General features: G+C 42.7%; 1 protein-coding gene across 1 annotated transcript; it reads left to right on the top strand.

Annotated features, from left to right (window-relative positions):
• The first annotated feature begins 20198 nt into the window (after positions 1–20198).
• Positions 20199–25026, top strand: mex3b (mex-3 RNA binding family member B). Its single transcript, XM_030119406.1, has 2 exons — positions 20199–20782; positions 22247–25026. Exons 1-2 carry the CDS (start codon positions 20560–20562, stop codon positions 23647–23649), a joined length of 1626 nt encoding a protein of 541 aa, XP_029975266.1. The 5' UTR covers positions 20199–20559; the 3' UTR covers positions 23650–25026.
• The last annotated feature ends 35922 nt before the right edge of the window (positions 25027–60948 follow it).

Raw genomic sequence — 60948 nt, 5'->3', positions numbered from 1 at the left:
GGATCCCTGCCAAGGAGCCAATCAATGCAGCCCGGAGTCAATGGAAACGAGGCTCACTGCTTTCCTTTTTCTTCTTGTCCATCTCTCTCCTCTCAGAGCAACAATATGCAACACCTAATGCGATTTACTCACCACTCTCCCCTTGTTTTACCCTCTCTCTCCAGGCCTCTTGCTGTAACGTCTTTATTTTTTTTCCATCCAGTCTCTGCTGAACAAACACAAATCGGCCCTCACTCCCTCTTTTTTTTTTCCTCCTGTGTGTTTTTTTTTTTTTTTTTTCACATGTGGGCATGCTGGTGTGTCATCCAGAGGGATAATTTTAGTAGATGACCCAATTCCACACTGAATGAAATGAAAACATATACGTTATATCTCTTTATGCTCACTCTGGGAGGCCTAAAGCCAGATTAGCAGATGTTATATCAATGGGATTCTTCTCTTCTGTGTGGTTGTTGGAGGAAAAAAGCATGTTCGGCTTCAACCGTCCTCTAAAACAGCAACGTCCTCTCTGACTGGGACTGTTGCTGTAACATTGCTAATAACATGAAACGAACACAGTTACAGTGACTTCAGTTCTTATCTTTTGTATTAGATTATTTATTTCAGGGAGTAAAACTGTAAACCCAGTAAAGTTTCAGTACATTCTCAGTTCCATGAGGGTCGGGGTTGTGGAGTTTTTCATCCACAGGCGTCCAAAGTCAAAAGGTTTCTAGATTCACACAAACTCCCTGCTGCTGCTCGTGGGTCAAACTCCCACAGGGCGGGTGTCAGTCGTGAGGACGGCTCTCAGCGTTGACGAGAGATTATGTGATATAATAACACCAACAGCTGACAATAATCACAACTGAAGCATCCTGGTCGATTCCAGATCTGACCGATGAAGGTTAGAAGTAAAAAAAAAAAAACACATTGATAAAGTCAAAACAGAGTCAGTGAAAATATAGATCATCCCACTTTTAGTGGAGAATAAAGTCAAGTTCAAGTTCAAGTCAAGCAGCAGTTTAATGGGTCACCAACTGATCGTATAACATCGACAGAACCCCGGATTTGATAATATAATAATAATTACGATAAAGGGGAGGATTTCAGCCTGTGTTTACACGACACTGTTTTTCAGTGAAAATAGAAAACTTTTGTTGTATTTTGGGTGTGTTTACATGGCACTGTTATTCAGAGCCAACGAAAATGGAAGTTTTTGAAAACGTTCCTAATTGGAAACAGGGAAGGATGCACATTTCTGAAATGTTGTGACAGGAAATAGTTCTACGAGTTTTAATACTGGTTGAAATAGTTGGTAACCTCCCAAACCATTTCCCCTTTGTGTTTTTGTTTAGGTAAATTAATTTCTCCCTGGGATTTATAAAGTATCTCTCTTCTATTCTATTCTTAATGCATGTGTCAGACTGGAATCAAGTCAAAGAAATTTAGCTTCATCCTTCAAAAATGAACACTTCATGTGTTTTTTGTGATTCTTCATCCCCCGACTTTGATTCTGGCAGCGTTATTGGCTCAAAACATACAAACTTTATGTTACAGTCCAGCAGACAAAGTATCACAGTTTATATGTTCGGGCAGGAGAAGCCCGGCGTTGACGACATGGTTCAGCGATTCACATCAACTGAACAAAACTCACAGTTTAAGTGAGTTAAGGTTGGTTTAGCCTCATTTCTACACTGGACTAAATATAATAGATTTGAGTACCAACACAGAATAGTGCCAAGAACAAATCCACGCTAGTGTTTGGTTATAATTAAACACTGGCAAGGCTCCACCTTCAACATTTACTATTATGATGACTGACTGCTTCAGTGAAAACAGTCCCGTTCACATAATGCGACTGTGTTCGAGGAATGACTCTGTACCAACAACACCAGTAATACTTAGACTACACACACACACACACACACACACACACACACACACACACACACACACACACACTCCATGGCAGTTCACCGTCACAACCAGGCGTAGTCACTGGGACAAAGGCTGCATTCATACTGCCAAACCTGCTACAGGCAGTTCCCCATTAAAAGAAGCAGAAGAAGAAGAAAAAAAAAACTATTCCTGCAGCAGCGAAATATGGCAGTAAATCAGGTGTGTGTCTCAGCTCAGGCCTGGCTGCTGCTGATTTTAAGGGTGGAGACCTTTGTACCTGATTGGAGCCTAAAATTAGTTCTGCTGGAAGTTCCCTGACTGTCCAGTTGGAACAGAGACCTCAGACTCATGACAAGGTGTGTGTGTGCGTTCGAAATCAAATATTTGTCTTTTTTTTACTATTAATTTTGTGAATTTATTGAATGTTAATTTAGCTGAAGAAATGTCACTTTCACGACAGAAAGACTGACAGTGTTTTAATACTACAGACATTTAGAAAGGTACAGAAACACTGAAAACAGGAAGAACAGAGAGAATTCCAGTCTTGGAGTTGCTCTGTTTTTGCTCCATTTTGCAATAAACAGATGATCATTGAACAGATAAGAGTATCATCAAATAAAATTAAAGAATTACACCCTGCAAATAAGTACAGAATAGAATAGAACAGAAAAGAAGAACTACTTTAGCAGCTCTGGATGAAACAGTGCTGCTTGGGAGCCATTAATGTGTGTTAATGTGTTTGTTGAGGTGTTGAAGAGCCTGTATTTATTTGCAGGGGGCAGCATTGAGCACCTTTAAAATGCATCTGGCCTTCTTTTGTAAGAAGTCACTCTGAATGAGACTGAACGTTGCTGGTGGCCTGTGTCAAACGCCGCAGGTCCATAATGTTCATACGTGATCTCTGGAATTTAACACTGAACATTTTCGCCAAACTTTGTGAGACAATTCACAAGCAGTTTGAAAAAGGCCTTCCTCAAAGCAGCACTTCATTGACTTTAAGTTACTACTTTACAGCCGGTGCCAAGAGCACGGTACAAAGATGAAAGAAAAAAAAAAAAAAAGAGGAAAAGCAGTTCTGGACCCTCTTGGAAAACGTTCAAGGAAACCATTGTAGTTCCAACTTTCAAAGAACCTGAAACAATGGAATTGGATTTTCATTAGTGTTTCATTGTCATTTTTACACACACACACACACACACACACACACACACACACACACACACACACACACAACACACACACACACACACACACACACACACACACACACACACATATAACAGCCGATGTACTTGCACACATCTTTGCACCTGAGGGCTTGAATGAGTCGTGGTCCGGTGCATCAGTGGGATCATTCGTTAAAGAAAAGAGAATCGATGGCTGGTCAGCTTAAAGCCGGCTTCTCTGCTGCTGCTCTACATCCTTTTCTTTGTTTTAAGGACAGTTTCAGGGCATTAAGATCTGCATTATGATACATATTGCTTGTTACCAGCAGCGGAGGTTTCGATGCTTCACGATGGAACCGTGATGCTGTCAGGTATTGTTGGTCTTACTTGTTGATGTTCTTAAACATGCTCATAAACAATGAGTCTGAACTTTGTGCTGACTTAAAATAGCATGAATGTACTTCGATGCCCCAAAATGCACAAGCAGCCGATTGTGTCTTGTGCCCTTTACTCTTAAAACAGAGAGCGAGGTATTTCTCCATCTGCCATGGATAATTCTGTGAAAGGTCTCCAGGAATCCGGAGGAGTCTCAGTGTGTGTGTAGGACGAGGACAGAGAGCACTGCTGAGTGTGTGTGACCTTCAAGCCCTCAGACGGCGATGCATGTGAAACCATCCTGCTGCTGGGATAAATATAGCCACCCCGACACCCTGAAACTTGATTTAGAACGGAGAACACCGTTGCATCAATTCTACATGAAAATGCAGCCAGCTTTCCTGGGCCGTAGTTCACCTCAGACGGATTTAACGACCGGCTTCTCTTTAGGGAAAATGGACTTCAGGATCTTTGTGCCAAAGACAAACGGGATCATTTGGGCTGTGTTCAGCGGTTTGAGAGAAAGATGAACGCATTTATCAGGATACGGGGCACGCTGCTCCCCAAGGAGTGGGTGACCTGCTTATGTCTGACGGGATCATTTAATCAGAAATACAGTATATTTCAGGACTTTTGATTGATGTATGATGCCATGAGGAAGATAAAGAAGTTCCCAGCAGGCTTAGGTGCACGCTCAGATTTATATACCCAGAAATGTCAAACACATATTTGGAGATGTTTTGCTCATCATGAGGAGGTGGAGCATCCTGCTGAGGAACTGAAATGGCAGAAAAAGAAAGAAAAAAAAAACATTTCATCAATCCATGTTCAGTACTCTGTAAACCTGGTTGTTGGGGCCCAGAGTCAGTCTCAGTTTACAAGGGGCGGAAGCAGCAACACACTGGACGCTGACACAGTCTGTCCAATGGCAGAGAGACAAACAGGGCCCGTTTGTACATGTTCGAGTGAAAAACGAAAACCTTCATTACGTTCTGGGTGTCTGTTTACACGACAACGTTGCTCGGAGATACTGAAAATGCAACTTTCTGAAAACAGCTTCCAAGGTGGAAGTTTTCAAAAATGCTCAGATTCTGTGTAGACGGAGAGAAACGCACCTTTGGTGAAATGCAGGCTCAGTTTATATGACACTTTGAAGTGAAAATAGAAAGCTTTTGTTGTATTTTGGGTGTGTGCTTACATGACAGTGCTAAAAAGATACTTAAAATGCAACTTTTTGGAAAAGCTCCATGGCCATCTCTGTGGAAACGAGGGAAGATGCAACATTCCTGAAATGCAGCGGCAGCGCATGCTCACCTTGGCCGTAGCAAATAATCCCTCTGCTCATGCACAAGTTGATTTGCTTCCAGTGTCATGACTTCCAGTCCATATTCTTATGGGACTTCCAAATTTCAGAATTAACAGTGATCCTAATAACAAACCAACAATGTCAGCTGTACAAACAAATACTCTCCACTGTTAATGTATACCGTGTATCGTTCTCTTCCAGTTGATAGTGTTTGAACTGGAAAAACATGAATTTAGACCCAAGTCTATGAGTGAGATGCTGTGTCAGAGAAAACACTGAAAATCACAAGACCGATGTGAAAATGTCCTTTTAATAAAGGTTAATTATTATTGTTATTATTATTATTATTATTATTGTTATTATTATTATCATTATATTAGTAAACCCTGTGTCTGTTATGTTGCACTGTCATCCTGTGTGAGTAATAAAACCATCGTCATGAGATCATCAGCAACCTTTCCATTGCAATTTAGGGTTTGGCTAAAGAGGCATTACAGCTGACTGTCTGTAATCTCTATCACTGACTAATGGAGGCAGCCTCTGTTCTCCATGACTTACAGCAGTCTCTGAGCTCCACTGGATTTCGCCCAGTGGTGCCATTCTCCAGTCCATTAGGATCTGATTTCCACCATGGAAACATCACTCAGAGCCCATTCTCTGTCTCCACGCCTGTAATGTACCATCTCTGCCAGCTTGCCTGGAGCAATCATCCACTCCTTCGTCCGTCTGCCCCGCCATCCCTTCATCTCCGTATGCAGCAGGGCAAGCGGCCCCAGCCCAGAACCATCCAGAAACCATGATCTCATATTCATACAGGGCCGCCTGCAGCTCTCAGGCCTTTCCAAAGATCAGATTTGACCAATGCCGTGTTTTTAAGAATGTAAGCCGTAGTTAAAGAGTTTAACTGTTGTCGTGGAAGTGCATCAAACCCTGCCAGAATACACTTCAGAGTGCAAATGTTTTTTCAAGTACTGGTGACATTGTGCTTTAACCCTGATTTAAGTACAATTAATGGTTTCTGGAAAATGAGAACAAGCGCAATTTGATTCAAATTAGTCCATCTTTTGGTCTTTTGTAGCTTTTTCACACTTTGATTTTGGGCTTATTTCATTTTAAACAGGGAGGCTGATTCAGAGATCTCAGCAAGTCCTGTGCTGGGACATCATGAGTGATCGGACTGAAGCCAGATCGATCACTGTCCTTTCACATTTCACTGAAATATAGCGAATGTAGTTATTTCACAGCACTGCACATTACATTATTTTCCTCTCCTGATGTGGAATCCAGTAATACTTGGACCACACACACACACACACACACACACACACACACACACACACACACACACACACACACACACACAATATTCAACAATTGCAAGATGAAGTCGGTAGACTCATTGTCAGTTGCTTCATGAAGCTCCATGAACCACTGTCTTTATTTTCTGAAGCCAGTAGATGGTGCTATCTGTTAAAGAAATGTTTGCGAGCGCTCTTCATTGCCAGTCCTCCAGCCTCTAAGAACTAATAGTATCATTTAGTGCCTTCAGAAAATTACGACAGTGGTTGATGAAGCTCCATGAAGCCTTATCTGCACATCACTAATGATAACCAATGATGGAGAGGAAAAAATTACATTTTCTCTGAAAGAAGTCTAATTCGAACCAAACCAGAGGTGGAGAACGTCTGCTTCTGTCAGATTAGTTATTAAAACGTTAAAAATACAGGATAGAATGACTATTTAAATGTCTCGATACTGAAGACACCAGGAGGTGAAATGCTTTGAACCAATAATGTCTCCCAGCAGTCAAAGCCTATCAGAGCAAAACCACAATAAAGATGATCTGAGCCAGTCCAGATGAGGAACCTAAACAAATAGAAGGTTCTGATCAGCTGAAACTAGGAGCCTGTTGTGCAACAGAGTCAAAACCTTTGCTGCTTTCTGAGAAGTCATAGCAGCTCCCAGCAAGCAGCACTCTCTGCTCAGATAATTTATAACTCTCGAAGATTGGGAGCTTGTTCGGTGGACTTTTCAAGGACTTATTGAGACAATCCAATAGCAAGTAACTGCAATATCCAAGTCTAGAAACAACAAAATGATCAAGCTAGTTTTCCAGTGTTGCTTTAAACCTCTGTCGCCACTTTCTGAAACGTTATGCAGCCTAAACAAAGCAGTCATCAAGACGTACTTATTGTGTGCCTGCTGTGTAGCAATTCCTCATATTCTTAAAGCAGAGAGTGCAGACGGAAAAAAAAACAAAAAAAAACTAGTTTCAAACTATGCAGAAGGAAGCTCCGGTGCTCAGCTGTGGGAACACAAAGAATAATGTGTTTCAGGAAGGTGCGGACAAACCAATCATTATGTCTCAAAAGAATCAGTCCAGTGAAAACAAACACATGTCAGTATTTGAGACCAGATCAGATTTTCAGCATACATCTGCAAAACCACTCATCTGTGTCTTTCTATCACCAAATGCATCACTCAATGTATTTGCTTTGATATAACTATATCTCAAAAGGCTCGTTACCCAGGAATGTACTTCACTGTTTCAGAGTGTCTTTCTTTGTGGGTCTACCTCACAAGAATTGTGCATTAGATTGTGCTGAGCCAGGGTTAGAAGTGATTGAGTGTCTGACTCCCTCCCCCACTCACTGTTTATACACCGGCCTTGTATATTCACTTGGTGTAGGAGCTGGCAAGGAAAGGGGAAGGGGTTTCCCGCTGAGCTGCCCAGTGACCGGCGCGAGCAGACAGGAACTGTTCGCCTCGGCACTAAGTGAAAATTGGTGCCGTCTCCAGTGCACATTTGCTGCTGCATGATTGAAAACTTCACCTTTGCATCATTTCAACCCCACATGTGAGAAGAGAACTTCCTGATCCCAGGGCGTCGTGTCACAAACCGAGAAAATGACAGAACAGGCGGATCACAAAACAAAAGATGAGGGTGATTGCAGCTTCAAAAGCCTCTATATAGCAGCTCTCAATCATCTATCCACCTTTACACCCTTTCTCACAGGTCTGGAACCTTTTGATCTTTAATCCCCCAAAAAATGCCATGTCTCATATTGAAAACCGACAAGCAGTATTGAATCATATTCTGCCTGTGCAGAAAAAAGAAATTGCATTTTGGTTAAATATGGGTGAAGTATGTTTAGAGGGTAACATTGGGATAAAAACAAAGAGCAAAATAAAAAGATGTATCACAGGGGTTATTTAAAAGCAGAAAACATTCAGTGTATTTCCAGTAGCAGGACTGAGCTGCTGCCGTCTTACTGATGTTCTCTACGCCCCATTGAAAATCATCCATATCACATTTCCAGAGATGCTGGAAAATGGAGTCATATGTGGTCATGAGCAGAGGATTCTAAGGTCCACAGCAAGAAGTTCATCTCAGGTAAAAATGTAAAGTTTGACTGAAATCAATGAAAATTTAGCACTTTGTCTTTTTTCATATGCCACCCATGGGCTGGTCAATTATTGACTGAATGTTCGAGGGAGGGAGTCAAAGACAAAGAGCATGGCTGTGGCTGTGTTGTTGAGGGAAAAAGGAGGAGGAGGATGAAGAGTAGGAGGAGGGAGGAGGAGGAAGAGGGCGAACGGTGTGCTGTGCTGCATTGTGTGCTGGCGGCTCCAGCTGCCCTGCCGCTGTTGCTGCTTGGCTCACCCAGCGTCTGGCAGGCAGCCAATCACAGTGCAGGGAAGCAGTGCCACTTCAGTTCAGTGTGTCAGAGCGAGCGGGGGAGGGAGGGAGGGAGGGAGGGAGGGAGGAGATACATGGATGTAAGGAAGGCGAGAGGAGGGAGCGAGGAGGATGAAAGGAGGGTGGCATGGAAGAAGCAGATGGGGGAGAGAGGGATGAGAGGAGGGAGGAGGCGCAGGGAGAGGCAGACAGCCATGCAGCCATACCTCCAGAATCAGCCTGCACCATTTCTACACTCCCAAAGCCTTCAAAGCCGAGCGCCTCGCCGCACGTACGCTGGAATAACGTTAAATCTCCCAGCAATAACAATCAAAAAAAATAAAGGGCTCCCTTTGTTACCTTTACCTCTCCAGCTGTCAACAAAAGAGCAGAAAATGAATCATGCACCTGTTTTTTCTCCTCATTTCTCTGTCATCTGTTATGATCCATGAGGACAAGCAGAGCAGACACAATGTTACGTCGACTTAAACACAGTTTCATCCCACTTAAAACCATCATTAGTGACACAGCTCGCTTTTCAAAGCCTCAAATCTTCTGTGTTTTCGCTCATCTCAGTGTTTGCTGTGCCCGGATTACTGGAGAACGATTAATATGTTTTTAAACAGCAGATAATTCCTCTGATTTGTAAAAGGAAACCTTTCAAGTTATTGATCGTGTCTCGTGCTGGGGAAAGAAGGAGAGAAAAGATTAAAAAGAAAGAAAGGCTCTGAGTCCAAAGTGCCCCACCAGTTTTCCTTTGTCTAAACCTTGAATCTGAATTGGGTTACAGTCTGTGGTTTACTACACACACACACACACACACACACACACCACACACACACACACACACACACGCATTCCTCCAACGAATAGCTCTTTCTGGGGGTTTTGGAATAAAATAATAATGAAAAATATTAACAATAAAGAATAAGTTGAAATAAAAAAGACGAAAAATATAATTTTACTAAAGCACATTGACATAGAATTCTAAATCAGACTCAAATCCATAAGTTACAACAGTTGCAGATCTGGGACATTATATATACTATTAAATAAAATCTATATATAGAACCTTATCTGGTGTTAAGTTCATCTGATCAGCAAGAAAAACACGTGGTTTTTTATTCCTGAAAGCCAGTGACTATATATCGTATGGTGTAAAAAAACGTTCAGCTCTCATCTCACAATGATCCCTTGACGTGAGACAAAGCACGTGCAGCGTGAGAGATGAGGAACGGGGAGTGCCATGTGGGTTCAAACCCACACAGAGTCCCAATATCTCCCACGAACTAATAGCTTGTCTTTTGCTGCATCACACCACGAACTAGTGTGCCTGCGTGTGTGTTGTGCGTGCGCGCTCTGCGTGCCTGGCCATCTCTAAACCACATGAGCACACTGCACCCCTCCATCTCCATCTGTGTTTGCTTTTCTGCTCTTCCCTCTCTCAGCTCACTGTGCGCCACACAGCTTCAAATGTGTGTTTGAGATCCAGTAGAAACCCAGCTGCAACTGTAACCAACCTTTTGACAACATGAGTGAGTTTACAGCGTCAGTAAACTGGCTTTAAAGACGACATAAAAAAAAAAAAAAGGTTCTGATTTGGAAAAACTGACCCGTCTGTGTTCATGTTGGTTTCATGTCTCTTTGAAGTAATATTTACAGGAGTTTTGAGGCTGAAAAACAACCTCAACAATGCAAGTGGTAACCACAAATACCAGAAATATTCATGCTGAGTGCATGCATAAACAACAGAGTAGCAATAACATTCAAATGACAAATGACAATAGATCAGGAACGTCAAACTTATTTTAGTTCAGTGTGAACATGAAGTCTAATTTAAACAATAAAATCATAGATACCAACAGTAAAGTGTTTCCGTATTCTAGTATATCCTGGAAATATCCACATTTAAGAATAAACAGACATTGTTTCTGAATAGAAAACACAAACGCAAAACTTGTCAGAAACAAAAATGTGGAAACAAATTGATTTCGTGCTTTTAGAAAATATCTAAAGCTAAACATGATGAATTTAAAAGGTTTATTTTCAATGTAAATATCTTCAAGTAGCATCGAGAAGGAAAACACATTATTTATGTTATGTACAACTTACACCCCTCCAAATCACATCTACAATAAGTCTTGATGTTTTCATATTTCAGCAGATATAGTGGTTACACTGCCATAAAACCATCATGTTGCTTTCTTTCTCACTGAAACCACAGTGATCTGAAAACAATAAAACTGAAAAACAAACATAACAAGGTCAATGAACATTGTTTCCTTTCATTTCGGTTTTCAAAACACATCCCCAAATAGATTATGAACATTTAAAAACAAGACAGTTACATGGTTTTTAGTTTTTAATGACACTAATGGAGCATTATGGCTTGCCAGTTTAAAAGCGTGTGTGACTTTTTCATTGTTTTCAAACCTGATGAGCTCTGGATGTTTTTAAACCCTTTCATACAGATCTGACATCGTCACGTAAATCAATAACAATGTGTAGATGTGAAGAGACCAGATGTTTGAGCTGTGTGAGAGCACTCCTGCCCTGTTCTGGTCTGATGCAAGATTCCAGAGGCTGGAAAGTCCTGGATGTCCTTTGTTTTCTAGTTCCATTGGTGAAATTCTCCACTGCAGACGTTCACAACCAGGGAATTATTCGTTGTTGTAACAATCTGTCGTTTCTGTCAGTGCCGAACAGTTTGTCTCTGCTGAGTGAGTCTGGTTCTCCCTGGTACTCCAAAGTTTGGATCAGATAGAATGCTTTGATGGCTGCACAGTAACATCTTTTGGTAGAAGCGGTGTGATTGTGTTTGGTGGAATCTCCCTCGCTGAAAAATTAAGTTTGTCAGCACCAGAAGCAATCTCAGAGAGATGTGGAGATGGAATTCTGCAGCCAGTGGTAATCCCATATCTACACGGTCCGGGACCAAACTCCATCCTCAAAGATGACAAATTTGCCCACACAGAGCAGGGTTTATGCAGAATTTGGGGGAGAAGAAGATTTTGTGGCCTGCCAGAAATCCTGACCTGAACCTTTGAGGGATCATGTCGGGCGTGCTAATTGGCACCAGACTGACCAACACTAATGTACCCGTGAGTTATAACAAATGCTGCTTGAAGAATGTAATCCATCCCGCAGTAATGTGTGGGCAGGATGATGACCACCAGGAGGAGGAGGAGGTATAATGACGCTCTTGTTTGTTACATGAATAAATAGTTAAGCTACTCATATGTCTTGTTTCGTCAGACTTTAATCATCCAGTCCACCAAACGGAGAGAACAGGGGGAAAAAGCTGTTGGGCACTTTTCCTGCATACAAACCACATACTCAGCTGTGCTGCTCATCCCAAAAATGCACATTCCTTACAAATGTGGCAATAATTAAAAATGAATAATCAGGTCTTCATGTTGTATAATGTTTATTGCAAAGAAAAAAGATAACAAACAAAAGACCAACCAAGCATAAACATCATTACATTTGGAGTGTAGTTTGCAACATAAAAGAGAAGACTGTTGAGAAGGGCTCTCATTTTCCTTTACAACCAACCAATCAGCCAACCAACCAACCAACCAACCAACCAATCAGCCAGACAACCAACTCGCCAAGCAACCAACCAGCCAGCCTGTCAACAAACCAACCAGCCAGGCAACTAATCAACCAACCAACAAGCCAGGCTACCAACCAACACAACAATCAACCAGCCAGCCAAACAACCAACAAGCCAGCCAACCAGCCAACCACATGTACAATACATAGAGACTTAAATTCACTCAAGAATGAACAATATTTTAAGTCATGACTATGCCTATAAATAGCTCCAGCCATTGTGAGCATTAGCGTGCCGAAATGATGTCTGTAACAATATTGTGTTTGCAGTGTTCAATGAATGTCAACAGATAAGTCATCTATCAGATGGTTTATGTGTTTTTTTTTGTTTTTTTTGCATGTGCATTCAACATCACATGTTCAAATGTGTGTTAATCAGATGTAAATATGTTTACTCTCAACCTTCTTGTGATTCTGATTTGTGCACGTAAACCTGAAGAACTTAACTTTCTCGGGTAAGCAGCCATATTTGGTCTCAACCATTTCTTCCAAACTAGCAATAATGAAGTCTTTTGATCACAGAAGACAGGAAAACACATGATGCATTAAAAGCAGGACTGTTTGTGTAGCAGATGCAGATTTCATGTACAGTATATATAAGGACGCTTGTGCTTTAAAGATTCCATATGTAATCAGATCTGTTTTCACTTCTTAATTTGAGTCACTGCACCTGATTGATGCTTTATTTTAAAGTGTGATAAAATGTGATGAACTGCAGCACCATATTTAATCCCAGTACCCATACAACAAAAGACACTTGTGGATCTGTTTAATCAACCTTTGCTGTAAAAACCCCATCACAAATACAAATTTGTAACAGAAAAACAGAGAGAAGTATGTCCCATTTAGACACATTTTCAAGCTATAAATCATGAAATGTGTGCAATGTGGGGCAGTTCCAATCGATTCCCAAAGAGAAGGTTGGAAATGAATGACACATAATTATGTGAATTGGATCTATTTATGACTTTATAAAGTGTTTCATATAATTTGAACATGAAAGTATCGTTCAAAAAGAATGTCAGTGAGGGCCTTCTAAAGGGTCAAGCTGAAGTAAAACTTATCCTGTAGTAAAAAAGTACCAGACTCTTGATATTTAGGAAATATTTGACTTTTAAAAAATTGGTAGCCTCGATTTAGAAGATACTTATTGAATTGCGACCTCAGAATCACAAAATATAAGCAATGCCATTTAGCTAACAAGGTAATTTATTCAACACATTCGTTCCCACCTGTTCTGAAAGGACACACTGGAGGATTTGATGGGGAAAGCTTCATTATACTCTCGCCTTCGCTCGTCTCTCCAAGACCTTTATGCTTTTTATATGCCTTTGTAGCTTCGTCACACTTAAATCACAGCAAAGCGGCGGCACAACACACTCACATAATGTCTGCATCAGACCAGCGGGCCTTTAGACCCCCGCTGCTCAGCTCAGCTCTGATGAGAGCCGGCCCTTGAGGAATATTCATCTTGTCAAGTATCAGGTAACCAGAAAAGATTTAGCTAAAAGAAATTTACATTTGTATTCAGAGAAATTGGGGATGATGCCCGATTGTTTGCGTCAGTATAAAATAAAAAGCTTTGGAATTGTAAGTTGAATGAATCTTTTGTGGAATTATGTCCTAAGAAGCTGAAAGCTCAGTGTCTTATGAAGCTGGTGTGTTTGCAGACTTGTTTACCTCTTTTCAACTGAAGCTGTGAGAGGTTACTTTTTTACTAAACTCCTGTTTACTGGAGGAGTGCCTCATTAATCCTGAGCGGTCTCAGTGCTCTTCTCAGCTGAATGAAAGACGTCTGACTGGAAGTAACATCAGCCTTAATAAAGACAAGCGTTTGTTTCTAGAGTCCTGTTTAAACATCTATAATCAACCAGAAACTGTGAGGTTTGGGGTTTTTGTTGCAGAAAACATGACTGTTACATTACTATTTGATATGATCAACAGAAAAACTAAAAAAAAAAAGGTGCAGATTGGCTGCCAAGCCAAATACTTTGCATTTCAGAAAAGTTGTGATCATCCTGTTTGCACATAGAGGAATGTGTCTGAAAAAATGTTGCGTACATTTTCAGACTCGCATTGCTGCTGACATGTAAACCACGGCCCTGTTTACACAATGTTTCTAGAGAAAATGCATCATTTTTGTATTTTCATTTTCAGAAAATGTTCACTTTTTCACAGCAATGTTTTGAAAACGATGCCTGTTTGCAACAATGTAGCAAAACCCACAATACAACCACGAACTTGACGAACAAACATAACCATTACAGCAACGCTAACGTAAACTACTAAAGCGTTTCCACTAGTACTAAGCGCTCTAAGCGTCTGGGTGGTTTTGTGCGTGCACTGGCTTGGTTGTCACATGGTGCGCGTTTCAGGTCAGCGTGCAGACAGGCTGCTCTGCATCCTGTGACCTGCTGTTTGCCGTGACCCAGTGTCTGCGGCCCTGCAGCCACGGCCGCCGCCTGGCAGAGCGCTCGCTAAGCCCTGTCTGCCTCTGCCGCTCTCCGTCGGGTTACGGCCGGCTAAGCTTGTCTTCCTCTCATTAAAAGGCATACGGGTAATCGCCTCTAAGCAGCTGGCTAATGCCACACAACAAATATCAGCGATGATACAGCAATCAATGTCCATCTGGGCTTGAGAAAGAGTGGCGGGACACACTGAGGAGCCACTGTTACAACACAAACACGACAGCGGGCGCCTGATTCAATCCAGTCGCTCTGGAATCAATCAAACCTTTGAGGGGCATTTTACAGCAAATATGGAAAGTCAGATAAATTCATCTACAAGAAGGGTCGCTTCAGGTCGCCTTTCTGCAAGGAATGAGTCAAAGCTTGGGTTCAGAGGGGAGCTGTCAACAGCTCAGCGTTAGGTGGAACCAACAGCAACATGGGGATGTTTTTCAAATAGAAGAGAAGATTTTATGAGGTCACACCAATGAATACTGTATTTATACACACTGGCTATCACACTTGATAATAACAGAAAAGTCTGCAATTCTGGTCATGACTGTCGTGGTGTAATACTTCGTTGGATTTAAAAAAAGGAAAAAATAGCAGGTGCTCTCAGGTTTTCCAGTAAATTAGAGTTCACTATTTCTGTGAATGTGCTGTTTGTGAGTTGAGGTCAAGGACAGCGACAGGGGATCCAAAAAGAAAGGAGGCAAAACACTTTTCTTCTGACATCTTTAATTTTTTTAGAATTTTCACATCCGTGAACGTTTCAAAACTCCACACAGAAATCTATCTGGTCACAGCAGTTCACAGGAGGATGGGAAAAAAACACAATTGCAAAATGATTCACAGAATTCAGTGTTTTCTCACCATGAAGGATACAATGTACCGTGAGCCAGGTCACGTCGAGTGAACACTTTTGAAAAAATCAGGATTTTAAAAATAAGGGGCTCACGTTGTTCAAAACACACTCAATAAGTTCAATATTGCTCAATATTATTTCAAATTTTAGAGGTGACAGGAACTCATCAGAAAAATATCACATTATTGTCTTTAAATATATTTTTTATGAATTTTTAAATAGTTTTAAAATCACGAGTTTCTGCTGAGAACATTTACAATTTTTTAGATTTAAATCTCAACATTCACAAAGACATTTTAAAGGATTTTTTTTAAATCAGCAACCCAGTTTTCATCTACTCTGATTTGGTGTTTGTTTATTATTTTTTTATTGTATAGTATTTTAAATTTGTCTTGGATTGTAATGGACTTTTTATACACATTGTATCAATTATCCGCTGCTATGTAATTAAATGTACCTATGAAGTACTTTTAGCTTTGAGAATACTTTTATTTCATTGAAATTCAAGTACATTTCAGTCCATATTTTTTAAAATTTCTTCAACATTTTGTCACATTCTAAACAAAATATGTTTATAAAGATCAATATCAATCAACCTAAGCTTTCACAGGATGGCTTTTAATTAAATAAAGGTAATTGATTAAATTATTTGACACTAAAAACAGAGATAAACGTGATGAAATGCTTCGATTCAAGCTCTGAACTCACTTTAAAGAGAGCTTGACATAATATGGTCATTTTCCCACGTATGTCTCTGCTCAAACTAACAAAACTCAACAACCCATAATGAGAGGACATCAAGTGAGAAGTTTTTAATCACATTTTCTTCCCCAAAAAAATCATTTAATTCATTTATTTTAACTATAAATCAAAGAAAATAACATAAACTAAAATAACATAAATAACATAAAATACAATCATTCAATCAGTTTGGGATCCGCCAAAATTAGATAAGTGTTTTCAGCAGTCAATTTTAGACAATTTGAACTCTGAATTGTGAAATACAAAGCAATTTTGGTCATTTTACAATACATTTATACATACATTAAAATATTCCAATAGTAAATGAATGCATGTCTTTGGGGAAAAAAAAGCCTTTATCAAAACCCAAAGAAAGAAAAGTCTCAAAGTACTTCAAAGAGTTTTTTCTTTCTTAGCATCCTCCCACACTGAACCATTTTTTGGAGCAAAACTTCTATTCACCCAATCAACAAAAATAAAACAGGGAAGCCAATCAAGCAGGCTCTCTCCAGTTCGTTTCTTTGTGGTCAACCTATAAGAAAGTATGGGAAAGTTTTTTTTTTTCCTTCGAGCAGGAACAGAACAGAATTGAGGATTGGGAGGAATGGGGAGGAGAAAGCTGAGGTGTCAAATATTAACAAGAGGGTCCCATCCCGTCACCTCCTCCGGTTCCTGAGCGGCTCCTCATTAGCATCGGTATTGTAGTGGAGCAGTTAGGTGACAAAGCAAAGTGCTTCTGGTCTCAACGGCTTTGAAACAGCTTGAAATCTCCTTTGTGTGGGTGAAGAGCCCCCCCCCCCCCCCCCCGGAGTCCCCCTCCCACCTCCGAGCCCTGCCACCATCCTCCGGCCTCTCCCGGTCCACAGCCATCAACTCATCACCCCGCGGTGCTCCCATTGTCTGAGCCTCACAAAGCCACATGAAACCCGGGCAAACGGCACACATCAGATGCTGGTTTGTTGTCACAGAGTGTAAAGTGGAAAAAAAACGGGTTTCACAAACTGAACTGTTTGAGGAGGTCATTAAAGCGAAGGCCGTGATTACAAAGTATTCAACACGACCCTGCACAGAGAGATGATCTCGTCTCGCATTCGTTACTCTTATCGTGGTAAAAAGGTGTAATCAGGTGATGGAGGCTTCCCCAGCGTGATGATCTGTGTGTTAAATCAGGATTTTGGCCTTCAGTCAACACTGTGAGATTCATGAAGCAAGACGACACAGTTCTGATGTGATTTCAGGTTAAACTTGAGCATGGCTCTAAAGCTGGATCCTTTGAGTTAGACCAGCTCCTCTACAAACTTTGTTTACTGAAATAACTACAAGTATCTCTTTGAATCAACATCGTTTTTGCTCTTCATTTGTGAGTGAAAAATGCCCCACTAACTTGAAAATAAACACGTCAGAATGATTAATAAAGACAAGAAAAAAAATCCCTTTTGTCTTTCTGTTCTTGCATAAAGAGTTAACATGGCACAGTTCTTGACAGTCCTAATTTATGTGTGAAAATAACTGATTATTCCATTAAATAACCAAAAATTAACCAATGCATTGCCACTGGGTACCACAAAGTCACTGTTTTATTCATCTGCTTTAAAGGTTTCTGGTTGAAATACATTTGTGACAATGAAACAACCTTTTTCTATCATTGAGGCAAAACTCAAAGTTTAAGTTCACTTCTGGTTTGACATAATTAAACCTGCAATAGGTTCCTCCAGCAGCATAGAGTTTAGCAAATCCAGGAGCAGAGAATAGTTGTTTTTTATATCACTTTTTATAAGCTAATGTGTTTATTAGACTTATTAATGGCAGCTGCTTCATTAAAACACCAGGTAAATTATCACAATAAACTTTTAATTACCTTGTAAATAAACTATATTCGAGTTGTTATTGAGACACCTTGTAATTGCTCAAGATGACTCACTAGCTGATTAAACACAGGCGGATCCTTATCTTTTTCTTCCAAAAAAAAGCCCATGCATTCCTGAATTGATTTCAGTTTAAAAACCAAGTTCAAGCTTAAATTGTGTCACAACAGCACTTAATGACATTAATTAAATGACATTAAATCAGACAATAGTGTTCACATTAAAAATAAAAGGATCTTGAGTCCTAACTGTGTGTTACTTTGTTATTTTTAACCACAAAACACCAATATTCACAGTGTGAAGTGAGGGATGCAAATTTTTAACTTTAAGTTTGGTGCTTTGCCACCATTATGGTTCTCTACGCCAAGGATGGTCAAACATAAGGCACGTGGGCATAAACTGGTCCACAAGAGTCTCTTATCCGGCCATCAAGCAAATTACAAAAAAGAAGCCAAGGACTTTATCAACACAGTTTTTTTGAGTGTGGCAGACACAACACATCTCTGAGACCCGAGCTGAGATATCGATGTCGCTGCCAAGAAACATCGATGTCTTTTTATGTGCCACAGCTACAGGAGACATTTTTGGACATTTGACTGAGATTGTAGTAATTTTCGGTGTTAATTGTAGGTTTTGTGAAAATACAGACATTTACCTCATGGATCCTCTTTGTCACAACAAAGGAAATTTCAATCTAAATATTATTATGTTAGTATTTTAAGGCCCATTTAAGGTGAAAATGAGCCTTATGGCCCCTGAACTAAAATATGTTTGACATCCTTTTCTTAGCCCTTAACCTTCACCTGCTCATGTTTCATCCGGAAAGGCTTCTATCTGCCACAGAAGTTGTGTCTGCTAAATTACTGACGTGCGCTGGGGTCCATGTGAGCCCAGATCACAAGGAACTGGATAAAGCGGTATAGATGATGAATGGATGGTGGTAAACCATTAAAATGAATCTTCTGTTTTCTCCTTTATTGAAACCAGACATCACTCCTGGACAACATTAAAGCTTCAATCAGCTTCAAACAGCTTCTATTGATGCAGACGTGATCAGTGACTGAAGGGAGTAAATCATAGAGCAAGTTGTTTCAACCATGGATGAAGTTCCTGTTGACTTTAACCCAGAGTGTTAGTGTGGAATATTTCTGTGTTTCATTCTCAGCATAAATCACAAAACATCCACTTGTGAGATGACAAATATGTTGTAAAATCATCACAGTGATCACAATTCGCACATTTTACAGCATTTCTGGTTTAAAAAGTCTCTGTTTTGGACATATTTCCCACTGGATGAATCTAAATGATTGACTTTGCGTTTCAGCACCAACATCTGACTGTGTAATGTATTGTTTTCAGAAAGGTACCATCAATATACAATAAAGTTTGAAAACTCATACTAGTTTTATGTTTCCAGTGCTCTGTTTATGCAGGTTTCTATAGTTTATATTTGACAGCAATTGAGCTGAGTCTGCTTTGCCAGGCAGGAGGAAAGCACAAGAAATTTGATTATACCATGCCATTTTTATTATCAAAGCACTTTCACACAACCAAGGTTGAAAGAAAGTGCTGTACATCAGGAGTTCAATCTAAAACACAAGCTATAAAACAGAATCAGAGATAAAAGTATAAAATACAACTAAAACAGGGAAAAGGAAGACAAAAAAAACTTGAAAACAGTAAAGCAAATACAATCAGATAATTGTCTCATTTTGAAGATGGGCTTTAAAAATGGCCTGTCTGATATGTAACAGCAGACTGATTGTCGATCGGGCAGGTATTTGATTATCATCAATATCAGTTCCAAAGACGCAAAGTTGGCAGATATAGTCAAATAAAGGGTTAAACAGTTCATCTGTGGTCTGACTGTGTGATCAGGAGTCAGGATGACATCCAAACCTTCAGTTTTTGACAAGAGACACTCATAAGAGCAGAATCCCTCCGAGTGACGGCTCGTGGATGTGACAGATAGAGTACTGTGTTGATAGAAACAGTGGCTGTCCTTTGTTTTGAGTTGTAAGTGCATGTGGCAGAGCCTCAGCGCCTCAGCTCACTGAGCGCGAGCAGACAAAGAGGGAGACCGGGAACAAAGAGGAGGGTGTGGCTTCGAGTATAGCCCCGCCTACTTGTTGAAGCTCAGCCAATCGGCTCGGCGGAACCAGAGCTCGCTCGCCGCACCGCATCGACCCCGCCCTGGCGGTGACGTCACCCGCTCATCTCCCCGTCTGGCTCCGCGCGGACACAGACAGAAGCACCCGAGGAGCGGAGGGCAGCAGCCGGGAGGGCCGCTCTGTCAGCACGGACTACCGCCGCCGGCTCTGGAATAATAAACACGCCTTTTTCTTCAGCCGTGTGTCCGCGAAACGGACAGCCAGTCGTTTCTTTTTTATATACCGGGAGGACAAAGCTGGCGGATGGTTTTCGGAGCCACTCGCACTGTGTTCCTTCCCCTCCCTCAGCCGCGCTGATTTCCTCCGCTGACCAGCTGTCTTCAAAAACCGGCTCCGGTGCCTCTCCCCTTCTCCTCCTCCTTTTCCTCCTCCTCCTCCTCCTCTTCCTCTCCCCCTCTCCTCTCCTCTCCTCACTTTCTCCCCCGGCTGTCACTCCTGTGTCGCCGCAGAGATGCCCAGCTCGCTTTTCGCCGACAGCAGCGTGCCTGGAGACGCGCTGGACGACCAGCGAGCCCTGCAGATCGCCCTGGACCAGCTCTCCCTGCTGGGCTTGGACAACGACGAGAACCCGCTGTACGACAACAACCAGGAGCCCCGGAAGAAGAGCGTCAACATGACGGAATGCGTCCCAGTTCCCAGCTCCGAGCATGTGGCGGAGATCGTGGGCAGGCAAGGTGTGTGTGTGTTTGTAGACAGTGTGTGTGGCTCTCTAGTTATCCGGCCAGACGGTAGAGACTCGGTCATGCACCCAAACACTTCCACAGCTGTTTGCTGTGTGGGAGGGACTGCATGCCTCTGCAACAACATGCATGGTTTCTGCGCTTTTAGAGCATATTCCCTCCTGCACGTAGACACTGTGGGTGAAGTCAGCACCTACTGACACCCAAAAGTCCTGCAAAACGTGAAGTTTGGTTGCTGTTCTTGCCAGACAGTCATGAGCTGTTCCTCCTCTGTGAATACAGTAGGTCAATTTAAAAGTGACATAAGGTTATTCAGGCACACTGCAGTCAGGTTCAGATCGGTGTAATCCACGTTTATTGGTGCAGTAGATTACTAAATCATTCATAAAAATGAATGGACCTTTGTTTTGAATAAAGAGCCCCATGCATCTTGACCACTGAGGCTGCAGGTGTAAAACAACCATCCCACCAACATGTAGGTCAGTGAATCAAGAGCTCCCCAGCATGTTTTTTTTCCCTCTTTCTTTCTGTTTGCTGTAATGATCAGGCACAGGATCAAATTAGGACAACAGTCACGATCTTACCTTGCCACAGGCTGCAGACGCCCATAGCTCTGCACACATCTCTCCAGCCGAAGGGGGCTGCAGGGCGGTTACTGGTGCTCGGTTACATATGCGGAATCTCCCCCCCCCCCCCCCCCCTCCCTGTGCTGCTGCTTCTGCTGTTCTTCCCAGAGAGAGGGAGAAAAAAAAAACAAAGAAACTGTAAGAACCACAAGTGCCAAGCCTACCCTTTAAAAAGCAAACCAGAAAGAGACAATTTTAGATTTGTTTACATCCAATATCCTACTTCGCCCGCCCCCACTTGGAGGGTTATAGCAGGCTGGAAACATGAAATGGGGGAAAAAAACAGTGGATTAACCGTGACCTCGGGTATTACTTTAAGGCAGCAGTGGCCTCAGTGAAAGAGACTATCCTTATTTAACCTGCAGTGGTTTGACGGGGAGGCAGATATGGCATGTTTACATCAGTGGTGCAGACTGAGTTAAGGTATCCTCTTCTGGTTACATCACCATGCCAGGCTCAGCTGGAGTTGCTCTGCTAATTATGTCATTCTTCAGAGGCTTGTTTTTCTCTGCCGGTCTCTTTCTGATGATGATCTGATTCATGCTGTGTTGGCATGCAGCTGAATGCAGAGGCACCTATTCTTTCCACATTATTATTGGTTTCTGATAATCGCTGCTCATCGAGTCGCTTCAACGTTGGTTGTGTGATGACACATGGCTTGTTTCTTCTATTTTTTTTTTTTTTTTTTTTTTTTTGCTGAGAAAAACTGGTTCCACCTGTTATTTGAGTCTGATGGGTTCTCCAGAAACTGTCGTGTTTACTTAGCATCTGCTTTGAATCAGTTATTTTGGAGCACTCTCTCATTTCTTTGTTCTGTTCTTTCATATTTTAGGTTGCAAAATCAAAGCACTGCGAGCAAAGACCAACACTTACATCAAGACGCCGGTCCGAGGCGAGGAGCCCGTGTTTGTGGTGACGGGCAGGAGGGAGGACGTCGCCATGGCCAGGAGGGAGATCATCTCCGCCGCCGAGCACTTCTCCATGATCCGAGCCTCACGTAACAAAAACACCAGCCTGAATGGGAGCGGCACCCCGGTCCCCGGACCGCCCAACCTCCCCGGACAGACCACCATCCAGGTGCGGGTGCCTTACAGAGTGGTGGGGCTGGTCGTGGGCCCCAAGGGGGCCACCATCAAGCGCATCCAGCAGCAGACCCACACCTACATCGTGACCCCGAGCCGGGACAAGGAGCCGGTGTTCGAGGTGACGGGGATGCCGGAGAACGTGGATCGGGCGCGCGAAGAGATCGAAGCCCACATCGCCATGAGGACGGGGGGCCTTATTGAACTCCAGGACGAGAATGACTTCCACGCCAACGGGACGGATGTGGGATTTGACCTGCACGGGCACGCCACCCTGTGGTCGAAGCCCAGTGGGATGACCCCCACGTCGGTGCGTAAGCCCTTCTCCAACTACCGCAACGACTCGTCGTCCTCCCTGGGCAGCGCCTCCACAGACTCCTACTTCGGTAACAACGGCTCCAGAATGGCCGACTACAGCCCCCCCAGCCCCGCTCTCAGCTACACCACCACCAACAACAACGGCAACAACAATAACAACAACATCAACGTCAACACCAACGGCAACGGGTTTGTTTACGGGAGCGAGGTCATCTCGCCGGACTGCACTGATCTGACTTTTGACTCTTCGCCAGGGTTTGACCCTACACCAGCCCCCCCGGGCCTCCTGTGGTCCCAGTACGACAGTCGCATGACCCCCTCCTCTACCGGAGGCAGCTCCCCCACTTCCACCTCAGCCATGTTTCCAGCCAACTCCTCCAACAACGCCAACGGGATGGCGGCGAACCAGAGGAGGGCCAACGGCTGCACCCCCCAGCCGAGGCTGTCCCCCCCCCTCAACGGCCACGGCGGGGGCCCCGCCGAGCACCCGCTGGCCAGGAGGGTGCGCAGCGATCCCGGCGGAGGCCCGCTCAGCTTCCCCGGCTACTCCGGCTCCCTGGCCTCCCTGCCGGGCCCCCACCTCCCCGGGGTGCCGTGCGACTCCTCGGCCTCGTCCTCCTCGTCCTCGTCCTCCTCCTCCACCTCGTCCGGCACCAGCCGGAAGGGCAGCCGCGACTGCTCGGTGTGCTTCGAGAGCGAGGTCATCGCCGCCTTGGTCCCCTGCGGGCACAATCTCTTCTGCATGGAATGTGCCAATCGTATCTGTGAGAGGAGCGAGCCCAAATGCCCCGTCTGCCACACCGGCGTCACTCAGGCTATACGTATATTTTCATAAAGACGCGCTGGACTCTCGGACTGTCTCGTCGTCGGGACCGGCTCACGATAGCAACAACGGACTCTTCATTCTGCTTTAATGAGACCACCCAATCATCAGTTTGGAAAAATGTACATAGAAATACATATGTATGTATGAGGCTGCAGTATCCAGAAGAACGGACAGACGGCCTTCACGGGCTCCGTCGCAGTTGTGGATATTATACTGTAGCTGGGGGAAATATTTTCAACATCTAAGTGCATGTTTTAAATATTACAGTATAGTAATCAATAGTTCTAGTTAATTGTACCTTATATTTATGAAGCAAGGAGACGCAGTGGGGTCCGGACGGAGGTACGACGGTCAGACTGTAGACTGCTGGCGGGATGAGCCTTCCAAGTTTGCCCATCGAATGTAGTGCGAGGCGGGGGGAGGGCCGCGGCCGGGAAACATGGAGGGCGTCCAGCCAGACAGGACTGCTCACTCACAAAGATACTGCAGCTCCAGGTCAGAAACCACACGGGGGACAGCGACAACATATCCTACATATATATGTATAGAATCGATTTCCACACGCTGAAAGTTTTAAATGACATTAATACAGATTGAAGTATTTTATTCTTTTTTGACTTGAAAAATTATATTTCTTATCGCAAAGATGTTTACAGATATTTTAATTTAAGTTCAGTGAACTTTTTTGTAGCTGGGTTGAAATCTTGTTTATTTTTTAGTATGGCCTTATGGCATTGATCACTGTATTATTTTAATATCACATGACTGCGGGAGGATCCCAGTCCACCAAATGTGTATTGTATTTGACAGTATTCTGTTGGGATGGAGTTTTTATAGGTTCAGCAAAAAAAAAAAGAAAAGAAAAAGAAATGTCTTTTAAATCTGCTTCACCCAGCATATTTTTTATTCAGTAATATAAAGCATATTTTATTCTATATTATTATGAAACATTGAAATGTACAAAACTTAGTAAGTTGAACACAAAGAAACCGTTTATGCTTTCTAAAATTTGTATGAATTAGATTCCAGTGGGAATTACAGGCTTCTGTTGCACCACTATAGTTTTAGTATTTCTATTTTAATACATTTGTTTACCACTTGTTTATGTATATGTAGGTGAAGTTACTTGAGCGTAAATGTACTTTATTGAGCAAAGTTTAAGAACAAAGTATATTTTATTTTATGATAAAGGGCCTTTAACCTCATGGTCAAATACTAATATTATATTTGCTGAGACAAGATTTGAAAAATGTATCAAGAGTTTTATTTTTCTGACATTTAAAGTTATACATGATAAAAAGTAAAACTTAAGTAATGGTGCTACTTCATGTTTTTTTAAGTATTTCTATATAAGTCCAATAAAAAAAAAAAAAGGTACATTCATGAGGTGTGTGCTTGGATTCTTCCTCTGCTCTGAACATGTGACCGGGACATCACACTGCCTTGATGTTTGAAGGTACCAACTAATTACCGGAGCTAAATGTGTGCTATTCTGAGGTGCACAATGACGGACTAATGAAGCTGCTAATGGAGATGCAGGAACTTGAGGGGGAAAAGTGTGGGTTGATTGTCATTTGTTGGAGGTTTCTTACATAAGACAGTTATTAAACCACATTGGGAAAAAATAACACATTATCCTAACAATCAGATCTTAATAGCCTGAAAACTGAACTGATCTATGGAATCGCTTGTGCAAAGATTTACATTTGCACAAGTTGAAGAAATGTTGGATCATAAACATAACAAAATCTAGATACATCCAACTTTATGATTAGATAATTGGATAATCAAATAATTGATCAAAATACATTCAAATATGTCAACTCTTTAAATGTTTCCCAGTTTTCTGTGACCTTATGTTCTTTTCACTGGATATTGTTAGATGCAAGAATAGAAAAAGGAAGTTTCCGTGTCAGTTTAGGCCTTTGGGGTGGAGATAGTGTCATGGTAGATCAGTGCTGTCAGACACATTGAAGGGTTAACACAGCCTAGGGGTTAAGAGGTCACATGCAGCTCAAGTTTCGAGAGGTGAGATGTTCAGACTTTAGTGATACTCCATTAACCATTACTGTCCTCCACCTCTTCTCAGAACGAACCTTTAGGTGTAAAAGACCACTTCCACTCAGGATTAGAATCCAGTATGGCCATGGTGCATCAGTATGAGCAGTTTTGTTTTTCACTGGTTCAGGTGACTTGTTCACAGCACACAGCTGCTTCCTGCATATTCTTTGGCTAAAACCATAAATTAGCTAATATCAGAACATGTGACAGTTTTGTCAGATTGGAAATGTTATTTCACTGATTGAGATGAACAGAAATTAAGAGATTAACACACACTGCAGAAGTGTCACCTCAGGTATTTTATCCTGAATGTGGATCCAGAACTGTTCCTGTTGTTCCTATGAGTCATTTCATTAATCTAAAGGCAACAGACATGTTTCAATAACTCAACTGATTCTCAAAATTGGAATTTTTAGCATCCTGTGACACAGAAAGCGAAGCCTACAATAGTTCAGGTGTTTTGGAGCTGCCATAGAGAAACTGTGTATGGACTTGTTAAAATCAAGCAGCCTGATTGTTCCTTATATCATTGTGTGTGTTGAAGGAGCGCAAAGCCTCTTAATATTTGTTTTTTGTCTCAATAAAGCAATTAAAGTGCATTGATACACAATAGAATCTGTTCAAATGCTTTAAACCAAGTAAAAGTCAACATATTTAAATCACACAGCATCATTTGATACAAGAAGAAAAACATTTTTTCCAGACTATAGCCAGACATACATCCTAATTTGGCCAAAATACTACTGTTAGTGCACGAACAGCTTTAATCTGTCCTTAAATCAGATTAATTTTTCAGAGATTCCACTTTGTGTATATCTATATATTCCCAAAGTAGAGGTCTATGTTATTCTTTAAAGACAAAAGAATGCATTGCCCAGGCCAACTCTTGAGGATGCACCCCGCCCCACTCTGAGGTATTTTATGAGCCGATCATGTGGTTTTACCCCCATAATGTCAGCTCCTCACGTCGACTTGCCGGTCACAACCCAGACGAGAGTCTCTGGCACGTTTTCAGTGAGTCGCAGGCTTCTTCCCCAGGCCAAAAAAATCAATGCAGCGCTGTCTATTCAGAAGAAGAAAACCCACAAACTTTGTTTTCATATGCTAATGGAGCGTGTTGAAACACAGGTTCGATGAGAATATGAAAGAACTTCATTATACTGAAGACAATGGAGGACAAAAATGTTTTCTGTGATGAGCTGATTGCACATGAACCCACAAAGTCATTAAAACTGAAGTGGACCTCAATTTTAAACACATGTCAGTTGTATTTGTGCATGAAAACATGGAATCTGTTAAAATAAGTGAGGTTACTGAAGTGAAGAGTTCGAGTTTTAACTACAATGCAGCTGAGAGGTGCATCGTCGGTGCTGCTCATTTGGTCTCATGACTCAATATTTGTCTGGATTAGGTCACAGATGACAAGTGAAGGGTGAAAGTGAGACAGATCAGTTGAAATCCATTGCCTTAAACACAGTCCTGTACTTTTTTTAACACATACATTGAAATGGGTTAAATATAATGACGCGTTCTTAAAAGACTTTCTATAAATTTAGGTTTAAATGCATTATGAGGCTTAGCAAAGGTCAAAAACACAATTACCTGAAGCAGTGTGAGTGTGGAAGTGTCATACTTCATACTTTTCACCACTTCATCCTCAAAGTTTACCACAAATATTGCGTAATTTATTCAGCAGCGCTGACCAGAGCATCCCAAAAGAGACAACACCGAGAACTGAACTGAAAAAGTCAAGATAAAAAGCAGAGCATCCCAAGACCAAGACCTTACTGGACCAGGACCAAGACCAGAGAATGCCAAGACCAAGGAAAGAACAACAGTTTAATGGGCCAAGACCAAGACCAGAGCTGAGTCAAGACCTAGACCTTGACAATGTGGTATAAAGACCAGGACCGGTCAGTGATTGTCACTGAAGACGTCGTATCACTGAATCGGTGCTCTCATGTTCCCGCAAAGAGTTAATTTTGCTTAAAGGAAAAGTGCAAACTAATGAACTTGCATTTCAAAGGAATCTGAAGACTCCGGTCTAAATTTGCACCCAGACCCGTTGTGCACACCCTCACTCTGTTTTACATGCAATTTGTTGGGCGTGTGTAAAACTAGCAGAGCTGATGAAAACCAGCCTCTTCCCAGCTCTTGGCTCGCTGCTTCTTCTCTCTCACATCTCCCTCCCCCGTGCTGAAGTGCATCCCTGTGTCGTGTGGTCCTGTTGGAAACATTGACGTTGGAACACATGCTTCCCTGCGAGATAGTAAATATGGACAGAACAGGCTCTAATGATAAGTTTTAAAATGGAAACATCCAACATGAGGCCTACAGAAACTGGCCCTATAAACCATATTATTAGGAAGCAATCTCACCACTGCGGAAAAGAGCTGACAAGTGTTTTTGGCCAAATGTGCAACACATGGAGTTCACATAGTGTGTCTGGTGGCGAGAGGTTCGTTAAAAGTTGGCGTGCGACTCAAATGGCTGAGATACAGTTCATCACACGCCTGAAGGACGGCGCCATCATCGAGTGATTCTATTCAGATCTGCTGAAATCAGTAGTTTCATTGCTTTTATCGAATCAAATTTGCAATAAAGTTTAGGACATTGATCTTCATAAATGTGCTATGGCAAAGTTGTGTGCTGACTCAGACCTGTGTCAAACGGGTTCACACAGTCAGGAAAATCTGACATCGAGTACACAGAATATCGTCCTTCCTGATGTGTTTTGTTGAGCTGGATGACTAAGAAATGTTCATTATGAGGAATCTGCTGGACAAAAGAAAGAACACAATTAAAATGCCTCAGTTTTTTATCAGAAAATGACAGTGTAGCCACAGGTTGGAGGTTAACTGTTACTTGGGTAACAATACAAACACAGTGATTCCAAGAGGGTTTGTGGCATTTAGCAGAAAAAAGACACTTTTCTGTTTTTCCTGAATGTGAATGTGATTTGGTGAGGACGAAGTGTGAGTGGGTGAGTCTCCATCACAGTTTGAGCCACAGCAGCACCCCCCCCACCACCACCCCCCCCCCCCCCCCCCCCCCAACCACCATCTGATCTTTCTCAGGGTTAAAGAGGTTGCAGAGTCCCACTGATAATTACAAAGCAGAGTTGAATGATTGCAATAATTTTTATTTAAATCTTATAATTGCAGTTCATCACTAACAAATGTAGCATTGAATTGAAAAAAAAACCTCTACCACTTGCGTACCTCCGTATCTATCTTCATATGTGGTCCAGATGATGGTGTAGTAAAAATACACTTTATTGGAGAAGCGCTGTTCAACTCGAGTGAACATCGCACCCCATTTATTGTTGTGAATGAATTCTTTTTTTTGCACATGCTCAGATTGATTTACTACAAACCAAGTGCACGTGCAGCAGAAACAGTGTTTCAGAAAAGTTGCATTTTCCTCCATCGTCCACAGGAAGTTTGCACCTGTGTTACAGTTTTTTCATTACCACTAGCTTTTTGCCTTTCTTCCATGTTACACAGCCTTACTCTCATTCTAACTAATGTTTTTACATAAAACCCTCAAATTTGCTGATTCTGACCATGAAAAAACATCTTCAGTTTGTTTCCATTCATTTTGCACAGTCATTAAGCTAATTGGGGTAATTGTGAAATCCTCTCCCAGGTTGAGCCGTTCATGCTAATGGACATTTGGCTTAAGCCGGCCACTTGTGTTTACTTGCTTTAAATTTAATTTACCAGAAACTGAAGGACCTCGAGAGTGTTTTGTCTCCTGCTTTCTGAACAGTTGTAGAAGAATCTTTGTCTTTTGTGGGATTGCCTTGCAGACAAAATGCATATTTTTGAGGACTTGGATTGCTTTTGAATTTATAATATTGGATATTGGATCTTAAAAATACACACTCATAAGTGAGAGTAACAAACCACCCTGTGGTACAACTTAAGACTGGCTAGCCGGATAGATTGTCAACTTTCTCTTCATTATAGAGAATATTTTTGGGAATAATTGACTGAAAATATCACATGCCTGACTGGGGTAGACCCTCGATGAGCAAAACATTGATTTACAAGTGGGCAGAAGGTTAATCATTCCAGAGACTTGCATCAAAAAAAAGTAAGTTGGATATCTGTTGTTTTTCGATACTTTCCCTTCTTTTAAAAACAAATTTCCTTCCCTGGAGCTACAGACGGGAGCTGGATGCACCAACTGAATGTGTGATTTTTCTTAGTCAGTGATGAGTTACACAACAATGGAAATGATGAATTTGTTCAGTGGGACAGGTTAAATAACCTCCCGGCAAACCGGCAATCAGGGTGAATTGTCCTTCAGTGTATTTTATTTCCTCTGTGGGCTCAAACTGAGAAAGAAAAAAAAAAGATAAGAAGAAGACCTTGATCTATGAGCCATCGGTTAAAAAGACTTAAACAGAGCAAGATGACATCTCTTCATCCACGCGGTGTATTTCTTAAAAGCTCCGTCTGGCTGAGCATTTGGCTGCAGACGAATATGTCTGCTGTGCTCGTCTGTGTTAACAGCAGAGAAACAACAGAACATGTCTGATGTCTGGTGTCTTCCACGCATTGACCTACATCTCATGCATTTAATGGACCTCCATTTGGACACACACACACACACACACACACACACACACACACACACACACACACACACACACACACACACACACACACGCCACCACAGGCACACGGGGGAGGTAGAAGGCATGCCTTTACAGAGCGAACGTCTATATTTTATTCATGCTGTGCTCCCTGCTTGTCACCACTCTGTAGTCTAGCCATCACTTGATGTGATTCACCCATTTAAACACACTTTCGCACGAACAGGCAGCCGACCAACATCCAGCCTTGTCCAGGCATCCAGATCCATACACCGTTTCTACTGTGGATGTTGATGATTTTGTGTCCCAGCGCGCCAGATTTTGCATTGCTCTGGCTTGTTTTGATCATTTTCAGGCGATATTTGCTGGATCACTTGTTGTTTTTGTTATCTGACTGTACAAATCGGACAGACTGTGCTTTTGCCGTCATGTGTGCATGTAGACGCTGAGTGCCGGGCACAATTGGAAGGATGAGGGAGACATTTTATACCTGACTAATTGTAATGACTCATACATACAGCAGACTGCAGCCCGTGGGTTTAGAAGTAGGATGTTCTTGTGAATGGAATACAAAGTAACATTCCTGTCGGCGCTCAGCGAGAAGTGGCTGGAGAGCAACTCCTCTGGACGCGGCGTGCGTTTCTGAGGAAGTGACGTCATTCTGAGTTATGAAACGACGGGAAGCAGCGTCGCTCTGCGTTCAGAGAGGCCGAGAGGCTGAACTGCTCTCTGGCGGCGAGAACTGAGGGAGTGCTGAACATCCTGGAGATCAATGAGAGAGGAACACTGACCTCATTCTGCAAGAAATGAGGTAACTGTCAGCGACCCACTTAGTGCCAGGAAAGAAAACTGAACTATTCGCTCAGAGATTATATGAAAGGTATGAATTCTTAGAGGATACAAGGGGTATTATTGACAAATACACACAACACCCCAACCAATCATTAACTTCAACATCTGCCTACACTGGCTGCTTTATCGTGATTGTTTTTAATGTTTCTGCCATTTCTGTGTAAACGGACATTGTCTTCAAAACGGAGCGTAAACGCTGAACTTTTCTGAAAAGATACGTTTCATTGGAAATGTTGCCATTCTAAATGCATTCTGGGTACAATACAATGGGAAGGGTTACATTCAGGATTTTAATTCTGAGTAATTATTCAGAATTGAATCAGTCAGAATCAAATGTTCTCCATGGGAATCGTAATTTCAAACTGAGGTTTACATGGAAAACAGGTTTAATTGCCTTTATTCAATTCTGCTGAGGGTCGGGGGGTCGGGAAGGGTTCTGACTGGACACATTCACATCTGGAAGAAAACAAACTCCACTTCCTGCTTCTTTTCTTTATTTCTCCATTAACTTTGATGCTACAGCATCATAAAGCTCTGCGTTATAAAGCCTCAGTCCATCCACTCTGCATCATATCCATTTCTTCCAAGGCTCCGGTTAAATAAATAGTCTCAGCTCGAGTCCCACGCTGGGCGGCCATCTTGGAATTTGTGCGTCGTCATAAGAGGACAAATGGATGAGCATAAGCAGAATGACCGGAATTGATTAAGGATTAAAGAAATTTTCTGAATTAAAGGGGAATTAAAACTCTCATTGTGGCAGCCGGTGAGGGGGTTTGGTCGTCGCCTCCAGCCCTACCTTGACTTGTTTCAATCAGCTCATTGTTTCAGTCAGGCATGAGGTTTTACTACGTGTTGCAGGTCTGCAGTGCCTTGGCTCAGGACGCTCAACCCAAACAGCTCATTACTGATATTGACTGTTGGGGGAGGACTGTCTGCCAGGGGCACGCTCGCCAGGCCTCACTATCAAACACCACGCTTACCTCCAGACCGTCTCCCCAAACTCACACCACAAACGGCAAAGCTCAAACACAGCAGGTCAACGACGAGCTTTCTCCTCCAGTCTCAGGTCGGCACACAGGTGCAAAGTCAATAAGGCAAATAAATACAGCCAAACGAGGCAAAATGTAAAATCCACAGTGGAAACACAGATCATGGCCAGACGCTGGACTCAATACAAATCAGGTCCTACACTGAGGGGTTCTTCACTGCCTGTCTGACTGTGTGACAGCTTGTAGAAAACACAGAGGTGTCGCTGCTCTCCCACCTTCACTCACTGCAGCTCAGTCTGTGATTCTTTTTTGTTCCCCCCATATGGGAATAATCACCGAAATTAAAACACAGCTGCTGAAGCCTGAGCTAGATTTTAATGGCCGTTTTGAGTTCTTATAGGGGTTAGAGGATATTGAGCAGCTACATGTGTGACGTGCGCTCCCATATGCCTCAAACATCAGACTTATAGTTCTGCTCACAGGTCTATCCAACACTTATAGACCAAATCCGACAGCAGGGTCCACATGAGCCGGCTTCAAAAAAAAAAACAAACCCGGTAATGGCTAAACCTTCTCCTCCAGCGTGTCCCTGCCTGTAGCAAGCAGCCGGAGCGGGCTGTGGGTTTTCCCCTCCGCTCCGTGGCTGAGGGAGGAGGGAGGAGGGAGGAGGGAGGAGGGAGAGGAGGGAGGAGGGGGGAGGGGGGAGGGGGGAGAGGAGGGAGGAGGAGGGAGGAGAGCATCGGGTTTGTTGTTCAAAGCCCAAGCTCGGCATATGCATTATAAATGATCAGGGTTTTGAGGCACGTCTCTCCCTCTCTCTCCCTCTCTCTCTCTGTATGTGTGTTTGTGGGAGTGTGTAGGACTGTGTGTGTGTGTGTGTGTGCGTGAGTGTGTCTCTATGTGCATAATGGATTTTTATCCTTCGCGGAGCACAGCGGTCACAGTTTGTCTGACTCCACATGGTCTTTATTATGCCAGACGGAGAGTGTATCAGCGGAGACATACCAGGCCAGCGTCTGCCCTCTGTCTCTGCATCTCCACGCACAAATTGACTCACACACACAAACACACACACAAAAATTCACACATATGCGAACAAACTAACGCGCATATTTTTATGCAATCACACAAGGACAAATATGCATATGTACACACATGCATATGCAAAAACGCATGTGAACGCTTTCGCTGTGACCCTTCACCCCACATGCACACACACACGCACACACACACACGCACACACACACAATTTATATTTTCATATGAATGTTATTATATCGATAAAGTAGCTGACATACACCCATGTACACACCATGTTCATAGATGCCTGCATGTAGACACACACGCACACACACACACACACACACACACACACACACACAGTGGTGGCCTCTTGGCTCCTGCCACTTTCACCTCTCACTCCCACGTTGTGCCACAAGTCCTGTGGTTTGACCCCCATTATGGTAAAACACACACACACACACACACACACACACACACACACACACACACACACACACACACACACACACACACACACACACACACACACACACACACACACACACACACACACACAGATTTCAGTCGCTCTGAGTGTGTTGGAGGAAAGTTCCTCTGAGAGTCTCCTAATGGAAGCAATAAAATCATTACTCGCTGGCACTTCTTTTTTTTCGGTTTATTACATCTCCATTTGCCCCTCATCATGTACACTTTGAAATGCCACAGTGATTTGCACTTTCTTCCAAATGTTGCTTGTGTTGTGGCTGACTAAAGTAAGACTGTTGCCCACGCTCGCAAGATGTGTGTCGGGCCCCATCGTGGTACAAGGGCTTTATGCAAATGTGCCGACAGCAACTGGTTCAGTCCTCCTCAGTCTGGCGAGCTGACACTGACTCACCACACGGCAGCAGGCGGAATAAAAAAAGACCCAGTCTGTCCCTCTACTGCTGCATTTACACCTTGGATGGATAGAATTAGACGAGATGGAATTAGACTGATGGAGTCAAGCGTTCTTTCATGGTTTGCTCATTTCTGCTCTCGCCTCCCTGCTGTGTTTTTAGTTCTGGAGATGTTAATTATGCTTTGTGTTGTCATAAATGGTCATTTTCTGACTTGGTTAGCCTAGCTTAGCATCTCAGAGAAAAGCTGACTCTCGTCTAATCTGCAGCTAAGGGAACACTGCATTGTAACATGTTGACAGGAAGCACTAATGTCGGATTTATTTGCAATTATGGACACTTTAGTGAGTTCATTACCTTTGATTACTTGTTCACAAAACAGTACAAGAGCTGCTACTGACTAACGACTGAATCCACCTCAACTTTTTAAAGAAGTGCCGTAGCTTGTGACTCCAATCGACCAATAATCTGCAGCACTGTGCACCACGCTGCTGTTGGTACATCGGCCCCCTCTGACGGTTTTACAATCGCAAAAAGCCTGATTACACACCACAAGACTCAGCAGATCTGAGCTGTGTGTGATGGATGGACTGACCTTTGGTCCAGCGGCGCTTGACAGCCTGTGATCGCTAACTGTCGTCGGTGCATCGGCGCATGAGGACGAATGACAGGAAGAGCCGATATCGGTGTTTGATCACGGCTTTGTTTATCACTGCTCACGCATTTTGTGTCAGGTTATCATTTGTATTGACACTAGAGGGGTTATTATGATGAATGTCAGCATTATTTAGGATATCAGCAATATATCCTTTGATGAATGCAGGTTTTTGCAATAATCACTGGTCTCACTTCGTTCAGAGGCGGACGATGGGGCCACACCAAAAAAGTTCAACTGTTGTGTTTAACTGGGAACCTGACAATGTTTGAAATGAGAAGGCTGAAAACAATGTCTGTTCACACGGAAATGGCCGAAACGCTGAAAACGATGTAGTTAGCATGGCACTGTTTTTTGTTTTGGTAACGAAACCACACACACGTGCTGTAAACATTTATTTGTCGGTATAAACTCAGACATTCATACGGATGAACCAAGCTTGATTCTTTTTACTGACTCTCAGCTCTAAAACTACCAGGTCGCTCGTCCCGTGACTCTGAGCCCTGCTGTCATGTAAATGGACAAACTGCCCGAAACGCTCAGAAAGTTTCTATTATGAAAAGATTGTCGCGTGAACAAGGCCTGAGTTTCTCCTCAGCTACAATCTCTCAACAAACTACTGGATGCAAAAGTAGCCTGATGCCTGAACAATCTGAAAATACAATAACATCTGTCAAGAATGAACTTTAAACAATAACTTATCTAAAATTACAGTGTGGCAGCATAATATATGAATATATCAGTGGCGTATTAGAGCAGTTGTTGTGGTGATAATCATGATCAGAAATTCGAAATAAAGAAGCGACTCAGTGACTCTGAACTCAGGTTATCGTGTAAAATAGCTTAAAAGTTTTGAAATTATGCAAAAGAGGCAGATGAGTGTTGTGTAATATGAAATAAACGTCTTGAACCTCAGCAACTGTCAGTCAGCTTTTGTTTCTTTCAGTTCTTTAGCTGACAGTTAAATCATAATCTTCCAACACAGTCGAAGGTATAAAGAAAAAACAAGATGTGAAGAAAAATATTGTGCAGAATGATTTTGAATTCCTGCAGCCAGATCTTAAATATTTATAAGAAGTTAACAAAGTCAATAATCTAGTCAGTCAACAAGGGAGGCCCCAACCTTTGCTACATTACTTACAACTTACATCAAACACAGATTTCAGCCAACAATCACACACATTATCCCAATTGTTCGTCTTTCTTCTGAAATGTACAGAATTGAACTGTGCACAACTGAAGAGGACAAAAAAACATCAGTTTATGCAATGAAAGGTCTCATGGGGGCGGAGCCATTCAGCTCTTAACACTTCTTTTCCATTCATTCCTTGTTAGTTCATCACATAAATGACAGCGAGTTGACATTTTACCAGACAAAGGCTCGTTCAAAGACACATTTTTGTCCAATAATTTGTGCAAACCTCATTACAGGGAACCGCCGCCGTCTTTTGCACATTTCCTGATACGTGTGGACTCTATGACCCCTTTAACACAATGTTTGAAGAGAAAATGCAGCGTTTCTGCAATTTTGTTCCAGAAAAGTTTGATTTCACACAGCAATATTCTGAAAGCGCTGTTTCTCTACATGGCAATCACAGAAATTCTGAATATTATGCTGTTTTCATGCTGGGACACAAGTGTTACTGTCCATCTACTGAGCATGTGCAGAAGAACTGTTCACCACATCCATGGCGCTGAAGTGCAGGAGCAGCGTTTCTGCCGTCTACATGGAGACAGGACCCGAGCAGTTCCAGAAAGTCACACAACGGCGATGTCTAAGCGTCTGGGAAAAGTTTCACCTCGGGAGCCACTCTCAAAAAGTTGTGTTTTCAGTGACTCCATTGTCATGTAAATGAAGAGTCAAAAGGCAACAAAAGTTTGACTTTTTCACTTGAAATTGAAATTGTGGCTTTCATGAACAGATACAACACAGAACTAATTTCAGTGCCAATGTTCACACCTTAACTGCAAAGCTTGAATATGAAATATAAACATGGACAGAAGGTAATGTTGATGAGGGGGGAGAGAGAGAGAGAGACAGAGAGAGAGAGAGAGAGAGAGAGAGACAGAGTTCACTGGGTTTTTAGAATCCACTGCAGAAGGAGATTTTCTAATTTTTTCTGTCAGCATGGCTGAAGACGATTTGCATTACCAATGTTTGGCCGCTGGCAGAAACTCAGGCGAAGCCAACGCAACAGTGCTCAGGGTTAAATACAGCAAGCATTTCCGAGACAAAGCCCCCCCTCTCTCTCCCTCGCTCTCTCTCTCTCTCTCTCTCTCTCTCTCTCTCTCTCTCTCTCTCCCCCCACGCAAAGACAGCAAAGGGCCAACAGTGGCACAGATTAGCGAGTAAATTGGCTCGGGCTGCTGAGTGAGAGCTGCTGCATATCTCACCGAGGACGACTCGGCCGCCTCATTCGCTCCCCTAAACAGGCAACCTGGAGCGAGCAGGACGGCGGGGAAGGAAGTGGGGGTGGGGGTGGGGGCGGTGTTAGCGGGGGGTGGGGGGGGGGGGGTTGGGGGTGGAGATGGGGGAGTGGGGGGGTGTCAAGAGACGGATTCAACACAGATCTCGCTGAATAAAATGTTATCACTCAGCCACATGGTTTCACAGGCTGGAATGACGGGAGCGGGCGCACACATCCCATCATGACACCCACACAGCATGAGGCCACCAGCAAATTCGCCGAATTAGGTTTCTTCCTTTCTTTCTTTCCCTCCCTCTTTGATCAAAGCGTGTAATTCCATTCGGATATTGAATTCCACCTGCTGCATGCAGCGGCAGACAATATGTGTTTACATTGCAGACTGCATCAGAATGGCTTTTGTCACAGTCTCTCTCTCTCTCTCTCTCTCTCTCTCTCTCTCTGGCTGTCTCTGTCTCTCTTTCTCGCTCTCACGAGGGTGAGCCGATCCAGCTAGCCGTGTTGTGTTCTGTGCTAAAACACCTCTTTGTCACACTTCTAAGCTCCAGAAATGATCCAGTGATATCATCTCCAGATTATACACACGCGATTATATGCGTGTAGGATGTCTGGCTGTTGTTTTAGGAGAATAGTTTATGAAAGAGCAGAATGAGTCATTAGCGTGGGGCTGTTTGGGAGGAGAGGAAATGTAATAACAGGGGTGGCTGGCAGAACAAAACAAAGCAATCGTAATGAAAGATAAGAGGGTCTCCCTGATGCATTTTTCATATGCACTCCTTTTGTATCCTCTTGCCCTGGGATTTTTAAGCAGGGAGCGCAATTAAGTAGGCGTAGCAAGTCTTCGGATCAGTAATTATCGTGGTGCGTTTCCTCGCCGTGCGTGTGCGCACTGAGATGTTGGGTCTCTCTCTCCGGACATCTGTGTTTGCGGTGTTGTGTTGAAGAGGGGGAAGCCCTGCGCAACGTAAAGCTCAGTCACCAGCACGTCGGAACCGGACCGACCGAGCCCGTAATGAAGCTCAGCGTTGTTTCAGAAGTCTCTGTTCAACCACCCACTCCCCGCTGGCACGGGCTGGAGAGCTGCTCTGAAAGATGGTAGAATTCTGGTATTTTCCTGGATTTATCCAAGCTGTTCTAATAAGTCTTTTCATCAAATGGCGAGGTGTGATGTGGGACAAGAAAAAAAAAAAAGACCACTCGCAGAGACAAAAAGTGAGATATTTCTACTAAACAGCACACCGACAGAATTAGAACAAAATATGGCTGCTGAATAAAACTCAGGCCGTTTCAGGAATAGCAGGATACACCTGTGTTAGCTCTCTGGTTTGAGCCTGTTTGGTGTTCAACATGTTGAGTTTTGTTCCTGACTCCTTAAAAAATAAGATATTTCAACACCACAGAACCAGAAACCTGCTGATCTCAGGTCTGATTTCTAGAGCCTTTGAATTGAAAATGCAAAATTTTTGTATTTTCGTTTCAGAGGAGTTTCACATATGGATGTCAACTTTTAGGAAACACTGTCACACAGAAATGCTGGAGATGTTTTTGTATCTGTAATAAAACCAGTTCTGATTTTTCTTTGTTGTTCTGGTCCAGTAAGCATCCCAATAACCTGTGTCTTCAGTGGCTCACAGCACCGTTGTTGTGTAATATACACTTAAAACGCGACGAAGGTTTTCAGTTTTCACTTGAAAATGAGTGTGGCTACAGGGTGTTTTTCATTCAGAATTGGTTTATTCTGAATTAAGCGATTCAGAGTTGTATTCATGAGCTTCGTGTTTAAATGGGAAAAATGGAGGATTAAAAACTCTCTAATACCGGGGTCTGTGAAGCGTTCTGATTGGACAGGGGGCAGCCGTGACGTACTGACGTCTCCCGGAAGTAAACAGCGTTTTTCTCGTCTTTCTTTTCTTGATTAACTTTGACGCTACAGCTTTGAAAATGTCAGCGTTAAGCTCCCGTCGATCCACTCGTTTCATTATATCAAATTCTTCTAAAACTGCCGTTAAATAAATCATCTCCATACATGAACTGAGAGCCGCCATCTTGGAAAATTGCATCATCATGACGGAGCATGAGCAGAACGACCAGAATGAAGTCGCGCATGATTATAATTCTGTTTCTAAAGGACAATAAACCCGCCGGTCTATTTGGATTTAAATTTAATTCTGAATAAAGTTTTCAGGCATTTACATGGTCATTTTAGAGCACAATTAGGCTTTATTTGGATTTACAGAAGAACAAAAACACACAGACTATCAGTAAACACACAGATAGTCTGAAACGGGGCCATAATCTCTCTGAGTGTTGGTCGTCAGGGATCCGCTCCGCCGAGCGTCGTCGTCCTCCCAGACTCGGTATCGGGTCGGACTGTGATCAGCAGCAGTGCAAACAGCCGCAATGATCGTGTCAAGTCAAGCTTTTATCTGTTACTCTACACTTTTCTCTGTTTACTCACAGTTTCCACAGCACTAAATTGTGCCCTCGTGTGTGCGTGCGCGTGCGTGTGCGTGTGTGGATCGTTTTCCCAACTGTGGACCTGTGAATACATAAACCCTTTTAACGACTTTGTAATTCCTTCCAGGACGAAGCCATAAAAATCTTGATTAAAGGTCTCCAGTGATTTCTTTTCCATTTTTTTGTCGGACATAATTTATATCAGAGGTTTTGCGAAGTCTCTGTAAAAGACATTTTATAAAATGTGATTTGAATAATTTCATAAGGCACTTAAAATACTGGCACATTCAGCTTACAGTATTCTGTGGAATCCATTATGAAGGATGTTAAGCTTTTTGAGCCCCAGAGCAGTGATTTTATAGCTTCAGCGTACAGTGCAGTCACAGAAAGAAGTCTGAGAAATGCCTTTTCCCTGCTCCGTGTTTTAGTTTCATTTAAAAAAAAACGTTTTAAAACAAAGTCCCTGTTTACTCGACTACAAGTGAAAACGCATCATTTTAACGATTTCCTGTCAGAAAAGTTTTTTAATGCACACCTTAGACTTGAATTTATAGTAGAGAAGACTCAGAATTATACACTGAAACAAGGCTCTGATTCAAAAACCATCTTAACAGTTGCAGAATGACTTTAAAGTCTTTCTAAGCATCTAATTAGCAGAGCGGAGCGGTGCTCTCTATTGATTATCAGTCTGAGTAGCAATAACAATTAATAATATCTCATAATGGGGAAAAACATTAGGAAGCCCCACATTATTCTCTCCTAGATAATTGGAAGGGTATTGTAGAATTGTTAAAGATTGTTCCTAAAGTCAGTCTTTCATTTGGAAAGACGATACAACCAAACAAAATGAGGATGAAAGAAAATCAAACAGAAGATCGAGACGTGGGTTCATAACAGGTTTTTGTACACATATTGGAAGTGCACGGACTCAACAGAATGCACGAGGACTGTTAAAGGATATGTTCCAGTCGTTGTCATTCTAAAGTGATCGTGATGTGAAACGACTGCGTGTTTTCAGTGTTTTGGGTCATTTGACGTCTCTTCGACCCGGACTTCATGTTCTGTGATTGATCTGATGTGGAAACTGAACGGCTTCGCTGGCTGCAGTCTGAACCGATTCCTGAACATTTGGTGCTGCAAGAAAACATTGTTGTTGATCCAGACAATCACTGAAACACACACACACACACACACACTCCACCAGACAGGAGGGACGTACACAGGACACTCACACACACACTGCACACAAGCATTAGTCCTGTGTTTGGTGAGCAATTCCCGGCTTCAAGAGTTAATCATGAGCTATTGTACATTACAGTTCAGAGTGTGTGTATACACACTGTGCACGTAGAAGTGTGTGTGGGGGGGTTCTTCCTACTGATAGCTCCACAGACTGGATTATAGTGAGGCTTAGCAGCAGGAGAAGGAACCATTCTGCATGTACAGCAGTGAATGGACAATAATCCCTCTGATGGAGGCTCGGCCTGTAATGATTTAAGGAGGGAAAGTTTCACTGATTACTGGCTATTGTCGCTACATCTCACTGCGCGCGCGCGCGTGTGTGTGTGTGTGTTTCACTCTTTTACTCTGCGTGCCACATTTGTGGGGTCCAGTGCAGAGGCATGTGTTATCCACACACACACTGCATCGTTTACAGCAAATAAGTGTGAACTTTGCAAGACGATTCAAGACATGAACAGATAATATAGGAACTTATCCGTCACAAATTCAATGCTGTGTGGAATAGAAGGCCAACAGGACAAATTTAGAAAAAATATAAGACATAAGAAGAGCCGAATCAACAAGTTTTAATAAAGTGTCAGTTGAGGAAACGTCTCTCTTCACAATTACAACAGTATCTCTGCTGTAGTCTGAGCGGATTTACACCTCGACTTCAAGAGAGACACAATCATGAACGATGCAAATGTTTTCAGACATGACAAATCACATTCTCTACTCTAATCCAGTAGCACTAAAATGAGAGTGTTATTGTGTGCATCTGTCAGACTTCTTGTTAGTAAATCAGCTTCAACATGCAATGTATGCAAAATACATGCAAGTTTGTGCTACTTTTATATTTGTGTACATATTTTTTAGATCAGACCCTTACAAACAAAGATTGAGATTACGGAATCAGGCTAAAGACAAGCATTATAGTAAAAACACTGTACAGACTGTGTGTGTGTGTGTGTGTGTGTGACTATTTTTTTCTTCACTGACCTCAATCAGACTACAAATCAATAGAATTTTTCAGTGAGATCATGCAGTAAACGAATATAAGTAAATCTTTTGCCACCACCGAAGTAAGACTCTAAAGCAAACGACACAATTTTAAGTGTTTTACACACACACACACACACACACACACATACACACACACACACACACACACACACAAACACCACGCACACATTATTTGTGGATGTTGAATGCTCATCTAACTAGAGTTGCTTTATTGTGTTCACTAATAGAAAACAATGTGAGTGGGTACACAGATTTCCCCCCACCACACACACACACACACACACACACACACACACACACACACACACACACACACACACACACAGCCACTTCCTTGTGGGAGCTGTTGATTGATTGATTATCAGCAGCAAACAGCAGAAGAAGAGCTAACGCAGGCGGCTGTCTCGTGTGGACCCCCCTGTGCTTTCATTCAGACTTCCTGTCGGTGATTGGCAGATGATTATCCGGGCCGCTGCGCGCACGTGAAAGGCAAGCTGTGTTCCGGCCTGCCTTCTTGATTGGCTTTGGCTTGATGCTGCCGTAATTGTGGCCCCCGCAGGAGTTGATCAGCCAGACTAATGTTTGCGATTCTGCCTGTTTTAGCTTTTCAGCCGCGGTTTCGGTGATTATTCCGCGTCGCCCTTCGCGCTGTGGCACTGATTTCAAAATGGATTGGAGGTGAACCATTTGCTGGCATGTTTGAAAATGTAAAAAACAAAAAGAGGGGAAACAGCAGTAGGCTGTCACCCCAGCTGCAGCATGTGGAGACTCAAAGGCAGCATTTGTTTTCAGGGTACTGCGGAGGACACTTCCTTTGTTAGCTGCACACTTTGCATGTGTTGCACCGACTTTGATCACTAGCAAATTTATCCTGCTCCTCATTTACATGACAACTTTTCAAGTTTAATTGCATCGTAGTTGTGGTTTTTAGGAATTTCAGCCGTTTCTATCACTTCTTTTGAATTGAAATTTGAGCAGTTTCAGCTATTTTAGCTATGTATGCTTTTTTTAACTTAAAAAATATAACAGTGAGATGTAAATTGCTCTACATATAACTTTCAGAAAGCTCAGAGGAACTTCACATGAATTAATGAACCACAGGTTTGCACATTCTGTCACTGTTATAAACAGTAACAATGATGAGAACGCAGACATTCATATGGACAGATGACCATGTTGGATGATTATTACTAAATTTGCACTGGGAGTCACGACACTCTGGAGGCAAAAGTTGTGATTGTCCATCTTCCGAGCATGTGCAGAAGAATTATTTACTTCCGCCATGGAGAGCATGCTCAGTAGCAGGTGTTTTCAGAGTTGGAACATCTTCAGAAAGTTCAACCTTTTGAGCCAAAAATGCCCAAAAGAGCCTAAAGCTCTGTGGTCATTACAGCAGATTCAAACTTGATTCCAGTGACCACTCAAACATTTGAAAGGTAAAACACTTTCTTCACCAGTCAGAGAGACTAAGAAGTTTTCACTCTGGTCGTCCAGACATTGTGCACATGGTGGTATTATTGTGGTTCAGCTGAAGGAAGATGCTCCACAATGTGTATGCTGCGAGCTTGAGATGAAGCACCGGCAGCAGAGCGCTCTCACACACTGAAGCTAATGTTCATTAAAGGTTGGCTAATGCATGGCTGGCACTGTGGATACAGACTCATGTTAATGTTCCTTACAGTTGTACATATTTTATGTTGCTATTATGAGGAGTAATGGCTCTCCTGATATTGTAAACAGGAGTTTAGTATGATGGATAATCATCAAAGCCTTTATGGGGCGCTCACTGTACGACCTGAAGCTTCCACTCTGAGCATTTTATTCTTTAAAGGGTATTTAAAAGTTACAATGTTCAAGTCAGTAAAGTAGCAAGTTAACACCATCGTGTGCCGTTTATTTATTTATAACAAAATCTACAGGAAAAGCTGACCTCAGGACCATGTTTCATGATTCAGAGCTTAAAAAAACTAGACTATTTTCTCATTTGATTTCTTAAAGAGATAATAATATTATTATTAATGAAATAGGCTGTGTATATTTATTCAAATATATTAATGAGTGCAGGAAAATACATGGTAATGTGTAATAATAATAAATGCAGCAGTAATACTGTGTATGTTTTGTTCATATTTGATGCAGTCCTCTGAATGATTCCCATTCTCTGCACATTGTCGTTCCTCCTCATCTCAGCGTTCCAGTCGTGAGTGCCAATTAGAACATCTAAAAAAACCCCAAACAACTAATGATCATTTATTGTGAACGCTCGCTCTCTTACTAATTGCATTTAAAATGAGCTCTTAATGAATTCGTATACGTTACACAACATGTTGCAGTTCATCTCTGATGAACCAGACGACCCCGAGGCCACCCCCACCCCCCAGCCCTCACATCTTCATCTCCTTCCAGCACCTCCTCCACCTCTCCCCCCCCCCCCCCCCCCCCCCCCCCCCCCCGCAGTGCTTCTACTGTAAAACATTTGCCATGCTTCTCTGAACTGGGAGTACTATTTTCCCTTTCCACCGCCCCCCCCCCCCCCCCCCCCCCGACTCCCACCCCACTGACCCATTTCTTATGTTGATCAGAGACTGTGTGTGTGTGTGTGTGTGTGTGTGTGTGTGTGTGTGTGTGTGTGTGTGTAGTGATGCAAACTGCTGCGCCGTGCTGCTGCTGCTGCTGAGTCTCTCCCCTCCGGCTCAGAGAGCAGTGCAGGGCCTTACACATTCATGAACTGAGTGGGAAGACCCATCCTCCGAGCCGCAGTATGTGTGTGTGTGTGTGAGTGTGTGAGTGTGTGTGAGTGTGTGTGTGTGAGTGTGTGTGTGTGTCTGTGTGTTTTTGTTTGTGTAAGGTCCCCTAAGCTGCGTGTGTTTGGATGCATGGTGTTCGCTGTGCATTGAGAACATGGATGACAGAACCACAAACATGTAATTCCAGTCTGGGGGACATGCGGGGACAGATTTTTAAAAGCGGAGTTTTGAGTCGTGGGATTCAACATTTGGCGCTAATCAATGATTTTGGAGCCGCATGAGAAATTAGGACTTGCTTCAAGTCAGCAGCAGGGTTTCCACCTCTCTCCTGGAAGAGGCGCCGCGCTGCTACACACTCCGTCCTCACTCTAATGGGTGTGTCCTTTCAGCAATGTTCCTCATACTTCATCAGAATTGCTTACAAAGTGGGAGAATAACCTTGAAACCTTTGCAGTGTTCAACTAATTCCACAACTTTTTGAACATTCTGTAGGTTCATGAGGCCATTCACACTCAGGTGAATGTCCCAATATGTGGAGGCAATAAAGCAGCTGGGGGCTCTCAGCGCCTTGATGCCGCAGCATCTGTCCTTCTCAAGGTTGAAGGTTGAATCTCCTCAGCCCTTGTTTTAAAGCAAGCACATGGCAGGACAGTGAAGCCAAAGGTGTGTGAATAATGTGATAGCTGCAGCTGCTGGTTTAACGTGTGTCTATAGGACAGTGTTGTCACTAACGCGCTACTAATTAACGCATTATTTTAATCTGATTACTTTCTTTCAGTAACGAGCACTCTAACACGTTCATTTTCCCAAACCAGTAATCTGATTAAAGTTAGTTTCCTAAGTGACTGTGCGTTACTATTTTGTTATTGCCTCATAATATATGTATAAGTGTATAAAAGGCTGGGTTAGGGAGGGTCCGGGTTGGTTCTGGTGGCCGGAAATGACGGCTGGTCGTCAGCTGTGGCGCTCGAATGTTCAGCGGGAGCGTGTGGACTAGCGGATCCCCCTCCCTTCAGTCACCTTAAATCCTTTGCCTACGAGTCTGTTTCACCTCCACCTTTCCTGCTTCACCTTATGGACGTGCGTGTTGTGGTTGATGCCTCGGATCCACAGTAAATGACCAAAGTGAGCACCATTCATCTGCAGCATGCGTTTGTCCCCGTCAGCTGTGATCCGTGTGTTCTTTCCGTGCCGTGCTGGCCTCCCTCAGTACAGAAAGATGTTCATTCCTGCCGCTACCAAGTCGTGCCTGTGTGTCATCCGGTAGTTTCATCCCTGTTTATTTCCTTAATTGATCAACCAGCGAGTGGTGGGTGGTGTTAGTTAAACTTCTGCATTGGCGGGAGCGCTTCTTTTCTACACCCGCGTATCCTGGCGGGTGGTGTTTATTTGCCTATATGTTTGTTATTCTTCAAAGAGATTTTCTTTGTATTGGGGCCTGTCACATGACAGAGGCAAATGATATATGTTACTGAAAGGTGCAAAATACAGAGACTGGAGCTGATCTGTTTCTTATTATGATTTATTCCAGAACTGATTTGTGGTTACGGGCATCACCTAATAAACACACATCTGAAGAGCCAAACCTGCTCCTCCTCCTGTGTTCTTACCGACACTCATCTTGAATGCTGGATCAACCTAAAGAACTGCGCCTCACACCTCATCTCACTTACAATAAGTGAATTTCTAAGAGAAAATGTTTGTCTTGCATTTGGGAGTGACATCGCATGTCACGTTTTCCCAGGGGAGGACAAAACGCCGGGTCACGTATATTAAAGGTGTAATACAGGATTTTCTCGAAAAGACGAAGCCAAACGTCTGTTACTCACTTTTTGAAAACTCGCATGCGCCAGACCATCCGCAGTGCTCTCCTGCTTCTCCCAGGAAACGCCTATCAATGGCGGAAGCCTGCGAGCGCGGCCTCATCTTCTCCGGGCGTGCACGGCTCTGTTTACAGTTTCTGCGATCGGCGTCGCTCATAAAGCTTATTTTCCGAAACAGTTCCAGTTTCATTATGTCAGACTCGCCATCGGTAAGCACTAGCTGAAACGGAGGCTCACCGGCTACATAAACAGTCTGAATGTGCACGCGCAATACGTAGAACCTGATTGGGAGCGAGCACACAACGGCTTGACGAAAGCAGCTCGTCAGAATGATTGACAAACAGACCCAGCAGTTACTCTGATGATCCACCCGAACTCAAAGCAAATAGAACATCCTGTATTACACCTAACTCATTGTCATTCTTATGTTGAGGCAGCAAAGGGAGGAAATCAGTAAAAATACCTAAGTTACTTTTAAAGTAACTTAGTTGCTTTGATATTGAAGTAATCAGTAAAGTAACTAGATTACCTTTTTGATGAGTAATCAGTAATCAGTAATTGGATCACCTTTTTAAGTAATCTGTGACAACACTGCTACAGGATCACAGGAAGTCAAACAGTGAACCATGAAAAGGTTTTAAAAGTAATTCATCTTCTACACCACTATCAAGATCAGGGTTAAAGCCTGTTCAATGCATTTACTCCATTTAGGCCCATCCTTCCATCATCCATCCATCCATCCATCAACTCATCTTCCATCCATCCATCCATCCATCCATCCATCCATCCATCCATCCATCCATCCATCAATCTATCCACCCATCAACTCATCATCCATCCATCCATCCATCATCCACCCATCAACTCAACATCCATCCATCCATCCATCCATCTATCATCCATCCATCATCCACCCATCAACTCATCATCCATCCATCCATCCATCCATCCATCATCCACCCATCAATTCATCATTCATCCATCCATCAGCTCATCATCAATTCATCATTCATCCATCCATCCATCCATCCATCCATATATCCATCCACCCATCGACTCATCATCCATCCATCATTCATCCATCCATTAATGAATTTTAAGTTAATGGGTTTTGATAACAAAAAGGTAGCTCGCTTTTACCTCACTGTCTTATTTTAGTTAGAGCTTTAGGTCTACATCTCAGTGTTCTGTCAATCGATTGTTGAAATTTCTTTGGGGAGCAAAGATGTGTTGGGCTGGGATTCAATTCAAGGAATTATTGCAATCAATTAACGCCCTTTTAATTAGTCACGTTTGAATAGCATTTTAAAAGCAAGAAGAAGTTTGTATAAGAGGATTCAGTTTACTTGTTATTGTTTTAGCCGTACTTTACCAATATATCATTACCCAGCTGCTGATGACTGGATGAAAACTCGTTGTTTATAGCTGTCATGCTGGTTTGTAAGTTTTTCAGAGACCTTACCTTACATTAGTCTGGCTGAGCACAGTGACGCTACCATCTCTAAAAAAAAACCTCACACATACCAATTGAATCACAGTTATAAAAATGAAAATGGATCTCACCACAGGACAGAAGACATTATTTGAAATAGCTATCGTGCCTGCGATCTTGCAGGAGATGTGATTAAACTTGAAGATGTGGGTTTCAAGCTGTTCTGCACCGATATGTGGCGAAGCTGCACACACACTCATAACAACAGCTGACCACAGATGACAAACAAAGCCTGATTCTGAGGTGAGGATTGGTGTTTCACATCTGAACGTATCTTAAAATACAAGGAACTTGATGTTTTAAGGGGATGCTGCTTTGACACGTCGATCCACATTCAGGATTTAGTATCATATAATTTTCTTAATGCACAAACCCAAAGTGAGCCTGTCCTGAATTGAATGAGACGCTGAGGCTTACTCAGCCGAGACACTCAGTGTATACACTGCGGTTTGTATGAATGTGTCTTGATTTGTCTGCTTGTGTGAAGGCATGTGTGTGTGTTTACTATTGATTTTTTTTCTTTTTTTTATGTAACTAAGGATCATGTTGTATCCTTGGAAGGTTGCTGACAGAAGTAAATATAGTCTGGCAACCTTCTTCTCCCTCAGATGCAAGAGATACTGTCTTACAGCGAAGCTGCTGAGGAACAGGAAGAAGAAACTGGCATTGACTTGGTTTTGTGTTCTGGATGCAGCATGTTTAAAATAACCCAACCACCCTCGGCCCCGGTGCCAAGCTATTCAATCACCGGCAGGGAGACGCTGAAGTGAATCAAGTTGGAGTAGACGAGGAAATGAGGAAATAGTGGAGTTTCAAGGTTTGGATGCAGCAGTTTGGACTGTTTCTACTCTTTATCCATCTTCGACACTGTTTTAATGCAGCTGAGGGTCTCTTCAGGCTGGACGCCAAAGCAGGGTACATCTGGGACAGGTCAGCACTGTCAAAACAAATATACAGAGGATCACACACACATATACACACACCTACAAGCAATTTGCAGTCACTAATTAGCCTCAGGCTCTTCTCTGGACTGTGAGATCAGGGACGGTCTCGCGGCATGGGGAGATTACGAACTACCCAACATGCAGCCTTGTTTCCACTGTGCTTTATTTACAGTCCATGAGCAGTGGATTAACAGGCCCCTTTCCTTTAATCACCTCTAAAGATCACCGCTTTCACCGATTAGTGGCTTTTCTGCCGTTGCTGTTCTGGGAGAGGTCTGCATGTTGGTAGTTTGTCTCAACTGCTTCTTTCACTCCAAACATGTGACTGTGGCTTGGCTGGTAGAGTGGTCTTCTTGCAACTGGAAGTTGTTGGTTCTATTCCCTATCTCTCTCTGTCCATAAGGATCCTGGAGGATGCTGCTCCCAGTGGATGGATGTCCCTGCATGACAGACGCCTCCACTGGTGTGTGAATGGGTGAGTGTAATTGACAGTGGAAAGTGCTTGGAGCAATGCTCAAGTGGTGGAAAAGCACTTCATAAGCGAAGTCCATTCGAACATCATTAAATCATGTCTGTTTCCACCAAGAAGGGCTAACATCTACATTATAGCTCATAATCACACTACAGCTCAGCTTAATGAGCGAATCAGACGTCAGACTGACCCACACAGTGGAACAGCTCAGTTCTAGCGTCCCAGCAGCGCTGCAGTATTACAGCGTGGTGCACCATCTCAGGGAGACGATTAAAAACAAACGAAAAATTACCTTTTTTCAATAAATTCCATGAATAAGTTCAATCCTTCACTTTATGATATGGTAAATCAGTAACTATAACCAGATCCTGAACACAGTAACTGACTGACATATTTCACTTTAACAACGCAGGGTTCTGGGGTGAACTGTTAACGCGACGATGTTTCAAGTGAAAATGCATCATTGTTTTTGTTTCAGAGAAGTTTCGTGTTGACACGGTGACATTGTGAAAATGATGTCTGTTGACACTAAAACTGCAGAAACGCTGAAAGCTGTGTAGTTTTCGTGTCGGGCCACCAGGATTTAGTTTTTCAGACTTGGTAGTAAAATAAACCTTTCACATCTTCACATGAAGATGTGGTGGAAATGTTTTCTCTGCTGTATCAGCAGGGCTCCATCCAGGAGGCTCGGCCTGTTTTTTCTTCTTTCAAATCAATAACCTGTAACCTTTTAGAAGAAGACAGAAGCTAGCTTTCCCCCCGAACAGCCGACAGCACAGAGCCACTGTTGCTGTTTTCCCAGCTTTATATGATCAGCAGCTTATGACGACTGACTGTTGAGAAGTAATGATGTGGAGCTGACAGCAGCCAGTGAGACAGCTGGCTTCATGAACAGGAATGGGATGATCGCAATGTTTCATGAAAAAACAAAATATTTAAAAGGTTTTCTCTTTCTCTTTAGGGTGTTTGTGCAGTCATCTGATGACTCTGAATTACATTTAGGTGAGACCTCAGATGATCATGTTACCTGTCCAGTTTGAACCTTTTCCTTCAAAAAGTACTTGCTGGAAACAAGACAGTTACAACTATCAAGAATGTGAAGCATGTTCTTATTCAGTTACTGTATGAGGGGGAAAGTCAACATTTCTAGAGAAATACATAAAATGAATAAAAATAAAACTCTCTGTGTGCGTTATCACATGGAGAGTAACCAAGGATATGGTTACTAACATTCATTATTTACAGGAAAATGTACAGCAAACTCCTGTGAAGATCAGAAATCTCCTGCAGTCTGTTTTTCTTCCTGTTCCCCTTTGCTCAGAATTTGCTTACAGCTGCAAAGGTGTTCTGTACAGCCACACAGCAAAACATGCAAGACGATGTTGTGAAGGTGGAATTTGTGCCAAGGCATGCCTTTTTCAGAGCAGTTTTCTTACACTGGGCAAAAGGCGACTGTTGTGTGTGTCTCTGGGTGGATCTATTTGGGGTCTGCATATTCTCCATCGCAGCCAAATCATCTCTGCCAGGAAAGGGTTAAAATCTATTTCCCCTTTACAGTGATTAAGGCTCATTCAGACCAGACCAAAACGTTGAAGAGGTGAATGGATTTCACCTCTGGAGCACTTTTTCAGTGACGCAGGAAAGTCAATTGTCAGTGACGTGTCTTGCTCGAAGGCACTTTATTGTCATACACACAGCACCTCATGATTAAAACACAACACTTGATAAGTTAGTACAAGATTGAAGTAGCATGAAAAAAATACTTTCACAACGTAATAACTGCAGCCAACATTGTAATATTACATGAATGTGCTGCATTTCTCAGGAATAAAATCCTTTTTTTGCAGGTTTTCTGTGGTTTGCTTATGCAAAAGTAGGTATAATTGATGGGGTAGTCATTATAATGTTCATTGAGGATATAAAAGCTCTGTTACGCTCACTTTCAATCACGGTTGTAAAAATGTTATACTGTTTTATTATATTATTCTTAATTTATTGCATTATTGACTTCATCACGTTCAGATTGGCTGAAATTCTGATGTTATGTTTCATTATTAAGTCATTGTTGTAACAATGTTGATTAAAAATCAATCAAATGATTAAAACTGAAATAAATTCAGCTTTAAACTCCATTTATAGCACTTTTATGGTGATTTCTTCTCAGAAGTTACAAAGATGCTGGGAGTACATTCTACACCTCTTTCATCCTTTTGTTTTGTCACAAATGGTGAAGAATGGCGAAGGATTCAACACAACACGCCGCATTTCAGACTGTCCTGGGTGTGCTCTGCAGTGTGGAAAATGCAACAGTTTTCACTGCATGTCTCCGTGCAGTCCAGATGTTGTGCCAGCGGGCATAAACCGTTCATTCATTGGAATCAGGGTTTGTCAGAAACACCTGGATTTGCCAAGAAAAACCTGCGCCCTGGAATTCGTCTGGGCAATGTCACAGTAAGACACATGCACTGACAACCTGGAAGAGGGGAGCGGAGCGTGAAGACAGAGTGCTGAGATGTGATAAAGTGAGACACGAACAGGTTGGCAAAGAAAAAAAACAACAGTAGTTTGACGCTGACAAGCTTTTTCAAGGCTTTTCTGTTCGTCTCCAGAATATGATATCATTCAGCAAGCATTTCCTCTCTGTATTTTTGGAGTCACAGCGGACTCAGGAGGCCAGTCAGACTGAGTGTGTGTGTGAGAGAGGGAGAGAGAGAGAAACGGAGAGAGGTTAAGGGGTGTCAGGGGAATGCAGCAGAGGCAGCAAAACTCAGACAGCTCAGTGTAAAAAAGCTCTTTTCTTTATGTAACACACTTTCAATGCATGTAAACTAGAAACAATGAGGACATGAGGTGAGCTCCTCACTGACATGCTCACGCTACACTACATAAGGTTTCATAAAATGCAAAGAAAGTAAGTAATTAAAACAAGGCTTTCTGCAGAGGTGGTAAATTTCAGCTGTTGGAATTTTCTTTCACCCCACAAACATTTGGAAAACGTTGGCATGTCATCACATTATTATATGCTGAATGCTCATTTTATGATCTGAAATGAAGATTTCTGATTTAATCACAGTTCTCTCTGCTATCAAAGATTAATTTTTGAGGATTTCCAGTCTCAGAGCCTGATTTATTGAGATCCTGTACTATAGTGCTTTGCTCAAATAGACTGCACAAACATTAACAACAGTGAGAACACCGACAATGGACAGACGACGCAGCTGGATTACTATTCCGGGTGACTGTTAACTCTAAAACTACCAAACCCCAGGAGAATCTGGACTGGGAGTCCTGACAGACTGGAGGAGGACATTGTTGTTGTCCATCCTTGAATGTGCAGACGAGCTATTTCCTCCTGCCATGGCAGCAGTATCAGCTTTTCAGAGAAGTTGGTGGAGTGGAGTTGGTGCATTTTCAGAAAGTTGTGTAAGCGGACACAGAAAAAGCAGTGAAATTTTGACATTTCTAATTAAAAATGTTGTGCAGATTGGATGTTAGACCATGAGTGACATTATGTGACAGCGGGAGGACTAAATTAAGTCTTTTACATGCATGTGGCCCAGTTTATGCAAAGACGATCTGTTCGACATGGTATGCTCTAGATCTTCACCATGGAACGATTGGATGGAGTCCCAACCCCCCACAAGCAGAAAATCTGACATTTGATACACTTGAACATGGCAATATGATCAAAGAGAGTGAAAGCTTAAAGAAGAAACAAGAGCAACAGAAGAGGTTAAAAAAGTCCAAATCACAAAATCTGTAATATCTGTGTGTATTTGCTTACTCACAACAAACAGCTTCATAGCATCCAGTGGATGGATGGATGGATGGATGGATGGATGGATGGATGGATAACCTCACTCACAAGGATCCCTGTGGAAGACCTCCAGCTCACAAACACTAATTTCAGCTTGAGCTTCATTCTGAGCTAATGTGATTAGTCGATGCTGTAAACACTACAAGAAGACAAAGGAGGCGATTGACGTTCCGACTCGGAGAGCTCAGCCTGTCTGCAGGAAACGTCACGAGGAGAAACCGCTAATGCAAACAGCTAGTTCTGCATCGGAGGCCATAGGTCAGTGTCACTGATCAGCCGCATCTTTTGTTCTACTCATGAACTCCTCATTAGACGAGTGACCATTGGTCATTGGTAACTTTTCTCTCTTCACATTTCCTCCAAACTAAAGACAATAAAGTCATAACAGTCTCTGAGTACAGGATGGAGTAGTTGTGTTTCACACCGATATCCGATAACCTGGGTAGGGATTTGTAAATGTCAGAAATGATGAAACGTTCTTCTTCAAAACTCATAAACAGACACAAACGGTTTTGTTGCTTTGCTTTGAAGAGTCTCTTACTTGCTGTAAAGTATGGATAAATGTTTGACAGTATTTCATCATGCACACTTTGATATTTCAAAACTTCCTCATGTAGTAACCTTTTTCCAAAAATCAAACAAGAAACACATTACATGAATTCTCTCTTAGCTTATTCTCTGAAATAAGTGTGGATTTTGGCCAGTTTCACTCTTTGAAAGTGGTTTTTTGTACTGAACATGAAAAGCGTGAAAGAAACCAAATTCTTTTACATTTTTAACAAAGTGGATTTCACCAGAGTGGAAGTACATAATAAATAGTTTCTTAACTTTTTTTTTCTAGCCTTTGGGGCGACAGTAGCTCAGTTGGTAGAGCAGGTCGTCTTATTGAGCTTTGGAGCGTGATGTCACAAAAAAGGGGCGGAGCCATTTTTAATGTTGATCCGCCATTTTGAAGGGGTGCAACAAACACACTGCAGTGCAAACCCATTAGAAGTTGGGAAAGTAATGACAAAAATGGTTCGAAATTGCTGTGTTGCTGGTTGTAAGGCTCACTGGCATGACCGGAAGGGCAGAAAGTTAGATAATGGGCTGTCTGTTTTTGGTTTTCCTGCTTGGAAGTGCCGTATCATGTTACGGCTTGCCTGGATTGCTGCTGTTAGACGTGTGGACATAAAGTTCGATGTCATCCCAAGATATCTCTTGATATGTTCCACACATTTTCATTCTGGTAAGTTCTTGATATTGGTCATGAACAAATTACTGTCATAAATTACTCTGTCAGTTAAACAAGCTACTAAGACTAGCACATGGCTAATTAATTATTCTAAACAAAGCCCACCTGCTGCCACTCCCCATCCTGGCAGTCGAACTGACAGTTTAGTGAGAGTTTTTCATAATCATAGCATCACCTTTCAGGTGGAGGTAAATCAGGAGGAGCTCTTTGGAAGAATTAAAACGGGAATTAAAAGAGAATAGGAAAACGCTGTCTGGAGGAAGCTTGCAGCAGCGATGAACAGCGTCGTCTGGACGAACGGACACCGGCTGAGGTCTGAATAGATTATAGATCCGTTAATTTAACCCTGATATTACAAATAATGAGGCTGACTCACGTGATACAGCTCAGAGTTTTATTGTTTTGTTTAATTATGTCTCAGATTATGTCTCAATTATGTCATGCATTGGACGGTGACGTTGGTTCCAAAGCTCAATAACCGGAAGGTTGGCGGTTCATTCCCCGCTCCCGCAGGCGTAAAACTGTCGTTGTGTCCTTGGGCAAGACACTTCACCCACCTTGCCTAAGAATGAAAGTTGTGAGAGTGAATGGTTGGTGGTGGTTGGTGGTGGTCGGAGGGGCCGATGGCGCAGATTGGCAGCCTCGCTTCCGTCAGTCTGCCCCAGGGCAGCTGTGGCTACAGTAGTAGCTTACCACCACCCAGTATGGAGAGAATGAATAATGCAATGTAAAGCGTCTTTGAGTGTCCTGAAAAGCGCTATATAAAAACCAATGCATTGTTATTATTATTAGCCTATGTACTAATGAATACTTGTTATCAGCAGAATATGTGATGGAAATTAAATTCAGATATTTTCATTGGATCCCCCCCTCCGCCCTTCAAATGTAATTTATTGCAAGTGGATGGTCCTTTCACGTCACAGCTGAGGGTTCTTTACTTGGCTCTGGGTCTTTTGTGTGCAGGTTTCCATTGTCGATCTTCAGGTTTTGTTGTGTGGAAGTTGCATGTTCTCCCTGTGCATGTGTGTGTTTTCTCTCGTTTTGTACCACAACCCAAAGACAATATGTATTCGATGAATTGATGGATCTAAATTGTCAGCCCAGGAAATGACCAAGGGAATTGAAAAAAAAAATGCAAAGAGAATGTTTGACTTTTTAACAGTTTGTCAGGGTGAGTTAGTAAAAACCTGCATGCAAAAGGCTCCAAAATACAATATTTATAGGAGACATTTTTGGACATTTTCCTGAATTTTGCATCAGAAAGCATGTTTAAAATTGGATTTGAATTAAGACTGTTGTAAATTTTGGCAGTAATTTCGAAAGATTTTGTAGAAACAGACTTTTTCACAGCTTCCACAGGATTCCACAACAAGGGAAAACTTGAAGGTTAAAATTCAACCGTTGTTTTGCTGCTATTTTCTCAATGCGGCCCACTCAGGGTAAAATTGGGTCGCATTCGACCTCTTAACTCAGACGAGTTTAACCCCCCGACTCTAAATGTCCTACAGTGATTAAGAGAGCTGGTTTGAGTGATTGTCTCTCAATATAATATGTTGTAATAACATAATATATGGTGGTATAACATGATATTATTTATTATTGGAGTCATAATTGGTGCATCTTTTGTAATGTGAGCAAAGCCGTCCTCTAATGTGTGAGAGAATGAAAAATGACACATTTTTTTCGTCTAGATAAACGACGAGTGTCCTGATTGCAATCACCAATATAACATCCAGGGGTCATGAACTACCTTTCACAGTGGAATAATACAAGCGCAGCCAGAACTAAAAGCTCCTGAAAGCTCAGCCCGCACACCCCTGTGCATACTGACACACATGCACATGCACATGCACATGCACATGCACACACTCCTTCCTCTAATGACTGGGTTGAATGTAGAGTCCACCTACACATTTGCCTGACTCATTTGTCCTGTTGCTCCTGGAGAGCCGTGCAGAGTGGGCTGCAGCTGCACTAGATATGTGTGAGTGTGTGTGTGTGTGTGTGTGTGTGTGTGTGTGTCTCCCGATGTGTGCGGTGCGTGCATATCGTTTTGGCATTAAAAAATGTAGACAGGTGCGAGGCCTGTCTCGCTTCAGCTCAGGCATGAAACACACGTTAAAAAAAATAAAAATAAAAAAAGCAAAAAGCCAAACTGAGAAGCGTTGGGCCTGCAGGAGTTCGGATGGACATGGTGAAAACGGTAAAAGGTTTAATAATGAAATAAAAGCATGACGCCGTCCGAAGAAGCGGCGGCAGAGACCGGCGGGGTTGAACGTTGCGGCTGTTCCTCAGCAGAATGGAGTGTGGCGGTTCAGAGGCACTCGAGCTGCTGATTAGCAGCTGGGATTTGGCTGCCTCTCAGATACCGAGCTCCCCCGCCATGCCTGTCTTCCCCGCCTCTCCGCATACTGCCACAGCCCCGCGCCTCACTGAGGAGCAGGTGGCGGCGTGTGGGGGGGTAAACAGGGCTGTAAATACTAACTCTCACCATCGTTTCCTCAGCGAAAACACTCATGTGACCCCCGACGGTCTCGCTCACACCATCCCTGCCCATTCTCTTGACTTTCTCCTGGCCTGAAGCGGCTGGCAGCGAAACACCAGGAGAAAACGGGCCTGATCGATAACGCTGATGTGCCGGCCTGCTCCGATCGTTTCAAACGTCCTGCTTCAGCAGTCTGGCGGCGCGCCAGCGCAGCATTCATGACCCCATACAGTGGCTGCCTCCGTCACATGCTAATGATGGCTCAGGCTTGTCACTGACGCAGAGCGTAGCCTCAAATTACCGTTGTGATTATTGTGCAGGGGTATGCTGTTAGAAATAGAGGCGCGGCTGTTTTCGCATGAGGATCCTCGCCAGCAGGCACCGGAGACAAGACAGATGTGGCCTTGATCACAAAGTGTTGGCATGTCTGAGTTCTCACGTTGCTGTGGGTGTCGGGTCCCGGTTTATCACTGTAATGGGGATCCAAATCATTTGACAATTAAAAGCAAGTCCACAGCATGTCTTGACCTTAAACATGTATGAAGGGTAAAATGAGGTGAGGGTTAGCTTAAGGTTCAGGTAATAGGATTTACCAAGAGTAGCTATAATGTAATGTAAGTAGAGTAATGTAAGTCAATGCAATGTCCTAGGACGATAAACAAGATCTGTCCATCTTCTATTCTGCTTTATTCATTCCAGAGTCATGTGCTGGAACCAATCCCAGCTAACAAGAAGTAAAAATGGGCTACAGCCAGGTTTTAGACTGTAGGAGGAAACTGATGACTATGGCTGGTTTGAGTAAATAGAAAGAAAATGATGGAAATATGTGCTGTGATTTACAAATACGGAGCTGTAACAACCATCTTTTTAGATTCAAAAATGCACAGTCAGGCATCAGTTTACACTGATTTGAGGGTCAAGATGTGGCTTTAGTGCAAAGGTCACATGGTAAAATATATTTCACCAAGTGAACACAGATCGACTGAGACACTCAGGTAAAGGTTAGGCTCGGAAATGAGGGTAAGTCAGTTTGAAGATCAACTGATTGATCAATCTTAATTTATAAATCACTTTTCATATCAAAACAAAGTGGTGCAAAGAGCCTTACATGGCTTAAAAAGAACTCCGCCCACTGCAAACTACATAACAAACACAGACAGACAGATACACACCAGTTCAAACCCAAATACAGCCAGGACAGTCAGAGGTGGCCTGCACAGCCAGACTGGACTGAGGAAACAATTAAACATAAACTATGAGATCATTGAGATCGGATCAAACACAGACAGCTGTGTTTGTGAGCTGTATTTCATTACCTAAATCAATGAATTTACATTCAGACGCAGTCCTGGTTTGTGTTGACCTGGAAATAACGAGGTCATGCTTTAAGATGGGGTTACGGTTTGGGAAACTGTTTGAATTAGGTCAGTTTGAATTATGGGTGAAGTTAGTGAAAGTCTACAAGTAGTCTAGAAATAGAATTTAATGTCCCAGGTAGTTAATGAAAATGTGTGTGTGTGTGTCACCTTGTCTCTCTTTTTATGGGTCAGAAACTCGGCGTGAATGGTGAATATTAAGGTAGGGTAACAGTTAGATTAAAGATTAGGATTATGCAAGGGTCATGGTCAAGGTTTCAGTGGGGCTGCAGGAAATTAATGTAAGTCACATTGAAGACACCTGAAGTCCTGAAAACTCAGCACGGCTCCATCACAGCATCCAAACCCTCCATCCATCCATGCAGGGCTGGAGCTGATCCCACCTGATGGAGCAAGGCCATATTTTCAGACCAGTTCTTGCAGAAAACTGGAAGATTTGAAAAGGTTTTTTTAAACACTTTTCCTGTCACACGTGCAGGCATGAGTGGGAGAGACTGCGAAAACAACAACATTGCATTTAGAATACAGTTGTTAGCTGTATTTATTCTGGTGTCGCAGAGTGTAGTAAGCCTCTGAAACACGAGTGGCTGTGATGTAAGACGGTACCGGGAAACTAAAGCGCAAGAATGAGACTGCTGCTCGGGCTGATTGCGCTCGTGTGATGTTGTTTGTTGTACTTTGATGCACAAGTGTTGTTGTGGATCTGCAGGGGATTTTTCTGTCATCGCCGTGTGCTCCTATCTGCTTTTGCACCTGCTCTGAAGCACACTGTGATGGATGTGCTGGTATTTGATGAGTGCGCCGCAGCTCTCGTGGCTGAACATGCCTCCTGAGTTGACACAGAAAATACATGCTCTGCTGGGATTTTTCTTTTTTTTCTATTGGATTCCAAATTTAGGTCACGGGAAGGGAAAGAACCCGAAGCTTAAATGTTTGACCCAGAGCGGTTGCATGATGTGATTTGCAGTGTCTGAGATTCATATCAGGAGTCCTAGGTGTGTTTCGCTTGAAGCATCGTGACTGAGCCAGTGTTTAAAATAAAAATTAGAGTATTCCTGTATTTTGTTGTCTAAAGTACAAGCAAGGAATGTTTCAAGCATCATTTTGGCATCTTCATTTCCTAAAAGTTTGTAGAAATAGTCTGCATCCCTGGCTGCTTGATTTTGCACACCTGTGGCCGTAGAAGAGAGTGAAACACCTGAATTCAAGCAAACACCTTTGGCATCTGGCAGTGCATAAAGCATGTGCCATTAAGTATAGTAGCACAAGAGATAAAACATGATCTCTGCTTGGATTTCAACAAGCAGCTTTTGATTTTCATTTCCACACCTCTTCAACATTTTTCCAAATTTCCACTTAACTCGCAGCCTCGAGTTTGAACCGGACAGGTCCACCTCCGCAGGTTTCTATTAGGCGCCGGAAAGTACCAGCCGATCGGATTCTCTAACAAGTCCAGCACGCTCAGGTACCCGGGCTGCCGTCAGATACGAGAGGACGGCAGGAGGAATAATGGCTGTGGTGAAATGAGGTGGAAAGCAGGCTTTTCACCGGTCACGACCTGCAGGCTGTAAAACAGCTTTTCAAACAGTTGTGGGCAGACATCAGGCTATATAAAGCAATCCCATGGCCTCTGTGGTGGAGTACTTTAATGCTTCACTTTGACAAAGAAAAATTTGACAAAGGGCAATTGTGCGTTTATTATGCGATAAAATGAAAATAGTTAGACATCCAGCACTGGAGATTGAAGAAACTGATAACCGCTGAAACTTTATTATGTTCAGTGATGCTAAAATTTGAGGTCACTGAAGAGGACCGCTTCAGTTTAAATATGCAGGTTTATATGATATGTCATCCTCTTTCTCGTTGAAAATGAAGATTTTTTATTTTTTTATTTTTTTAAAGGAGAGCCAGCCTAGCTAAGGGAGCAGAGCAGAGGTGGAGGCGGTAACACCTTGTTCCAACAGGCTATATGAAGATCTAAGAGTGTTAAGAAGCATCAACACAACAGTTAAACTCACCTTCAATACGTTTTTCAATGAAACATCCGATCAAACATGGTTTGAAAACCTTCTGTTCCAGCACAGGGATAGCATTTCGTTGAGTGTAATAACTGGTAATTCATCCATCCATCGACCCATCTATCATCCATCCATCCATCCATCCATCCAGCCGTCCATCTAGCTAATCAATCATCCGTCAATCCATCCATCCATCCTTTACCCATCCTTCATCCAACCATTCAACAATCCATCCATCCACCCTCCATCACCCATCAATCATCCATCCATCATCTATCATTCGTCTTGCTTGCATCCTGCTCATCACCAGTTCATTACAGCATTCTGGATTGAATATTTACACCACAGGGATCCACAGATTCAATGTTTGGATTCAGTAAATGATAATTTAGAGGTCAATTAATCCACATTCATGTTTTGTTCACCAAGTTTTTTGTGTAAATGTCTGTGAACGACACTACAGCGTTTCATATGAAAATGATCATGTTTGCATGTTTGTTTCAGAACATTTTACAGTGTTTTGGAGACGACAGTGAAACAGTGAAGTCTTGCAGTGACGTGGCTGCTTCGCCCATCATCACTCTCTTTCTGTGACTACCTGCAACCTCATGGTGCGTGTTTCAAACTGCCTTCAGCAGATTTAAATGATCCAACAGAAACAGTCCTGATGAAGCTGCCCAGTGTCTGAAGATGTATTTGCAATTGGTTTTCA

The sequence above is a fragment of the Salarias fasciatus genome, chromosome 1, assembly GCF_902148845.1.
Source record: "Salarias fasciatus chromosome 1, fSalaFa1.1, whole genome shotgun sequence".
In the NCBI taxonomy this organism is placed as follows: Eukaryota; Metazoa; Chordata; class Actinopteri; order Blenniiformes; family Blenniidae; genus Salarias; species Salarias fasciatus.
Note: the sequence above shows the minus strand (reverse complement) of the source record. Positions and strands in the feature narration are given on the sequence as shown.

Bases quoted from the DNA above. Each gene is read 5' to 3' on its own strand.
- mex3b (XM_030119406.1), top strand. From the start codon at position 20,560: ATGCCCAGCTCGCTTTTCGCCGACAGCAGCGTGCCTGGAGACGCGCTG. The intron at 20,783-22,246 runs GTGTGTGTGTGT...TTCATATTTTAG, and splicing joins GGAGATCGTGGGCAGGCAAG to GTTGCAAAATCAAAGCACTG.